The sequence below is a fragment of the Solanum lycopersicum genome, chromosome 3 (assembly GCF_036512215.1).
Source record: "Solanum lycopersicum chromosome 3, SLM_r2.1".
NCBI lineage: Eukaryota > Viridiplantae > Streptophyta > Magnoliopsida > Solanales > Solanaceae > Solanum > Solanum lycopersicum.
The window spans coordinates 8,011,970-8,084,058 of NC_090802.1; the positions used below are offsets into that span (position 1 = coordinate 8,011,970).

A 72,089-nucleotide genomic window follows, 5' to 3' on the forward strand; every position below is an offset into this window, starting at 1 on the left:
TACTGTAATGTTGCAAAGTGGATTTGAACCAAGTTTTGGATTGGGAGAAAATTCCCAAAAAATTATTTAGCCTATTCCAGTCCTCGTCAAAGGATTCAGATATGGTTTGGGTACATCCCCACAATGATGAAATGAAGACAAAAAGAAGAATGAAATCATTGACTAAACCGATCCCACATCTGTATCAATTCTTCCTAGTCCGGTAGTATGCCAAGCATGAAGACCTTGTGTAAGGAATCTGTGGCTTTCTCGAGAAGTTCGATGCAATTATTGAGGAAAAGGTCGAGCTATCTGGTATCTGTGATGCTGAGCCAGGGGAGATGCTGCAAAACTAGATCTCCACGCCCATCCTGATCTCCCAAACTCCTTGGTAGAAGGGCATCATTTTATGAATATTTAAAAATTGGTGGTAGTCCGGAAGAGGCCCGAGACCCACCATTTTGCATTTTTCTTAACTGTTTGATTTTTTAATTTTCCATCGTGATGTTTAAAGAGGCAACATGGCCCTATGCCATGGCCAAAGTTTTCACCGTTTTTCCAATTTGAATGAAAGCCTCTTTTATTTTAAAATTTGTTTATTTACTCATCTGTTATACTTTGCTTTCCTAATTTTGTTTGTTTACGGTTTTAGTAATGTAAGTTTTAAACCTGCCATTGTCGTGTATTGAGCTCGATCCTTCCAAGATTAAGGCGATTCAAGAGTTACCTCCTCCAAAGACGAGAAAAGAGGTGATGAGTTTCTTAGGGATATTGAATTACATCAGTCGATTCATAGCTCAATCAACCGTGGTGTGGGAGCTTATTTTAAGGTTACTGAAGAAAGACACTCCGACAAAGTGGACTGAAGAGTGTCTGATTGCTTTTGATGCTATCAAGAACATTTGTTCAATCCGCCGGTATTAGTTCCTCCTTGAGAAGGGAGTCCATTGTTTCTGTATTTGTCCGTCTCAGATAGTGCATTCGGATGCGTACTTGGTCAACAAGATGAGACAGGAAAAAAGGAGAAGGCTATCTATTACATAAGCAATAAGTTTACTCCATACGAGTCTTGTTACACTTTGTTAGAGAGGATGTGGTGTTCTTTGACTTAGCTTGCCCAGAAGTTGGATCATTATTTGTCTTCTTGTACTATATACCTCATATCAAGAATGGACCCGCTGAAGTATATCTTCCAGAAGGCGATGCCGATCGGAAAATTAGCTAAGTGGCAAATGTTGTTGAGTGAGTTTGATATTGTGTATGTGACTCATAGGGTGATAAAAGAGTTTGATATTGCTTATGTGACTCATAGGGAGATAAAAGCACAGGCTTTGGTTAATCATCTGGCAGAAAATCTCGTTGATGAAGAGTATGAACCACTTAAGACTTATTTTCACGATGAAGAAGTGTCATTTGTGGGTGAAGATATTTTTGAAGCATATCCAGGTTGGAGATTATTCTTTAATGGAGCGGAAAATCATCAAGGTAAAGGTATTACAGTAGTCTTAGTGTCAGAATCTGGTCAACACTATCCCATGGCGGCTAAGCTCTGATTTAATTGCACGAACAACATGGCTGAATACAAAGCTTGTATTCTTGGATTGAAAATGGCCATCGACATGAGTGTCTACGAGTTGTTGGTTATTGGAGATTCAGACTTGTTGATTCATCAAGTTCAAGGAGAATGGACTGTGAAGAATCTGAAGATTATACCTTACGTACAACATGTACAGAAGTTGTGCAAAAGATTATGCAGGATCGAGTTCACATATACTCCCAGAATACAAAATGAGTTGGCTGATTCTCTCGCCACCATCGCTTCTATGATTAAGCATCCGGATAGAAATTATATTGATCCTCTCTATATATAGAGTTGAAAGAGCATCCAGTCCATTGTGCCCATGTTGAAGCAGAACCAGACGGTTTGCCTTGTTATCTCGATATAAAGAAGTATTTGGAGTCCGGAAATTATCCAGAAGATGCAAGACCCAACAGAAAGAAGTCGATACGCCGTATGGCTCTCAAATTCTTTCTAAGTGGAGAAGTCCTTTATAGGAGGACTCTAGATTTGGGTCTTCTAAAATGTGTTGATGTTGTTGAAGCTGTGAAGCTTATTGAACACATACATGCTGGAGTTTGTAGTATGCATATGAATGGGCTCACTTTGGCAAGAAAGATCCTTCGAGCCGGGTAGTTCTGGATGACTATGGAGAATGATTGTTGCAAGTTTGTGCAAAATTCCATAAATGTCAAGTGCACGGTGATTTGATCTGAGTGCCACCTCACGAACTTAATGCTATGAGTTCATCTTGGCCATTAGTAGCTTGGGGTATGGATGTCATCGGTCCGATAGAGACAACCGCTTCTAATGGACACAGATTTAATTTGGTTGCCATTGATTATTTCACCAAGTGGGTGGAAGCTGCTTCTTACAAGTCGGAAACCAAGAAAGTTGTGGCTAATTTTGTTCGCAATAATTTTATATGCACGTTCAGAGTACCAGAATCGATCATTATTGATAATGGTGCAAATCTTCATAGTTACTTGATGAGAGATATATGTGAGCAATTTAAGATCACGCACCGGAATTCAACCGCTTATCGTCCCCAAATGAATGGAGTTGTAGAGGCTGCCAATAAGAATAACAAAAAGATTTTGAGGAAGATGATTAACAATCACCGAGGTTGGTAAGAGATGCTTTCATATGCTTTGTTGGGTTATCGAACGATTACCAGAACATCGATTGGAGCTACTCTGTACTTGTTAGTATACGGAACAAAAGCAGTCATAACTGCTGAAGTTGAGATACCATCCTTGAGAATCATAGAAGAAGCTAAATTGAGTAATGCAGCATGGGCAGCAAGCGGATTGACCAATTAATATTGATTGACAAGAAAAGAATGGTGGTTGTTTGTCATGGTCAGTTGTATCGATCGAGAATGATTCGTGCTTTTCACAAAAGAGTAAGAGCCAGATTTTTTGAAGTTGGTCAGTTTGTCCTTAAGCGTATTTTTCCTCATCAAGACGAATATAAAAGGAAAATTCATGCCAAATTGGCAAGGTCCTTACATGGTTCGCAAAGTATTATCCGGAGGTGCTTTGGTCATATCGGAAATGGATAGCACTGCATTCCAATCAACTCAGATGTTGTCAAGACATACTACGTGCGAAGTTTCATTTTGTATTTCTGCCATTTATTTGTAATCTTCTGTTTGCTTGTATTTGTTTTGCTTAAATTTTTATCCCTTTTTGTAAATGAACTACATTTGATCTGAATTCTCAAGAATGAGGTACGCATGTGGCCTATGTCATCCTCGGTTGGTTTCTTCTTAATTTTTTTTATTATTGTTAACCTTTAGGGGAACTACGTTTGACCTCATTCCTGCCTCAACGGGATACGTAGGCTTCACAATGGTTCAGCCATATCTCCCGTAAGATTTCTATTCCTCTTTACGATAGAAACTGGGATAGAATTTCTAAGAGGGGCTCAAAAATTCTTGGGAAGAAGATTCTTCCTCAGCAAGTCAAGACTGAAGATACTTCGAGATTTGAAACTGGGAGAGAATTTTTTAGAAGATCTCAAAAATTCCACGATCTACTCAGTTACAGTGGAAAGATAAGCAAGACAATTAACTGGGACAGAAATTTTGAGGATGGCCTCAAAATTTCTGCATGGGTTTATCTACAAGTCCGGAGTGACTCTGAAAATTACCCAGCGAATAATCAAATAGACCTCCAAGCATCAGACTCAAAGAAGTTTGTTAAGCCTGATATGATATGACTTGGCAGTGACCCTTTTCAGATACTATTTCTCAGAAATTTATTTCTCTTAAATTTTTCCTTTTATGTTTCATTTATTTTTGCATAAAATAGTGTCTTATCTATCAAGAGTCGGGAGATCGGAAAATCAACCGGAGATAGAAAGAAAAGGAGAATACAACTGATGAAATCGACACAGATAAATTTGTTTTAAAACTAACAATTTTTCTGTGGAGGCAGGTTTGTAGCTTTGCTCTGAAATCAGCAAAGTCTTCCGATGGATCAATATGGAGAAGTCAAAGGAGGAGAAAACTAACCCAAAATCAATAGTTTTCCTAGAAGCAGGAATCATTTTATATTTCTTATGTCAGAGACTTGGGAATATGAATTGTTTACTTCAATCAATTTCCAACAACGTGAAATTCATAAAGAAGGTTCAATTAGGTTCGAAGGTGAATCAAGTGAAATCTCAAGGAGGAGATTACGGTTTCCGTAAAGGCCGTCATTTGCATTATAATGTCGAATATGATACTATACATTAATCAGAGGGGTCAATTATCTTATTGTCGATCAAGACGATATATTATCTAGAAGTCGTTTTACCGTTATCATCATTGGAGATGATATGATTTTCTAGAAAGCACCCAGAAGATCACTATACTGCTCGATTGAAGCACTATCTTCATTTAGTATCACGGATGACATCAAGAGTTAATATTCCTGCCCTGCGGAAGATCATGCATCGCGAGTTAATATCCATGCATCGCGAAAGATCATACATCGTGAGTCAATACCCATGCATTGCGAAAGATTATGTATCGCGAGTCAATATCCATGCATCGCGGAAGATCATGCATTGCGAGTCAATATCCATGCATCACAGAAAATCATGTACCGCGAGTCAATATACATGCATCCGGAAGACCATGCATCACGATTTAATATCCAAGCATCGCAAGAAGATTTCATACCTCGCAGAAATTTATGCATCATGAAGAAGATTTCATACCTCGTAGAAATTTATGCATCGGGAGAAGATTTCATACCTCACAGAAATTTACACATCGCGAAAAGATATTCATGTCCCGCAAGAAATCATACACTACTAGAAAAGGAAATTGTGCATCCCAAGAGAAATATTTATCCATTGACATCAACTGCATTCTTTTATTTTGATAAAAGTAAACATCAAGAAGAGCATCGAAGACGATGTCAAGAGAAATACTAGCACACCGCATCAACTTTCCTTTATGTTGACATCAAATAAAGAATGGATTGAAGATTATATTGCAAACACAACACATAAGCTTTAAGCTTTATTTGCTTTACGTCAAACCAATCGAGTTGACGTCAAACGTCGAGGAGAAAAATTAAGTGTAGACGTGGTAAAAGACACTGTCTCCCATCTTAATTGCATTTTTATGGTGATGATATTTATCTCAGTCCTTGTCGAGAGCATCCAAAAGAATGAATTATCCGAATCATACCACAGGTGCGGACGACATCAAAAAGGATGCAGTACAACGTGGAACATTTTCTTAGCAGCAAACTGGGACATAGTCCAAAGAGGAATGTCAAATTCTTCAGACGCGAGCAGAGGAGCGATTTCCACCACAATCAAACCACACCCCTATCGAAGGCATGTGGAGTTTTCATTAGGTCTGTCAGTTTCAATCTTGCATCCGGAAATTTTGGTATATGTCATAAGTAAGTTTCTGATCTCAGTGACAATGCGCCAAGAGCTTTGGTAACTATGTCCATGTAAGTTCTCAATTATGGGTGTGAAGCGCGCCACGTTCATGGCTAAGAGGTTACGAGCCTCCTTTTCATACTCGATTTAATTTGTCACTTGTCAAGAACCGAAGGTTATATAGTATAATATATTTCCTTCTCAACCGATCGAGTCGAACTAAAGACAGCCTAATTCCTAAAGATACAAGGATATGTAGGCGAGCTCAATATTGAAAACTCGGCTGTATTTCAATATTCTCTCTTAAAGCCTGTTCCCGAGCATTTCGATCCCTTCATACTTCAGTATTGAGATGGCTTTGAACTCTTTTTAAATCGTGCGTTAAAATCAAGATTATCGAACTACAAGTGGTCTGAATTCTCATGTAGTCTGAGATATGTAGGAAATCCATGTCCGGGGTTCGGCCATAATTCTTAAAGTCCGTACCAAAATGCCTTTCCTTAAAGATTGAGATAAGGTCGGTCAAAATTGGCTTGGTCAATTTCATTTTTCTCAGATTTCTTGCATCAATCTAAGTAAAATGAGGGACAGTTGTTGACACCCAATTTTGACCCTCCTCGAGAATAATTAATTCTCGAGCCTCATGAATTCCAAATGAGTTAAAAATAATTGAAGTTATAAAATTCAATGCTTTTTTGAGTCATTAGTTAAAGTTGTGTTAGCCGTTTTATAATCTTTAAAGTGATATACACATACCTATATATATATATATATATATATATATATATATATATATTATACGCCTAATTTATTTTATAAAATATCCAAAAATTGTATCAAAAAGATTTTATTCCACTTGGAGCTTTATTGAATTGGTTTTAGTAGTTTGTAGTTAGGTTCCTTAGTTTTTAATTAAATTTATTCGTTTGTTTTGCTATTGATTAAGTAGTATATTTGTTTATGTAATTTTTATATGGAATTAGTTTATCTTATGAATATTCAAAAATCGTTCTCAAAAATATTTTATTTTATTCTTAAAAAATATTATACTATTTGTTTTAATCATATAGTAGTTTACCATTTTGGATTAGTCATGAATAGATTGTTTTATTCCGTTTACGTTAAGAATCTCTTTAATTAATATATATAAATTCACCCTTTTTTGTGATTAAATCAATCGAATACGATTTAGATGTAATTAGGAATCTATATGGTCTTCTTTTCTTGATCAGTTGCTTTTTTTTATGCAAGAAATTGTTTTGGGCGTCATCCACTTTCTCCATCTACCAGATTCAGTTTCCCAGTTGTCCGAAGATACCCGCAGCAAGCGACAATGACGACTACCTAAAATTTCCAGCAAGCGACAATGACTCCTGCAACGTCTCCCTTTTTAATCTGGCACTGGTCAAGCTCCCATCTCGTCCTTGCTCGGGCGGATGCTCAACATGTCAAGCGACAAGGACGTCAAATCAATCCGAGACGTAGGTGTGTGTGTTCGTTTTCAGTGTGTTATTCTCCTTTTTGTTCTCACTCCCTTGGTCAATAGCGTGTTCATGTTGCAAACCTTAATGTATAGCGGATTGTATATCTCACCTTCTTCCACTGTCTTTAAAAGATTTCTCATATTAATTGAGCTCCGTTTAAGTTCATCACTTTCCTCTATTGTGGATTTTTTTTGTACTTATATGTTGCAATATCTCGATAGCATTTTTTAGTTTCACTATTTTCCTTCATTTAGCCAATTTGTGAGTAGATGCATACCTCTGTTTATTTTATTTATTACATAGAGTTCTGTTTCTTCCAACTCATTTTGTATATATATTACTTTATGTGTATGATCTCCTCTTTGTTCTATTTTACCGATGCATAGTATATAGCGATATTAGATTTAATCGAAGGTGTTTGTTTTGTAGTCAACGAGAGTAGTGACCCTTTATCTGTTAGTTGCATACCATCAGTAACAAATTTTGTTGTCTGTCTTTCACTGGGTTCCTTTGAATGTATGCCTTAGTGCGTAATACTTATGCTAAGCGTGGTTTAATATTCCTTTGTCTTCATTACCCTCTTTGTTCAAATTTTAAAAGGGCAAAAATGGTTTTAGCATTATGAAGCACTCAGCTATTGCCATTGATTTCTTTGTATGATCCTCTGCTCTTTTAATGGCAAGCTTTCATATTCTCTGGTTCCACTAAGACTGATGATTGTGCGTGAATTATTTTTTCTTTCTCTTTTGTTTGGCATGAATTTTTGAGCAAGTCCATCGGATTCCTCCATTATTTAAATGTATTTCATCTTGAGCTAAAAGCGGCTCAATCTCATTTTTCCCAAATCAAAATCGAAGTACAGGCGGAGGATAATAAACTTTCCAGACCTAGGAAGGCCTGAAAACATGCGATGTACTTTTTGTATACACTGGTATACAATTAAAAAAATGATTTACAGGCCTAAAAAAATACCAGGATACAGGAAGGTGAATGACAGATCGCAGTTTCAGGTTTCAACAAAAATTTAGAATACGGATCAAAATACGATTCGAAGACAGGGGTATACATAACGTGTATACATAGTTTTCTTTTGAAAGAAAACAGGGCCAAAACCCAAGGAATAGCAGCAATCAGAAAATGGGCCAAAGGCCCAAATTTGATATCTCTACACTTACTTTTTATTTATTATTGTAGCTACTAATATATATTTGTTTTTTGGTTCTAATTTAATTAATCCCGAATGATATATATATATATATATATATATATATATATATATATATATATATATATATATATATATATATATATATATAGCCTTTGTCAACACTTTATATTCTTCTCATTTAGAAATCTCTTCTCATTTTGGTTTATTTCCCTTTAAATAGTTAAGTAAAGTGAAGTAGTAATAAATATAAATCAAAAAGAAAATCTGAATTCACTTTATTTAGATAATATTTGAAAACTATTTTGAAATGGTTATTTAGTCAAATTGCCGGTCAACCGCGAGCATTTCGAGGGCTTAACACCTTCTCGGAATGAACATTTGAACTTTGAACTCTTTTTTAATTGATTTTTATCTGTTTATATCTTTTGAAAATAATTCTAAGTTTTCTTGATTTTTACTAAAAAATCAAGTTATGACTGTCAATTTGGAAAATTAATTTCTCTTAAATCATAAGATAAATTAATTTTTTGAAACTTATTCATTTTTACTTTACTTATATATTTTTAATAAAACTGAAATGACGACTATGCTAGGGATTAATTAAGTTCTAACAAAAATAATTTGACTATTTGGACGAAGTGTTATTATTGAATTGTTTATATGTGATTAATTTGTTTAAATTATAAACTTGCATTGCATATCATGACATATTTATGGTATATACTGTATAGTATATTAAAGGACGGTTTGCGAAATCGCAACCGGACTTTTTTATACTCACTTTCTTTCGGAATTAGTGACAATTTGTTGGTCCGTTATACGTCCAATGATTGTTGCAAGTTCCAGCCTAAATTGTCTGCTTGGGTTCCCGATCTTTTCAAAAGTCACTCTTAGTCAACTAGAATACAGCCGAGCCAAAATTCCGAATTTAGGAGCATTCGAACTAGGACAACTCAACACTCAAGGCATGTGGGGCCCATTAGAAGTCCTCCTTTTGTCTACTTAGCCCAAATTACCAAAAATAGACAACCATGCTTTCGTGATAATTGAAGGATGTATGTGTTTTTTTAAAATGATTTGTTGTCCACGGGGTAGGGTTAACTAATCTTTGTCTGTTATTTTTTAGTATGAATCCGGCACATTAGCCTTTGAAAAAAAGAATGGTTACCGTCCCCGATCCCATCCTCAAAGTATGGTGGAGGTTCATGAACAACAACAAAATGATCGTTAAGAAACACATAGGTTACCTCCCCTCACTTCTAGAGATGAATGCTTGGCCTGACCTAATTGGAACAATGGTAAAATTCTGGGATAGTGAGCGTATGGTCTTTCGATTTGGGGAAGTAGATTTGACGCCAACAATAGAAGAAGTCCTCACGAGTTATAAAAGATCTCCATGTGCAACAAAAGGAAACGACATCCAGATACAGATCTCCTAAATCCTATAATATGAGATTTCGCTAAAGTTAGAGAAAAACTGTCATTGGTTAAAACCGAGTGAATGGACAAGCTCCCCAGCCCAAATATACCTTTTAGAAAACTATATTATCGGTTCGGACGTGCAAGGGCTTATTAGAAATATAAGGACGAGTTCATTTCAAAAGAAAAATGGAAAGAGACGCGTCCCCTCGCATTCGCAATATGTTTGAGTGTTTTCTCTCAAGGACAAAAATACACTATTCATTCTAGCATGTTTATGTCACTCATTCCATCTTCTACGGAGTGAACTATAAATCATCAACAAAGTACTACACTTTAGCGACTATGATTTCGGTCGATATTTATAGGGCTTTAGACAAATATCAGAGCGGAGAACACTTCTTTCAAGGTTGTAATCTGATAGTACAGTGGTGGATTATGCGACATTTGATCAAGACTCATATTCCAAAAGAACCAGATCCCCTAAAGCGGTCAGACGAGCTACATGATCATGATTGATAGTTGTACCACAATCGTTACAATAAGATTGGAGAAGAAAGTTTTTGGTATCCGAGGCTTCGAGGGCTGAGAGAAGAAGACGTACCTGAGTCAATATACAGTTTGGTGGTAACTAAGAATATGGTGGTTTGAACAGAAAAATTCCCTTACTTGGTATTTGCTAGGTTAAGAGGGATTAGACCATATGCTCCTGGTCGAGTCCTAAGGAAACTAGAAGGGAAACAAGAGCTGCCCCTGATCGCAGATATGAGATATTTTGCACTGACCACGAGAATGGACGAATTGCATTTGCTGAAGACATACTTAGGATGTGGCAATCTCGAAAAGTGTTGGGTGAACCTGTACCAAACAGGTTTCGTCCAGAGTGTTTTAAGGAGTACAAAGAATGGTTGAAAACGAGTTTCACTGGAACTATTGAGCCTGGTCAAAAGTTCCCCACATTATTGCAGATGTTGGTGCCAAACTTATAGTCCCACTTCACCGACTTCAAGAGAAGTTTGATAAAATGAATTACAGCATCAACTTCGTCACTCAAAAGACACCAAAGTCATAGCTTATAAAGAGACAGACAGTGCATGACAGAGTTAGATGATAGCATGGAACAACAAATTCAGTCGATAGACGGGTTCAAACATCAATAAGGAGTTCGATTGGCGAGAGATCATCTAGGGGCGAACAAATATACTATGTGGGAAGAGGTCAACATCGCCAAGAGGACCAGTCTCGACGAAGGATCACATGAGGCTTGAATTTTATTTACCATCCCCTGCTTGGGACTTCTTTATTTCTACTTTGTTTTGTAATTCTTTTAAAACTCTCTTTACTTTATGTTTATCAGACATTTCGGATGCTATTAATGAAGTATTTTGAGGATAATAAATCGGGTTTAAAAAGCATATACATCCTTCAATTCGGTAGGCCTACCATTGGCATAAAAGGGTCACAAGAATGTTTAGGAAAGGAAGAAATCATTTCTATGGACAAAAATCTCCAGAAGATATATACAAACAAGTCTCTGTTACAAAATGTCCGACCAAAATTTCTGAGTCTCAAGTTTCTCACTCAAAAGACACCTCCTATACTACAATTCCTAAAACATTCATTCTACTGTCTCAAGAAAGGAAAGGATCACTCCTATGGACAGAGGTAAGAACATCCAGATGGAACTCACTGGAGAAGAACTACAAAGAAAGATCAAATAGATCACTTAAGAAATTCAAGAAGCCAAGGAGGAAGGGCTCAGAGTCAACATGGCCACCACAATCTACAAAGTTGCAACCTTGACGCTGGATAAGGATCCGACATCATATATTAAGAGAAAGAAAGATGTTTAGATGGAGACTGAGGACTTGCAAAAGAAATTGAACATGCTTCATTTGAAAGTGTAAGAAAGAGAAGCGAGAGAGGCGAGGATAGAATCGGTGATTGCCACATTGAGGAAGAAGAATAAACTTTCCATAGCAATGTGATTGATAAACTTCAGAAAATGTGTGAAAAATACCCTTTCTACGCCAAGGGGCTAATAGTGGTCCCAAAAACGATCACCCGACAGCGAGGAAATCGTCTACAAACCTTCATTCCTAGGCCATCTGAAAGGAGGAGACTAATGCTACAACAAGAAGGAAAATGACTAGCGTGGCATCATCATTTTATCTTTAAGAACTCTATTGTTGTCTTTCAATTTCTTTGTAATCGTAATGAACGAATGAATGAAAATGTTTTATCTTGTACTCGAACTATGTTGGGCCTGAATTCTCCTTGTGAGATACGTAAGCAGCCTTTCCAGGCCCGGCCCTTATCTTTAAAAATTTTCATTCTCCCCTTCATGTTACGAGATGATACGAAGGCCAGATCAACGGACGTCAAAGAGCAGCTGCAAGAAGACCGTAGCTCAAAGTGATTTAGCCTTTCCGAGGCAGTGTCAAAACTAAGATAAGCAAGCTCCTGCTCAAAACAACCATCCCCAAATGCCTCCCCACCCACAAAATACCCATTTCAAACCGCTCCACCACCGCAAAATCAAAACCAAAATAATTTCAATCCCCAAATACCCCACCACCACTTAAATCAGAATACCAATCCCCAGACTTACCCACAAAATTATCAAACCGCTCAAAATGCCCAGAGTCCCTCTATAGCTCCACCCTTACCCAAAAGGACCACTTTCCAAATTTCCGTCCCTACCGAGCACGATGTGTACGGTTCCAAGCTGGATCATTATGAGGAATAGGAAAGGGAGTGGAGGGCGAAGAAAGAGGCAAAGGTCGACATAAAAGAAGAGATCAAGAAAGCCATGAAAGAGCTCGAATGCGTCCCTGATATCGCCGGGCTTAGTTATGAAGACATGTATTCATCAAAATTTGGACCTTTCATAAGGGTTCAAGATCCCGAAGTTTGAAACTTTCCTAGGAGTGGGCAACCTTATGGCTCATCTGGAATGTATTGAATGACAAAGATTTTATCGATCGATTTGATTACAACACAGAAATTATTCCAGTTCGATACTTTTTAGAAAAGATAAAGTAAAAATCAATTGAAAGGTATAGGGAGTTTGCCTATAGGTGGAGAAAAGAAGCGGCGAGGGTGAGACCGCCCATGTCTGAAAAAGAAATTGTAAAAGTGTTCGTACGGGTGCAAGAGGCCGAGTATTATGATCGAATCCTGTTGCTCGTAGGAGAAAAATTTGTTGAGATAGTCAAAGTTGGTGAGACTATCGAAGATAGGTTGAAAATGGGAAAGATAGCCCATGTTGCTGCATCACCCGGATCATCAGGAACGTTGAAGAAGAAAAGAGAAGAAATCGCTTCTATTTCATATGGGAGAAAGAAAACCCCCAGAAGCTCGTCGTATTCCCAAGGTCGTTCTCGATCTTCCCAAAATTCCAACCAAGCTTGCTAGACGCAAGCTAGTCATCCTAGTAATCCTCCAATTTATAAGAATGCTACCTCCACTTATGCAAATGTCCAAGCTCCACTATATCAAAATCCACCCCCAAATTACCAAAATGCATCCCCGCTTATCCAAATCATATTCTTGTTAATTTGAGCATAAATTTTAAAGTTGAAATTTGAAAATTTGAAGATGTCATATTTTGAAATTTGATTTTATGTTTGAATATACATTTTACTTAAAATAAATTAAATTTTTGTGAGTGAAAGTGAAAATTCTCTCAAGAAGAACCAAATTTTGAAACTTGAAAATTATTAAAGCATAGGTTTTTAAAATTTAATCCAAAGTTTATGGTCAAATGGTTAATTTCATTTCTTCATTGAATTTGTTAGGGAAAAATGTCAGGTCTACCTCTTTTGTGTCGTGAATCATGAGAACATAATTAGTTTTAATAATAAAAACTTTATTTTGTGCCTAAACATGGTGTAGTTGTTTATTGGTGTCTCATAAGTGCTTTAATACCATCTTTTTTGTTTAATTTCTCTTTTTATTCTTGAATTCACCGACTATTCCAAACATTATGTTAGTGCCACTCTACTTCCCTCCTTGTCAATTGTGGATTTAAATAGAATGATTTTTAGTCTTAATCAATAAGAATTTCTCAAAATCCAATGTAAGAAGAAAAATTAAATTTCATTCACTTGAAAAAAATATTCCTTTGCACGACCAAGGCTAGACTTAATTTTGAGCATGAATTAATCGAGGTTCTCACAAATTTTATACATACAAAAATGGCATGTCTTTCTTTGTTATCCTGTTAAAATTTGAATCTTTGACCTTTCATTGGTAGAGGCTAGATAATGAGGCATACAATTTGCAAGATCTATACCTTATTCTTTCTATAAATGTGGGACAATTTAAAAAAGATCCAGTAAAAATATTGTGTCTATTGACAAGTGCCTTGTCGTCGCGTCTCTGCCTTCATTCCTTTGATGTCAAAGGCGCCTTTAAGACATAAAAGAAACACTACTCAAGTATGGAGGACAAGCAGATGATGATATCCAACTTGGCTTCCAACCTTGTGTAATTGAGTCAGAAGTGTAAAATCTTATATGATTTATTAGCTATAAACATAATGAAGTCTATCATCTCGTTTCGCTACAATTTACAGTAATAACTCACTTCTTTCAATTCATGTGATAAAATTTGACTCACTTAATGATCAAAAATACAAAAGATCATTCTTGAAATAAGTGATTATAAACATGAATGTCATAATATTTATATAGATTAATTGAACACAAAGGTTGTATCTATTCAGAAAATGAGATTAAATGAGATTTTTATCGAAAAAGTTTCCTTGACTGCTTCTATAACTACGTGAACTTCCGTATGTGGTGTATGTAAGAAATATGACACTACTTGAATCTAACTCAACTCCAAAAGCTAGTTCATTAGGGGAAGATTTCCCAACTGACACGCGAACCAGGAGTGGAAAAGCTTGGAAGGTTGAACTGGAAAATTCTCAAGGCCAAATTTGGCTAACCAAGGGATGGAGTGATTTTTGTGACTATTACTCAATAAGCGTCAAGAGTGTATTAATGTTCACGTACAACCCGCGTTGTCACTTTGCTGTCGCTATATATGATCAGAGTAAAACAGAAATTGAATATCCAATAGATCAAGATATTGAATCAGATGAACAAGAGGAAGATATTCTAGTTGCCCAAGCTAATGCTAATATCATCGACGAAGATATTCTAATTCTCCAATCTAATGCTAATGTAATCGAAGAAGATTCTCCAATCTAACGCTAATGTAATCAAGGATGAAGAGGAACATATTCCAGTTAATTTCCCTCAAACTAATGCAAATGTAATTGAGCAACGTAAGTAAACATCTTAAGTGCTTTATTAGCTATTAATTAAGTGAATTCATTAGTAGAATATTGTACTAATTGTTATAATTATGTCAAGATGTTGCAGATAAGGAGGTTGGAGAAGCTAATAGTATAAGTGAAAAAGTTGGTCCAAATAATTATAGCAGTCGATACAGTTTGGTGGACTTAACTGGTAACAATCCGTTTTTTGAAATGGTTATAAAAAAGTCACATGCTACTTGTATGGTAAGGTTTAATAGTTTTACATTGTATTTTTAAATTCGCTAGATTTGCACATTCTAGTTATTTCCCTGAAAATCTAATAATCCTGTTTGTTTGATGAATATGTTTTTTAGGCTATCCCGTTGAGATTCGCCCAACAAACAGACATAATAAACATGAAGAATATGAGGTTGGTTAATGAAGAAGGAGTATAATGGAAAGTGGAAATAGAGTATGCTAGGAGTATGGTTATCATAAAAGAAGGATGGACTGCCTTTCGAAAAGATAACAAAATAGCTAATAGTGAAACTTGTCGCTTCAAGTTGATTGGGGGCCCCATTGCAAATGTTTTGCCGGTTCAGAAGATCCCAACACCCCTATGCTTGCAAAAAATTAGATACAATTTTTTTGATTGCATTTTGGCTATTTTAGTTTGTCTTATTAAGATGCTACTTGTACTTAATTTGCTAGGGTATCAAATTTCAGATAGATTTGTTGCATAAATTATCTTCTTATAATTGCAAGTATATGTATTCAACAAGTGCTCAAGTAAACATTTTATTTTGTAAACGTTATGGAATGTAACTCTTGGATGGTTTGGCATATATATGTTTAAATCTTTTTTTTCTAATCATCACTTATTTATAACAAATTAATTACTATTTTGCAGCTTTGTGAACCGTTATATGTCATGATGGAAGAAAAAAGAGAGAAAATCTACCTTATCACTTAGTTTAATATTGCCTTCGTCTTAAAATAATTGCCGCGTTCTGTTTCTCGAGACCTAAATCCACTAGCCCCACCTAATAAAGGAGGATTAGAATTAAGCCAGAATTGAGGGACAAGAAGAGAGGAAGAAGTCTTTCAAAACATATTAATTTCTCCCTGTCTCCTTCAAGATGGATGAACAGCTAGCACTCATGCCTCAATAAGGATACACAACAAAAATATAAGAAACTATCACAAGAGGATGAAGAAGGTGACCACATATTATTAATTATTATCCAATCAAGAAAAAGAAGTATCTATACACTATTGACCCATTCCATTAAATGGGAAATAAAGAATAACCTCAACTATCTAAAAGAGACATTGATTATGTTGTGGAGAGTGATTGAGAAATACCGTCAAATCATGCACTTCTAGAAAACTAAAACTATTAACTACCCTGGTGAGTCTAATTCTGAGTTGGAGAAAGAAGCAAGGGATTGGGCGCATCTTCACTAATTTAGCTCACGACTATTATATAACAAGGTTTTATAAAGAGGAAAACTTGCTGCAAATTCTACAACAAGGACCTTGATTCATCAACATATACATTTTATATGTCAAAAAGTGAGATTCAAATTTTGTTACCTCCGAAGCCTGAGAAAATTTCAACTGTACCTGTTTCAACAATTTCACCTTTCTTCTGATTTAGAAAGGCTACTCTGCCCCTTAGAAATCAGTAGGTGTTTGCTTAATTTGTAGTCCAAGAAAGAAAATGTGTTCGTTTATCATGTTCATTTCAAACTCAATACTCATCTATGTTATGGCCATATTTTCACGTAACCTTTTTTTATGTCCTTTCTATTAATTAGAAAATACATTAGCGTAGAAAAATAAAGGAAAAAAAGATACTTATTAAAAAGGAAAAAATGAAAATAACTATCCAACAACTCCATACATAATTGATATTTATAGTTTGATACAAGAATTAGATAGAAGGGAATTAAGATGACATGTAGTTAATTAAGTGAGAATACAATGGTATATGGTTTTTTATATAACTCATGAGATATATTTAGTGTAAGATTTTTTTATAAATATCAAACGAATTGATTAATGAAAATAATGAAGTAAAAAATTCTAAAAAATGTAATATAAAAGATCGTAGTAATTTTCTATACCAAGAGATATGTCACATCATCTGGTCTGTATCTGGCTTTATAATTATGTATGTAATTTATGGTAGTTTTTTCTCCTAATGAGAGTAAAGATGAAGATTCATTTCTTCTCCCATATATTCTATAAATGTATTGGATTTATTTCTAATTAAATATTTTCACTCATATTTATATAGAAGAGCTTGTTAAATTCAAGAATATGTACTTAAATCAAGTGAAATATATTTTTAAGGACATTGTCATCGACACACCTCAAACCGTAAGTATTTCCTTAAATGAGGTCATTTAAGATTGGCTCACACTCGTAATTCAAAGTAGACTTGTTTGGAAATTCAAACCACCAAAATGTTAGAATCACGAGAACTATAAAGTGTCGTGCATGATATTCCTGTTAATTTGAGCATAAATTTTAAAGTTTAAATTTAAAAATTTGAATTTCTGAAGTTGTCATATTTTGAAATTTGATTTTATGTTTGAATGTACATTTTACATGAAATAAATTGAATTTTTTTGAGTGAAAGTGAAAATTCTTTCGAGAAGAACAAAAATTTGAAACTTGAAAATTATCCAAGCATAGATTTTAAAATTTAATCCAAAGTTTATGGTCAAATAGTTAATTTCATTTCTTCATTGAATTTATTAGGGAAAAATCTCAGGTCTACCTCTTTTGTTAATCCCATCTCTTTGTTTAATTTTTCTTTTTAATATTGAATTCACTGACTAAATTCCAACTCAATGTTAGTGCTACTCTACTTCCCTCCTTTTCAATTGTGGATTTAAATAGAACGATTTTTAGTCTTAATCAATTAGAATTTCTCAAAATCCAATGTAAGAAGACAAATTAAATTTCATTCCCTTGAAAAAAAATATTCATTTTCACAACCAAGGCTAGACTTAATTTTGAGAGTGAATTAATCGAGGTTCTCACAAGTTTCATATATACTAAAATGGCATGTCTTACTTTGTTACCCTGTAAAGATTTGAATCTTTGACCTTTCATTGACAGAGGCAAGATAATAAGGCGCAAAATGTGCAAGATCTATACCTCATTCATTCTATTAATGTGGGACAATTTTAAAAAGGAAGAAATAAACATTGTGTCCATTGCCAAGTGCCTTGTAGTCGCACCTCCGTCTTCATTCCTTTATTGTCAAAGGCGCCTTTAAGACATAAAAGAAGCACTACTCATGAAAGGAGGACAAATAGATGATGATATCCAACTTGGCTTCCAACCTTATGTAATTGAGTTAGATGAGTAAAACATCTTATCTGATTTATTAGCTATGAACATAATAAAGTCAGTCATCTCGTTTCGTTACAATTTATAGTAATAACTCACTTCTTTCAATTCATGTGATAAAATTTGACTCACTTAATGATTAGAAATATAAAAGATCATTCTTGAAATAAGTTATTATAAACATGAATGTCATAATATTTAAATAGATTAATTGAACACAAAGGTTGTATCGATTCAAAAAATGAGATTAAATGAGATTTTTGTCGAAAAGGTTTCCTTGACTGCTTCTATAATTACGTGAACTTCCGGATGTGGTTTATGTAATAAATATGACACTACTTGAGTCTAACTCAACCCTAAAAGCTAGTTCATTAGGGATGGATTTCCAAACTGACACGTGAACCAGGAGCTCAAACGATGATGGATCTAACTTTGATATTATGTAAAGATATGACACCTAGACATAACTCACTACAAAAACCTAGCGCATGAAGGAAGGATTTCATAGTCCATTTGAGGACACCACCACCGGTCCACTGCGCAATCAATGTGGGACTTTTACCCTCTCTGTCTGCATATTCAATTGCACATAGGTTTCAGGCTTTGATGTATTCTAATAAAAAATTGTTTGTAGTCCCTATGAATCTTGAAAGAAAGTGATTCTTCACGCCTCAAAGCCAAAATTTATCTATTATATTTTTTCTAACTCAAATTATCACGTGATCGATCTTTAGTTATATATTATAATGCATCCTTCAAATTACCAGACCATAACGCCGTCAGTAGCTAGGAGTTCTTTTCCAATAGACATAGTTACATGGTACTTCAACTAAAGGAGTTTGTGTTTAAAATAACCCAAGCTTTTGTTTAATGTCATCATGTGTCCTTCTGCTGAATGAATATAATATTATTTCACTAATTAAATACTCTAAATTACGGCGTATATTTTTTCCAGATACTTTGTGTTAGTTCCTTCCTTTTTTAAATGGAAGGAAACAATATATCTATGGATCTTTATTTTAGAAAGAGTGAGCATGTTCTATTGTAGTAAATATATATATATATATATATATATATATATATATATATATATATATATATATATATATATATATAAAAGATATATTTCAAAGAATGTTCTTAATTTATATTAGAATCTTCAAAATTCAACCAAAACATCATTAGGTTGATAAAATATAGAATTTTTGTCTAAGTCATGAGGATCACAAATGAATTTATAATTTCAAGTCCACTAGCTCATTTTGAGAAAACCAAACCAATCTGATATAACAGCATCGTAACTTACTTAATTAAAACACCAAAATCTATTGTCATCAAAACTAATTTAAGAAATAAAATGTTGTAGTTTCACAAATGCCTCCCTTTGTTGTTTTAGGTGATGAAAGGCCTGATTAGCTGTGCAACACTGATGGCACAATCAGCTCATATTACTGTTCAATCTAATTTAATAAGAAGATGTTGTGTTGTACTACTGTATTGATAATTCCAAATTTCTTTTAGTAAGTGCTTTAATTTGATTATTTATACCTTATGTCACTAATATTGTGATTGAAATTAATATGGTAATTGCTTTAGTTGGAACACTTATCATGGGATCAGACAATATTAATGAAATGGGAAAAATATCTCGTCCTTAAGACATGAGAGTTAAAGGTATGTCCATTACGTACTTTTTCTTTGTTCCTCTTTGGTTTGAGACAAAACTAGGCAAAAGAAAAACCTACAAACAAAGCCTAGGGGAGTGTAGACAAGAGTAAGAGAGAACCAAGCCAACTAGGGCCTTACATCATAAATTTTCTTCTTTCTTATTGGTTTGGTAGTGCTTTCCTTTCTCTGTGGCGAGAAGATAGAAAAGGACTCACACCATTGCGACAGTTGGGGACTTGCCCTATTTTAGTATTTCTAAATACATTTGTTTTTTTCTTTGGATTAGTTTTTAAGAATTTAAGTTTTGCAGACTATCTTTGGATTTTAGTAGCAAACTTGCATTAGTATATGTTTTAATTTAAATAATGCTCATACACTGCATATACCTTTTAAATAATTCACATTTATGAATTAACTCAAAAATATATATTGCTTAAAAATTATTTCAATATCCTAAAAAAGATGATATGATAAATTTAAATACATTTCTACAATTGCCGCAAATTTCACGAGTTAGTATAAATAAAACGTAGAGTAATAATGCTAGTGTCAATTAGTAGTAATAGGGTCAGGTGAATGAGTCTATAATAGAAGTCAAAAAGAAAGAAAAGAAAAAGGAAAAAAGTATCTTTGTGCATTCCAAGAAAAAGCAATAGTAGTCACATTCACGTGAGTGTAAATAAGTGGTAATTTATAGGGTTAGGTGAATGAATCTTAAAAAGAAGTCAAAAAAAAACAATATGGTTATTATTCCAAGACAAAGCAAGTAGTCATCACAAGCATCATGTGATGACTGAAATATAATAGTATCCTTGTGAGTGCGCTGTGCATGGTTCTCGTGAATCAAACTCCTATATATAGTAAACAAGTTCTTCAACAATTTCCCATCCTACCATCTATCATGGCAAACGAGTTCCATGGATCTTCATTAAGGAGCTCTTCTCCCAACAACCCTAAGTTCATCCAAATCCTTACTTCATTAGATGAATTACGCCGTCTGGTAAGTAATTAGTTGTAATTTTAGTCCTTGTAAATTGTTGATTTATTCCAAGATATAAGTTAAAATAATTGTGTTTGTATGAAATTAAATTTGTAATTTCTTTTGCACACAGAGGATTCCAGTAGTATTTGCCAAAAGACACTGCGAGAACATGTTAAACCCCGTGTTTCTTGAGGCTCCCCATGGAAAAGCTTGGGAGGTTGAAGTGGAAAATTCTCAAGGCCAAATTTGGCTAGCCAAGGGATGGAGTGATTTTTGTGACTATTACTCAATAAGAGTCAAGAGCGTATTAATGTTCACGTACAACCCGCGTTGTCAGTTTTCTGTCGCTATATATGATCAGAGTAAAACAGAAATTGAATATCCAATAGATCAAGATATTGAATCAGATGAACAAGAGGAAGATATTCTATTTTCCCAAGCTAATGCTAATATCATCGAAGAAGATATTCTAATTCTCCAATCTAATGCTAATGTAATCGAAGAAGATATTCCAATTCTCCAATCTAACGCTAATGTAATCGAGGATGAAGAGGAACATATTCCAGTTAATTGCCCTCAAACTAATGCTAATGTAATTGAGCAACATAAGTAAACATCTTAAGTGCTTTATTAGCCATTAATTAAGTGAATTTATTAGTAGAATATTGTACTAATTGTTATACTTATGTCAAGCTGTTGTAGATAAGGAGGTTGGAGAAGCTAATAGTATAAGTGAAAAAGTTGGTCCAAATAATTATAGCAGTCGATACAGTTTGGTGGACTTAACTGGTGACAATCCGTTTTTTGAAATGGTTATAAAAAAGTCACATGCTACTTGTATGGTAAGGTTTAATAGTTTTACATTGTGTTTTTAAATTCGCTAAGTTTGCACATTCTAGTTATTTCCATGAAAATCTAATAATCCTGTTTGTTTGATGAATATGTTTTTTAGGCTATCCCGTTGAGATTCGCCCAACAAACAGACATAATAAACATGAAGAATATGAGGTTGGTTAATGAAGAAGGAGTAGAATGGAAAGTGGAAATAGAGTATGCTAGGAGTATGGTTATCATAAAAGAAGGATGGACTGCCTTTCGAAAAGATAACAAAATAGCTAATGGTGAAACTTGTCGCTTCAAGTTGATTCAGGGCCCCATTGAAAATGTTTTGCAGGTTCAGAAGATCCCAACACCCCTTTGCTTGCAATAAATTAGATACAAGTTTTTTGATTGCATTTTGGCTATTTTAGTTTGTCTTATTAAGATGCTACTTGTACTTAATTTGCTAGGGTATCAAATTTCAGATAGCTTTTTTGCATAAATTATCTTCTTATAATTGCAAGTATATGTATTCAACAAGTGCTCAAGTAAACATTTTATTTTGTAAACGTTATGGAATGTAACTCTTGGATGGTTTGGCATATATATGTTTAAATCTTTTTTTTCTAATCGTCACTTACTTAAAGCAAATTAATTACTATTTTGCAGCTTTGTGAACCGTTATAAGTCATAATGGAAGAAAAGAGAGAGAAAATCTACCTTATCACTTAGTTTAATATTGCGTCCGTCTTAAAATAGTTGTCGCGTTCTATTTCTCGAGACCTAAATCCACTAGCCCCACCTGATAAAGGGGGATTATAATTAAGCCAGGATTGAGGGACAAGAAGAGAGGAAGAAGTCTTTCAAAACATACGAATTCCTCCCTGTCTCCTTCAAGATGGATGAACAGCTAGCACTCATGCCTCAATAAGGATGAACAACAAAAATATAAGAAACTATTACAAGAGGATGAAGAAGGTGACCACGTATTATTAATTATTATCCAATCAAGAAAAAAGAAGAATCTATAAACTATTGACTCATTCCATTAAATAGGAAAAAAAGAATAACCTCAACTATCTAAAAGAGACATTGATTATGTTGTGGAGAGTGATTGAAAAAGACCGTCAAATCACGCACTTCAAGAAAACTAAAACTATTAACTACCTTGGTGAGTCTAATTTTAAGTGAGAGAAAGAAGCAAGGGATTGGGCGCATCTTCACTAATTTAGCTCACGACTATTATATAACAAAGTTTAATAAAGAGGAAAACTTGCTGAAAATTCTACAACAAGGACCTTGATTCATCAACATATACATTTTATATGTCAAAAAGTGAGATTCAAATTTTGTTACCTCCGAAGCCTGAGAAAATTTCAACTGTACCTGTTTCAACAATTTCACCTTTCTTCTGATTTAGAAAGGCTACTCTGCCCCTTAGAAATCAGTAGGTGTTTGCTTAATTTGTATTCCAAGGAAGAAAATGTATTCGCTTATCATGTTCATTTCAAACTCAATACTCATCTAAGTTATGGCCATATTTTCACGTAACCTTTTTTTATGTCCTTTCTATTAATTACTAAATACATTAGCGTTGAAAAATAAAGGAAAAAAGATACTTATTAAAAAGGAGAAAATGAAAATAACTATCCAACAACTCCATACATAATTGATATTTATAGTTTGATACAAGAATAAGATAGAAGGGAATTAAGATGACATGTAGTTAATTAAGTGAGAATACAAAGGTATATGTTTTTTTATATAACTCATGAGATTTATTTAGGTGTAAGATTTTTTTATAATTATCAAATGAATTGATTAATGAAAATAATGAAGTAAAAAATTCAAAAAAATGTAATATAAAAGATAGTAGTAATTTTCTATGCCAAGAGATGTGTCACATCATCTGGTCTGTATTTGGCTTTATAATTATGTATGTAATTTATGGTAGTTTTTTCTCCTAATGAGAGTAAAGATGAAGATTCATTTCTTCTCCCATATATTCTATAAATGTATTGTATTTAGTTCTAATTAAATATTTTCACTCATATTTTATATAGAAGAGCTTGTTAAATTCAAGAATATGTACTTAAATCAAGTGAAATATTTTTAAAGACATTGTCATCGACACACCTCAAACCGTAAGTATTTCCTTGAATGAGGTCATTTAAGATTGGCTCACACTCGTAATTCAAAGTAAACTTGTTTGGAAATTCAAACCACCAAAATGTTAGAATCACGAGAACTATAAAGTGTCATGCATGATATTCCTGTTAATTTGAGCATAAATTTTGAAGTTGAAATTTAAAAATTTGAATTTCTGAAGTTGTCATATTTTGAAATTTGATTTTATGTTTGAATGTACATTTTACTTGAAATAAATTGAATTTTTGTGAGTGAAAGTGAAAATTCTTTCGACAGGAACAAAATTTTGAAACTTGAAAATTATCCAAGCATAGATTTTTAAAATTTAATCCAAAGTTTATGGTCAAATATTTAATTTCATTTCTTCATTGAATTTATTAGGGAAAAATCTCAGGTCTACCTCTTTTGTATCGTGAATCATGAAAACATAATTACTTTTTCCAAAAACTTTATTTTGTGCCTAAACATGGCATAGTTGTATATTGGCGTCTCATAAATGCTTTAATCCCATCTCTTTGTTTAATTTCTCTTTTTAATCTTGAATTCACTGACTAAATTCCAACTCAATGTTAGTGCTACTCTACTTCCCTCCTTTACAATTGTGGAATTAAATAGAACGATTTTTAGTCTTAATCAATTAGAATTTCTTAAAATACAATGTAAGAAGACAAATTAAATTTCATTCCCTTGAAAAAAATATTCATTTCCGCAACCAAGGCTAGACTTAATTTTGAGTGTGAATTAATCGGGGTTCCCACAAGTTTCATAGATACAAAAATGGCATGTCTTACTTTGTTACCCTGTAAAGATTTGAATCTTTGACCTTTCATTGATACAGGAAAGATAATGAGGCGCAAAATGTGCAAGATCTATACCTCATTCGTTCTATAAATGTGGGACAATTTTAAAAAGGTGGAATAAAAATATTGTGACCATTGCCAAGTGCCTTGTAGTCGTGCCTCCGTCTTGATTCCTTTATTGTCAAAGGCGCCTTTAAGACATAAAAGAAGCACTACTCATGTAAGGAGGACAAGCAGATGATGATATCCAACTTGGCTTTCAACCTTATGTAATTGAGTTAGATGAGTAAAACATCTTATCTGATTTATTAGTTATGAACATAATGAAGTCTGTCATCTCGTTTCGTTACAATTTATAGTAATAACTCACTTCTTTCAATTCATGTGATAAAATTTGACTCACTTAATGGTTAGAAATATAATAGATCATTCTTGAAATAAGTTATTACAAATATGAACTTATAAATATGAATGTCATAATATTTAAATAGATTAATTGAACACAGAGGTTGTATCGATTCAAAAAATGAGATTAAATGAGATTTTTATCGAAAAGGTTTCCTTGATTGCTTCTATAATTAGTGAACTTCTGGATGTCGTGTCTGTAATAAATATGACACTACTTGAGTCTAACTCAACCCTAAAAGCTTGTTCATTAGGTATAGATTTCCAAACTGACCAGCGAACCAGGAGCTCAAACGATGATGGATCTAACTTTGATATTATGTAAAGATATGACACGTAAACATAACTCAATACAAAAAACTATCTCATGAAGGAAGGATTTCATAGTCCATTTGAGGACACCACCACCAGTCCACTGCCCAATCAATGTGGGACTTTTACCCTCTCTATCAGCATATTCAATTGCACATAGGTTTCAGGCTTTGATGTATTCTGATAAAAAAATTACTTGTAGTCCCTATGACTCTTGAAAGAAAGTGATTCTTCACGCCTCAAAGCCAAAATTTATCTATTATTTTTTTTTAACTCAAATTATCACGTGATCAATCTTTAGTTCTATATTATAATGCATTAGTTGGAACACTTATCATGGAATCAGACAGTATTAATGAAATGGGAAAAATATCTCGTCCTGAAGGCATAAAGAAGTTAATAACAACTATATATTGCTTGCTAGTTCAATGTACTAATGACAAATAAATATATTCACATAAAGTAAATCAGTAAATAAAGTGCTCAATAAACCATAATTGGTAATCTAATTACTCATTTTCTTAATTTATGAAGCAAAAGAATAATCTGTATACACACTTTAATTTACCTAAATTCATCAAAATTGCTCACAAATTTTTTAGTTAAAAGCATTTAAAACAAGTTAATTCAAACACACTCTTAATCAAACCCCGACCAATTTAATGTATTAACGTGACATAATCATTTAATAAATTTCTTAGTAAACCATAATTCGTCGTCCAATTACACATTTTCTTAATTCGTGAAGCAAAACAATACTCTCTCCTTTTAAAAAAGAATGATCTCATTTTTTTAGTCTATTTCAAAAAGAATGACCCCTTTTTAATTTTTGGAAAAACTTTAATTTTAACTTTTCACATGACATATTTAAGACCACAAGATTAAAGAGCATTTTGGTATATTTGTCATAAATTTTAATTTAGAGCCACAAGATCAAAAAAAATTCTTTCTTTTCTTAAACTCCATCCAAGTCAAACTAGACCATTCTTTTTTAAACGGAGAAAGTAATGTATAAACACTTTTAATTTACCTAAATACTTCAAAAGTGCTTACAATTTTTTTAGTTAAATACACTTAAAACAAGTCAATTCAAACACTCTTAATCAAACACCACCCAAGTTCAATGTACTAATGTGACATAAAAAATACATATTCAAATAAAGTTAATCATTAATTAAATTTCTTCGTAATCTAATTACTCATTTTCTTAACTAAAAAAGATAAATTCTATACAACTTATTTATAAATTAAATAAAACTATTACCTCATAGTAAAACACATTTTCAAGAAAACATTAAATTCAAATCTTAAGTATTTGACCACATTCGATTTTGTAACCAAATTTTGCAAAAACATCCCATAGGTTATTTTAAAGAAATAGTATAAATATATGATAATAATAATAATATAATAAGATATTAAAATAATATTTACAAAAACCGAATTTTGACCATGATAAGAGTGAACCATTCATCTAGCAGCAAAGAAGAAGAAGAAATGGCGAGATTTTTAGTTGGAAGAGATGAACATGATAATGATGAAGGAGGACCCTGTAACTCCAGCACATCTGTATGCAAGAGACGGAGGACTACCGCCGGAAATTTCTCTCGCGGCGTCGTAATCCGTCAACAAGAAGAAGTAGAAGAAAGAGAAAGGGAAAGGGTTGTTCAGGAAAATTAGAGGAAGAGGCAGAGGAGGAGGATTGGGGATCGGAATCTGAGGGAAATTTCCGATCGAGCGGTGATCGGAGGGTGCCAGTTCGTGAATCCGAGGTTTTAAGAGAGAACAAGTCTATTTCTGGTGAGAGCGTGTATCAGAATTTTGAGGATTCAATCATAAACAGGTCAATTTCTGTGACGTTATTGGATCCGGATGTGTTGGATTGCCTGATCTGCTTTGAACATCTCTGTGTTCCTGTCTTTCAGGTTTCTTCTTTTTACCCTTTTCATTGCTATTAGGAGTATAAGAATTTATCTGTGTTGGAATTAATTGTGTTTGGAGAATTCTTAATTTTCCTTTAGAGGTTTTTGAAGACATGGTCTTGAATAGAAGGGAATTTGTATTGACATTTATAATCTGACCAATATACTTTATTGCTCTTAGGGTGTAAAAGTTACAGTTTTTGTTAATCCAACAGTGGGGTTTGGGAGGATAGAGTTTACGCAGACTTTAACCGTGCCTGGTGGAGGCGGTTTTAAAAAATAAAATATAGAAGTAGAGAAGACATGTCAGATAATAGAAATATGATTACTTAGCATTCAGTATTGCATTGGAAAAGCATAGGAAATGTGGATCTGTTAAAGAGTTTAGTTGGGAGAATTGCTGACAGTGGAATGACTGTGCTTATCCCATCTCATGTGGTTCTAATTTTGAAGTTATAACATTTCATTAAAATTGGAGAATAACTGGCTAATATAGGTCTTTGTTTTACTGGTGAAGTCATAGTCTTGATGGCGTAATATTCAAGTTAGAGGAAGCACTGGGTTATGATGGAGAATAATAAGACACTTTAAGTGGGGAGATGGCTACCAGGTTCAATCAAGTTAATCTCATTCTGACTAGAGATTACAAATGGGTGTCATTGTAAATGGGTTTCTTCTTTTCGCATCCCGATTTAATCTGGGCTTAAGTTACATTGTAATTAGGCTTTTTTCTTGCAAAATATCTGGTGAGATAGTTTCTTCCCTTAATGTTATTGTTGTGTTTCTAAAGATCGCTAATGCCCAAATTTCCCTGTTCCTTTGACAATAATACTTTATCCCACTTCACAAGGTGGAATTAATGCTCTTCACGGTTTCCTTCCCATAGGAAGCCCTTCTCAGACCAACTAGTTGCTCTTTCACCTCATATGACATTGGGATGAGGGACGTAGGTAGGTACGCTGTCTTATACACTATTGATGGGGTTAGCTTTCCTCCCATAAATAGATATTGCATGTTCCAGTTTGCCAGCGTCTTCTCCACCTTTTCCATCACTACATTTCATATCTCATGTGCTTTCTATTTTGCATCCAAAGGGAGACCAAATTAAGTAGAGTGGAAAGAGCATGTGCCATACCCCAGGATTCCGTGCCAGGGTATTCAAAGTAGACTTCGTTGATAGGGTAGATCTGGTTCTTCATCATGTTAATATGTAATCCAGAGACAGCTTCAAACAGCTTCAGATTTAGATTGAGATATAGAACTTGAAGTGCCTCTGCCCCACAAAGGATTAGGGTATGAGCAGTGATAGAAGTTATTAACTGTTTGTTGTTCCTTCTTGGAGATCTATCTAATAGAAGTTATTAACCGTATACTATTTCATTTTTGGAGATCAATCGTGATAGAGGTTATTAATTGTATACTATCGTGATAGAAGTTAATAATTGTATACTATTCCTTTGTTGGAGATCTATCTTGATAGAAGTTATGTACCTAGGCCTCTTTTTAGAACTCTTGGTTTTAGCTCACGGTAACTTAAGATTTAATCTTGTTACTGCATTTAAAAGCATACTAAACTGAGGTTCAGATCCTAAATTCTACGTCCTTCTCCTTGCCAGGGTGGTTAATTTATGTCCTTTTTCATCTAAGGTTGAATATAGCTATTGGTAATCAATTTGTTGTTATTGCAACAAAATATTACATTTTAATGCATGAGCGTGTTTTAAATGAAATTATTGAGTCTTTTGGACGAAGCAAGAAATTAAAGCCATGACTCTAGGTTTATGGCAAATGCTAATACAAAGAGCTAAATAGTGAAATTTAAGTACGATTTATTTACGCTTTCCATGTAACACATTTTTCTTTATCCCTACTTCTTAAGCTATGTACTTAGATAAACCTTGAAAATTTATAAGCATGCAGAGTAGAGTAAGCTATCATCTGCAAACATTCTAACTGCTTGCAATGAATATATTTTCTGACATCCTTTTTTCTTTCTGGACAAAAATATAGTGTGGGAATGGGCACATAGCATGTGCCCCTTTCTGCATCAAGATTGCTAATAAGTGTCCATCATGTTGTTTGCCAATTGGATATAACCGTTGTCAAGCTATGGAGAATGTTCTAGAATCTCTGAAAGTGTCAGGCGTGAACAATAGGAATGGTTGCAAGGAGATTCTGAATCTTAGTAAGAAAATTGACCATGAAAATGTATGAATCTATGTGCCTTGTTTTTGTCCTTCCCATGGCTGTGACTTTATAGGTACTTCAGCAAAGGTATATGCACATTTTAGCGAGAAACATGCATCTTCAGCAGAGCACATTTCTTTCAATGCTGTCCATCCAATTTATATAGAAAAAGACCAAAGGTACATAATTCTTCAAATGAGGACAGATGTTATACTTTTTATCATCAACCATGCTAGTGACTGTGTTGGAAGTGTTATCAATATCATCCGCGTTGGACCATTTAAGCAGAAGAGAAGGTTCTCATACGAGCTTGTAGTAACTGATGGGGAAAGCTCTTTTAAACTAGAATCTGTTGAAGAGAGTGTGCCAAACTGGTCAGAAGATAGTCCTTTGAAGAAATTCCTTGTGGTCCCAAAAGTTGTCGTTAATTCCAGTGCTTGGCTGAAGTTGAATGTTCTCATAGAAAACAAGGAATGAGAATTGATATCTTATTTTATTATAATTTCTAAAAAAGTTCTACTATTTAAAAAAATTACAAATGTATCTATCCTCTTTCAAACGCATCAGTATCTCCTCTCGATACATTCATATCCTCTATTGGATACATCTTTATCCCATCTTGAATACATCCCTATCCTCTCTTTGATACACCTCTCCCTTCTCGGATACATCCATATTCTCTACAGCCCTCTCTCTCGAACTCATCCATGAGCTATGTGTCTGCAAGTTTTCTCAACAGCAATTTATCACTATCGATGTGTCCGCGTGTGTGCTGATTTATATGAAATTATTTGATTCTAAGAAATTTTTTTGTAATTTGAAAAAGGCATAATACATAAATACACCCTTTAACTTAACCTCTTTTTATATTTATGCCATCCAACTTTGAGTTTGCACAAATAGACACTTAAACTTGTATAAAGTTGAACAAATAGGAACATATGTCCTACTTGTCATAATACATGTAGGACATAGAATCGTCAATATGGGCTAGGCACGTTGGGCCGGCTTGGCCTTACCCGGGATTTAATAGGGTTTGGCTAAGATTTTTGGAGCCCATTTAAGAAAAAGGTTTTTTATCCTGGCCTGAATAAACCTGTTGATTTGATGGGCTTGAGAAATATAGGTAGGGTCGGCCCATGGGCCAATAATAATTAATTAAAAAATTTAATATAATATTAAATTTTAAAATTAAAGAGAGTTCAAATTCAAAATAATTAGGTTAATATTTTTTATATATATTTATACTTTTACTTGAAAAAAAAACTTAATAAATAGAAATAATTTTAGAGACCTCCCTCCAGGCTTCGCTCTATATTAATTTATATTTATTTTAAATAGGTTTAAAGAATGGTTACAAGTAAATGAAAATAAAGAAGGTAGACGTAATATCGTAAACCAAAGGGGAGGTGAGTGTTATAGAGCGAAACATGGAGGTCTTTGAAATTATCCCTAATAAATATTATAAAAATAATTTTATTTTGATTTGATTAACAAGTACTAACATTAACATCATGTAATATTGTTTTATCGATATTTATGATAATATTTTAAATTATAATTTAAAATTTAATTTTATAATTTTAAAAAAATATAATTTTTTTTAAAAAGTGGGCTGGTCCATCAAGCCTGTAGCCCCCGTACTTGTGGGTTAGGCCGACCATTTTCTGGCTCACGCCAAAAATGGTCTAGCCCGGCCTGACCCGTAAAATGTCAAAGCATGTATGGGTTAGCCCGGATAGGGTGAGCTAGCCCATTTTGATAGTTCTAGTAGGACACCACTAGGACACAAATTTCCATGTAGGATGTTTGTGTCTATTTGTTCAATTTTATATAAATTTAAGTGTCTACTTGTGCACATTCAAAGTTGAAGGGTATAATTGTAAAATGAGGCCAAGTTAAAGGACATATTTATGTATTATTCTATTGAAAAAAGTATGGATATAATTTAATTAATTCTTTACACTATGAAAACTTATGAAAATTTTACTTTAAAATAATTTATGTGACATATTTTTCTTTGTAGTCAGTTTCAAAAGAATGATGTATAATATATTTAATTAACATTTTAACTTTAAAATATTCATTTTATTCGTAGTAATATGATTTACAGTCGTATGAACATTTATAGTTGTTTTAGACCATGAGTTTTAAAAGTTTTTTTTCTTTTAAAAAAATCTTAAGTTAAATTAAAATTATATAAACCAAAAGGGAGTGAGTACAAACTTTAGATCAATTTTATATTTATAAAACTTAAGTTTTTGTAACTATTTTGACTTTTAACAAAATTTAAAATGAAAATAATTCACAATTATTTTTATAGTGTTTTTTAAATCAACATTCTATCGATAATAATCAAAAAATTTAATTGAAATAAGGTAATAAAGTATTTTAATTTTGAAATTCAAGTATTGATATCAATTGACAAAACATTTATTTTTAAGTTGTAAATCATTCATAATTTAATATTTAATGTGCTTCCTAATTTTGACGAATAACACTAATTTATAATAACTCAAGATTGCAAGAAGTAGAAATCAAGACTAAAAAGTGCAACTCACTATTATATGAAGGTCAATATGTAGTTTATCTATTGTGGAAGTTTCATATGTATATGATATATTATTCTATGCCAAATTAATTTTTGTTTCCATATATTTATACAATTTAAAAATTTATCCCGTTAATTGGTTATGTGTTTTATTAATCTACAACTATGCACTCATTATTTTGTCATTTTTTCTATTCTTACATTATCAACTCTATTTTTTTATCACTTAGAATTGTGATATTTTTTTTTTCTATTTAAGTGACAATTTTTTAAGATAAAACAAAATTTATTTTGGAGATTAAATAAATATCATTTTGGAGATAAAATAAGAAAAAAGATTTACTAACCCATAATCACGAAGATTCACTTTGAAACCCAGCGACGAAGAAAACTTTGAAACTCTTAGCCGCAAAATGAGGGAGAAGGAGTAAAATCATTTCTGGAAAATAATGAAATGAGGGGAAAAAGAGTAATAAAGATTTAAGAATTTAGTCTATGTGGCAGTGAAACCCTATTGGAGTGCAATGTGGAATTCACATGAAATTTAACAACTTTCGTTAATAAGGACACTTTTGAACCAATAGTTTGACGGAAAGGGTAGTTTAGAGTGCAATGTGGAATTCACATGAAATTTAACAACTTTCGTTAATAAGGATACTTTTGACCCACTAATTTGACGAAAAGGGTAGTTTTGAGCCGAACAATAGTTTAAAGGTAAATATGAACTATTTTAGATTGTTTAAGGGTAATTTTTACCCTTTTTCTTTTAGTATATGTGGCAGTGGACTCTATTGGTGTGCAATGTGGCATCACATGTGTAACGACCCGTTAGGTCATTTTGAGAACTAGGACTATTTTGGCTCTTTGCGAAAAAATTAAAAGTGTTATTTTAACTATTCAGTAACTACGAGTACCTAGTTGAGGTAACTTATGAAATAAGTAATATAGATAATAGGTTATTGGGGTTTCACGATTAATAAACTCTTGTTTAGAAAATAAAAGGAGTGGATGCAGAAACTTATCGTAAGCGACGAACGAGAGGAGAAACAATAGCCACTGCTAGTGAAAACAAAGAACTTCTCATCCCTTTTCAAATCTACCAAAGGTATGTTGTCAGAGTGATTTGGCTTGTTGTTATTATTATATTATTACATGAATAGTCAATACGGAAAAGGGTCTAAAATACCCTCAAAGTATTGGAAATGGTACAAAATTATCCTCCATCCACCTATTGGCTCCAAAATACCCTTCCCACCCACCTATTAGGTCCAAAATACCCTTGTCATCCACCTTTTGGTTCAAAATTGACCACTTATTTAACGGTTTTATATTTAAACTATTTCAATATTTTTTAAAATACGTGGCGCTCAACTATTTGTTATAATTTAACTTATTAGTATAATTTATAAATCAATCCACTACCCATCCATTACTAATTAAACCCTCCAAATTAATAAATCACTCACATTATTAATGCAACAACAGAAAAGTTACTGCCAACTGAGTGTTTTTAAAAATTTGAGACGAAAATATCTATAGAATTAAATTATCATACATTCAAGTGTCTAAATAAAAATTACCGATAAACTTAAAAGTCTGACTATGTTCATCTTAATTATTCTTACGTCTCAATATGTGATGTTACTTCATAGTTAACTTTTTTTTCAAAATAATATATTAAAAGTTTTAAAACAAATCATAAATATTCATAAAATTATATTTTAAAAAAGTGCATGAATTAATTCAGGGTGTATTACTTCTTTACCGTAAATCATAAATTTCTAATTCAATCTTGAAAGAGAATCAAATTGAAATTGTCCTCATAAATAAGCGGTTTTAGTAGTGTTTATAACGATTTTGATATTATTGTTGAATTATTAATTGGGTGGGGTTTAGTTAGTAATGGGTGGGTAGTGGGTTGGCTTATAAATAATACAAATAAATTAAATTATAACCAATTGTTGAACATGAAGTATTTTAAAAATATTTAAATAGTTTAAATTTAAAATCATTAAATAAGTGGTCGATTTTGAACTCAAAGGTGGATGACAAGGGTATTTTGGAGTCAATAGGTGGATGAAAAGGGCATTTTGGAGCCAATAGATGGATGAAGGGTAATTTTGTACCATTTTCAATGTTTCAAGGGTATTTTAGACTCTTTTCCGTGGTTAATATTAAAGTGGGGAAATCAATTGGTATGTGTTCAATATATAAAGAATGGCGGTTTCTTTCTAAAAAAATTTCGTTGTTTTGTATCAACCCAGGGTGTATTTAATGCCATTAATGACCATCATTCTGATGGTGTACATTGACTTAAGGGTTGATTTTTATGTTATTTTATCATTTTATTATTATTTTAATTGATGGAAAAAAATAAAAAAGGGCAAATGGCAGTGTTGCATCGTTACTTTATATGGCAAGCATGGAAATTGGTTATTTAAGATTTGTTTTTTTTAAAAAAAAAAGGAATTTAGAATTGAAAAATTGGATGGCAGAACGTTATTGGGTTCTGGGTTATTGTATTGGGAGGAGACAGGAGTGACTGCCAATCATTGGGCAATCATATGCCAATGATTGGCATTTGGTAAAAAAGAACAATAATTTTTTTGAATCTGACATATTGGTTACAGTTTAGATATTTAGGAAAAATCGTGACAATTTTAGATCGACGGTGTCTTGCTTGGTGTTGTTAATTGGTGGAGTTGATTCTTAGTTTATTTATTTATCAAATCAAGGTACTAGTTTTGATATATTGAGATAGGTAATTAATTATTAGATGTATATTATATGATCTAACATTGAATTTTAGGGTATTTAAGAAATTAAGGTTAAATTCTTAGCTTGAAATTTGACAAATTGACATAAATTATACCAAGATTTGGGGTTGATTAGAGATGTGAGTGAGTTTTTAGGGTCTATGATATATCTATAGTAATTTGAATATCCACAAACTCGCTTACTTATGAATATTGCATCATTGGTAGATCATGAACATTTCGAAACTTTGCGAAAAGAAAAGGAACTATCTTAAAGATTCGTGGCACGGGCTCGGCATCTAAGGTATGTTAAGACTTTTTAGACTTGTTGAATGACGTTTTCCTAATTAAAGATAAAAATAAAAATAAAATGAAATAGACAACGGGTAAGGGCGAAAGACGGGGGGAGTCTCATATCTTTGGTTTGGCGGGCATTGATATGAGTACCGGTGTTATAAAAGGGAAAGTTACTACTATAGAATGTGGATTGTAATTTGAGAATGTCAAAGCATATGAACATTAGTTGATATATTATTGACTTGAAATTCTTGTGTGATTGTGTTTTCTTTATTACACCCGTATAGTTGTGATAATTGAGGTGGTTATGTATTATGTTGATATTTGACTGATTGAGGTGCATTATCATCCCCTTATTGAAATAATATTGTGTACATGCATTGGCATGATGTTGAGTATAAGTTGGGCACGTAGAGTCCGTGCTGGGGATGGTGAGATGTAAAGATTATACTTTGTGTACGTGGAGATCGTCCGTGCGAAAATTGTTTGATTTATGATAGTGCGTTTAAATTTTTCGCACAGACATTTAGAGATTGTCCGTGTCGGTATATGGACCTCGCGAGTCCCCCATGGGTCATGAACTCTCGATGTATTTCTGAGGAGTATCATGTATATACGGTTGAGAGAGTACTGGTATTTCGAGACATATCATTTCATGGCATCATATTGCTTTTCATTTCATCACATCCTTCATTCTTGACGATATTGTGTTTTATTAGGTGGTTGAAAATTTCTTAATGTTTGATTACCTCTATTTGATGAAACTAGACTGGTAAGTGAACTATATACTTGTATAATTAAAGAATTAATTTTTCTTATATAAACTCATGTCACTACTTCTTCGTTGTCGGTCAATGAGACATACTAGGTACACGTGGTTTCGTACTCATACTACACCTGTTGCACTCTTTCTGGTGCATATTCAATTTCGAGTAGGAGCACATCTCGGGGAGCAATTTGAGTCCGAGTTTGGAGTGCCTTGGAGTTGTGGTGAGCTGCTTGGCTGTTCCGTGGCCCACACCTTCCTATATCTTTTACTTATTATGTTATTCAGTATTCAGACAGGATATTCCTTATGTTAGAATTGTCATTTTAGTTTCAGACTTGCATCGTATTTTAGGAGCTCTTGTACTTATGACACTAATTCTTGGGAAGCATATTTTTTTTGTTTTTCGCATTCGTACTTATAAGGAACTCAGCGCTGTAGATTTTTCTAATTGTTTGTCTTTTTACTCATTAGTTAGTTAAGTTGTTAAAATATGTTGGTTGACTTACCTAATAGTAGGGAATGTAAGTGCCATCACTACTTGTGAATTTGGGTCGTGACAACATGACATTTAACAACTTCCATTAATAAGAATTGCACTTTGACCCAATAGTTTGACAAGAAGGAGAGTTTTGAGCCGAAATATAATTTAAAAATGAATATGAACTATTTTGGATAGTTTAAAGGTATTTTTGACACTCCGATCCAATTATATCGTATCGAAATGTGACACTCCGATCTAATTATACCGTGTCGAAACGTGACACTCCGATCCAATTATACCATTAATTTATCATTTATTATCAGCACTTTCAATTCATTGATAATATTTCATCAAGCCTTCTTTATTTAAGGCATCACTTCGATAAAGAGGGTTCAAGAATATAAATTCTAGGGTTTCAAGATTTCAGACCAATCACAAAATACACAACCAAGCAACACAACCACACAATCAAGTACATAGAAAACTTCACAATATCATTCAATGCCTATCAATCACTATTAAGAGTTAACTATCAAATAGCATAAACCATAATCTACCTCCACCGAAGAACCGAAGTCAAGCAACCACTTCTTCAATACTTTTCCTTTCCTCAAGGCCTCTGAACCTTTCTAATTTGTCAAGTATCTATGCATAATTTGTAAGTTAACAACTCTATAAACACTCATATTATTCTATGTCTAGCCTAGACCCAAAAACTCACCTAATTTATTTCCTAAGTTCAAACCTAAGTTAAGTCTTAACTGTTCCAATTAGCATAACTTTAATAAAACTTTACTAAAACAATACACCTAAAATATTAAATTACCTATTTTTATATACGGAAACTAAATTTATAACGAGCTACTAAGATCATGTGCAACATCCAAAACCTTTTACTTTCGTGCAACACTATTTTATCTATATATTAATAAATATATAATGGTAATAACTCTTTGCACTAATGGGTCATACAATAATTTCCAACATAAGTCACGTGAATGGCGCCTGCAAGTTTCAATCCAATTTTTAATGCATCAACACTAACAAAATCACCAACTATATTATCTACCTAATCACTATAATCTTAAATTTTCTCAAATAATAAATTCCTATACCAACATATTATATTCATTAACTTTCAAATTCTTGGCCAATACTATGTCATAATTATCTTTTACAATTAATTGTAACGACCCGTTTAGTCGTTTTGAGCAACAGACTTCAATTCTGGAAAAACTGGCAGAAGCGACGGACCCCACGACGGAACGTCATGGGCACGACAGACCGTCGCAGGGTCTCGTTTCAAAACACTTAGAAAATCTAAAATTGGGTACTGAAAATCGACTCTCTGAACTTTGTGACGGAATGGCAGGACGGACCGTCACAGGTGTGACAGACCGTCACAGACCCTTGGTGGAAATTTGGGTCTCTGAACTTTGCGACGACCTGTAGGACGGACCGTCGCAGGCGCGACGGCCCGTCACAGGTTGCGTAATCCCAGTGGAAGTCGGATTTCTTGATACGTTTTAAGGGACGTTTTTGACTATTCTTGCCTTAATTATAAAGTTCGTGGGTTTATATTAATAACTCAAATTCTTGGGGGTTAAAAGAGGTAACCCTAAGTTAATTAGTGGGGTATTATTGCCACCTTTTATTCTTAATTATATACTAATTAGGATAAAAGAAAGAGGGTTTGAATAAGAAAATAGAAAGAACAAAGAGAGACAGAAAAAGAAAGAGAACGAGTAGAGAGAGCGAGAAACGAAGAGGATAGCAAGGATTTTGAGAAGATAGCTTGTTGATCGCAATTCTTCGGTGGAGGTAGGTTATGGTTATTTCATGCTATTCGTAGTAAACTCTTAATAGCGAATGATATGTGTTGGTAGTATTGTAAACCTACTATATGCTTAATTGTATGTTTGCATGAATATGATTATGTGATTGTGATAAGACAACATAATGAAAATATTGAATCCCAAATCTTGAAAAGAAACTTTAATATACATTATTACTGATGATGCCTTGGTATAGAAGAAGGCTTGATGAATTAAAGTAATGGGATTGATGATGCCTTGGAATAGAAAAGGCTTGATGATTTACAGAATGATATTAGTGGATCGGGTGCCACGTTCCGGTACAAGGATAGTATATGAGGATCGGAGTGTCACGTTCCGACACCAGGATAGTATATGGATCGGGTGCCACGTTCCAGTACCAGGATAGAATATGGATCGGGTGTCACGTTCCGACACCAGGATAGAATATGGATCGAGTGCCACGTTCCGGTACCAGGATAGAATGAGGATCGGAGTGTCACGTTCCGACACCAGGATAGAATATGGATCGGGTGCCACGTTCCGGTACCAGGATAGAATGAGGATCGGAGTTTCACGTTCCGACACCAGGATAGAATATGGATCGGGTGTCACGTTCCGACACCAGGATAGAATATAGATCGGGTGCCACGTTCCGGTACCAGGATAGTATATGAGGATCGGAGTGTCACGTTCCGACACCAGGATAGTATATGGATCGAGTGCCACGTTCCGGTACCAGGATAGAATATGGATCGGGTGTCACGTTCCGACACCAGGATAGAATATGGATCGGGTGCCATGTTCCGATACCAGGATAGAATAAGGATCAGAGTGTCACGTTCCGACACCAGGATAGAATATGGATCGGGTGCCTCGTTCCGGTACCAGGATAGAATGAGGATCGGGTTGTCATGTTCCGACACCAGGATAGAATATGGATCGGGTGTCACGTTCCGACACCAGGATAGAATATGGATCGGGTGCCACGTTTCGGTACCAGGATAGAATGAGGATCAGAGTGTCACGTTCCGACACCAGGATAGTATATTGAGGAGCGGAGTGTCACGTACCAACACGAGGGGAAATAAAGATAATGAATCTTGAAATATGTTAATATATCCAATCTAATGAACTAAATTCCCAAATGAGTATGATGAGGAGGTGTGAGTCCTCATTGATGTGCTTGGTGTTGTAACCAAGGGTTATGGTAACTGTAAATGCTGCATGCTAAGGATATTAGTTGATTTTATGATATTGCTTAATACATACTATTTTCTATTTTGAGTTGGCCGATGATATCTACTCAGTACCCGTGTTTTGTACTGACCCCTACTTTTATTGTTTTCTTCTTGTTTATTTGTGGAGTGCAGCAAACGTGCCGTCATCTTCGACTCAACAGTAACTCAAGCAAGTCTTACTACATCGGAAATTCAGGGTGAGCTAATGCTTCTATCTTGGACTGGATCTTCTTCTTCAAGTCTTGATGCCTTGAACTTCCGGCATGGACTAGCTTCTTATGTATTTTTAGCTTCTTAGAAACTCTTAGAATTAGTAGTTTAAAGTAGTTGTTCTTGTGATGATGACTTCCAGGTTTTGGGAATAATAGATGTTGAATATTGATAGTTATTGAATTGGTTTTTATTTAATGAGTTTAAGTCTTCCGCATTACTTTCTGTTGATATTATGTTGAAATGTTAAGGTTTAGATTGGTTGGTTCGCTCACATAGGAGGGGAAGTGTGGGTGCCAGTCGCGGCCCGGATTTGGGTCGTGACAAACTTGTTATCAGAGCATTAGGTTCGTTGGTCTCATCACACAAGAACAGGTCTAGTAGGGTCTTAAGGAACGGTAGGGGGACGCCTTTAATTTTCCTTGAGAGGCTACAAGACTTTAGGAAAATTCCATTCTTTCATTCTTTCTTTCGTGCTACTACTTGAGTCCAATTGGTATCTAGGCGATACGAATTGGTATCTGACCATCTTCACTCTCTTTCACAGATGGTTAGAACTAGAGCAACGACTACGCCAACATCAACACCGGCCAGACAAGAAACAATTGAGCCAGCCACTGGGGCTGTGGCTCGAGGAAGAACAACGGCAAGGGGCCGTGGTAGAGGTCGTGGGAGGACGTCCTCTAGGGGAAGAGGACGAGCACCTATCCCATCTGATACTAGGGCAGTGACTCCTCCACCGACTGAGGAAGTAATAAGAGAAGGGGGGATGGGGAAAATGAACAAGTGCAGAATGAGGGATTGCCACCCCAACCTACCCCAGAGATGATCAATCAGGTTCTGGCTTATCTTAGCGGGTTATCTGATCAGGGCCAGACACCCCCAGTGTTTTCTGCACCAGCACCTCAGGCTCCGGAGGTACAACATGCGGCTACTATGGCTCCCCGCATGGATGTTCCATTGGAAATAGGCACGTTTCCACGTCTGACTACTGGGCCTATAATGACAAATGATCAGCATGAACTTTTCAGTAAGTTCTTCAAATTGAAACCTCCAGTCTTCAAGGGTGCGGAATCTGAGGATGCGTACGATTTTCTGGTTGACTGTCACGAGCTACTACACAAAATGGGTATAGTAGAACGGTTTGGTGTGGAGTTTGTGACTTATCAGTTTCAAGGGAACGCCAAAATGTAGTGGCGGTCACATATCGAGTGTCAACCAATAGAGGCACCACCTATGACTTGGGCCTCATTCTCTAGTTTGTTTATGGAGAAGTATATCCCCCGGACTTTGAGGGATAGGAAAAGGGATGAGTTCTTGAGCCTAGAGCAAGGTAGGATGTCGGTTAATGCTTTTGAGGCTAAGTTTCGTGCACTATCCAGATATGCCACTCAACTCTGTTTCAGTCCTCAAGAGCGGATTCGCCAGTTTGTGAAGGGGTTGAGGTCAGAATTGCGAATTTCGGCCTTACAGATAGCGGCAATGGCAAAATCCTTCCAAGAAGTGGTAGACTTTGTGATAGAAGTGGAAGGAGTGAAGCCAGACGACTTCACCACAACAACGACATCAAAGAGATTTCGAAAGGGAGGTGAGTTTAATGGTTCTTACACTAAAGGACAGGGTTCGGGAAGTTACGCAGTTCGACCCATTTAGTCTTCACTACAGACTGTAGTTGGGGGTCCACCTCCGAACGGTCAACACTTTTCTGAGAGACCTATGCATGAACCCAGAGAGTGCTATGGATGTGGGGAGATTGGACATATTAAGAGATATTGTCCAAAATAGAGTTACAGACCTCCAAATGTTAGAGGTAGAGGTGGTCATGGCAGAGGTCGTTATTCTGGAGGACGTGGTGGTCGAGGTAATGGTGGCCACCAAAACGGCCGAGGTGATGGGCAAACTGGAGTCACTACATCACAACATGGTAGGGGCAACGGACAGATGAACGATAGGGCCCATCGTTACGCTTTCCCTGGGCGGTCTGAAGCGGAGGCATCTGATGCTGTCATCACAGGTAATCTTCTGGTTTGTGATTGCATGGCTTCCGTATTGTTTGATCCTGGATCCACGTTTTCTTATGTATCTTCCTCATTTGCTAATGGTCTAAATTTACATTGTAAATTTCTTGATATGCCTATTCGTGTTTCTACTCCGGTGGGTGAGTCTGTGGTAGTTGAAAAGGTATATAGGTCTTGTTTGGTAAACTTTGTGGGGAGCAACACTTATGTAGATTTGGTTATCTTAGAAATGGATGATTTTGATGTGATTCTGGGTATGACTTGGCTTTCTCCGCAATTTGCAATCTTGGATTGTAATGCTAAAACGGTGACGTTAGCCAAGCCTGGGACAGACCCGTTAGTGTTGGAGGGTGACTACACTTCTAATCCGGTCCGCATCGTCTCCTTTCTTCGTGCTAAGAAAATGATTAGTAAAGGGTGTTTAGCTTTCTTAGCACATCTCAAGGATGACACTACCCAAGTACCTTCGATTGAGTCGGTTTCAGTAGTTCGTGAGTTTCTGGATGTGTTCCCTGCAGATCTTCCTGGTATGCCACCGGATATGGATATTGACTTCTGTATTGATCTTGAACCCGGTACTCGCCCCATTTCTATATCCCCTTATAGAATGGCTCCCGCGGAGTTAAGAGAGTTAAAAGCACAACTTCAAGAGTTATTGAACAAAGGCTTCATTAGACCAAGTGCATCTCCTTGGGGTGCTCCGGTTTCGTTTGTAAAGAAGAAGGATGGGAGTTTTCGAATGTGTATAGACTACAGACAACTGAATAAGGTAACTATTAAGAACAAGTATCCTCTTCCTCGCATTGATGACTTGTTCGATCAGTTACAAGGTGCTTGTGTCTTCTCTAAGATTGAATTGAGATCCGGTTATCATCAATTGAAAATACGGGCAACGGATGTGCCAAAGACTTCTTTTCGAACGAGGTATGGGCATTACGAATTTGTAGTGATGTCTTTTGGTCTTACGAATGCCCCTGCTGTGTTCATGAGCTTGATGAATGGGATTTTTAAGCCATATTTGGACCTCTTCGTGATCGTATTTATTGATGATATATTGGTATACTCAAAGAGCAAGAAGGAACATGAAGAGCATTTGAGAATGGTATTGGAAATGTTGAGGGAGAAAAAGCTTTATGCCAAGTTCTCTAAGTGTGAGTTTTGGCTAGATGCAGTGTCCTTCTTGGGGCACGTGGTTTCTATGGAAGGAGTGATGGTGGATCCTTCTAAGATTGAGACAGTGAAGAATTGGGTGAGACCTACTAATGTGCAGAAATAAGGAGCTTTGTTGGGTTAGCTAGCTACTACCGTAGATTTGTCAAGGGATTCTCTTCTATTGCTTCCCAATTAACGAACTTGACTAAGCAGAATGTTCCATTTATATGGTCGGACAAATGTGAGGAAAGCTTTCAGAAGCTCAAAACTTTATTGACTACCGCACCTATCCTTACCTTGCCAGTAGAGGGTAAGAACTTCATTGTTTATTGTGATGCATCCTATTCTGGGTTGGGTGCAGTACTAATGCAAGAGAAGAGTGTGATTGCTTATGCTTCAAGGTAATTAAAGGTGCATGAACGTAACTATCCAACTCATGATTTGGAATTGGCTGCGGTAGTGTTTGCATTAAAGCAATGGAGACACTATTTATATGGGGTTAAGTGTGAGATCTATACGGATCATCGTAGCCTTCAGTATGTCTTTACTCAGAAAGATTTGAACTTAAGACAGAGGAGATGGATGGAGTTACTAAAGGACTACGACATCACTATTTTGTATCATCCGGGGAAGGCGAATGTTGTAGCGGATGCTTTGAGTAGAAAGGCGGGAAGCATGGGAAGTCTAGCTCACTTGCAAGCTTCTAGACGCCCGTTGGCTAGAGAGGTTCAGACTCTAGCTAATGACTTGATGAGATTAGAAGTAAATGAGAAAGGAGGATTGTTGGCTAGTGTGGAGTCAAGATCTTCTTTTCTTGACAAAATTAAGGGAAAACAGTTTGATGATGAGAAACTAAGAAGAATTCAAGATAAGGTATTGCGAGGAGAGGCTAAGGAAGCACAAATCGATGAGGAAGGTGTTTTGAGGATCAAGGGAAGGGTATGTGTACCCCGTGTTGATGATTTGATCAACACTATTCTGACAGAGGCTCATAGTTCAAGGTATTCTATACATCCGGGTGCAACCAAGATGTATCGTGACCTAAAACAACACTTTTGGTGGAGTAGAATGAAGCGCGATATTTTTGACTTTATTGCCAAGTGTCCAAACTGTCAACAAGTAAAGTATGAACACCAAAGGCCCGGAGGAACACTTCAGAGAATGCCCATTCCGGAATGGAAATGGGAAAGAATTGCAATGGACTTTGTGGTTGGTCTTCCAAGGACAATGGGTAAGTATGACTCCATTTGGGTGATTGTTGATAGGTTAACTAAATCTGCTCATTTCATTCCGGTAAAGGTGACTTACAATGCAGAAAAGTTAGCCAAACTTTACATCTCGGAAGTGGTGCGATTGGATGGGGTTCCACTATCCATCATATCAGATAGAGGTACGCAGTTTACTTCTAAGTTTTGGAAAACATTGCATGCGGAATTGGGTACTAGGTTGGACCTTAGTACTGTGTTCCATCCTCAGACCGATGGTCAATCTGAAAGGACGATTCAAGTGTTGGAGGATATGCTTCGTGCGTGTGTGATAGAGTTTGGTGGTCATTGGGATAGCTTCCTACCCTTAGCGGAGTTTTCATACAATAATAGCTATCACTCAAGCATTGATATGGCTCCATTTGAAGCATTGTATGGAAGGAGATGTAGGTCTCCCATCGGTTGGTTTGATGCATTCGAGGTTAGACCTTGGGGTACTGACCTTTTGAGGGATTCGATGGAAAAAGTGAAGTCTATTCAAGAAAAGCTGTTAGCGGCGCAAAGTAGACAAAAAGAATACGCAGATCGAAAGGTTAGAGACTTAGAGTTCATGGAAGGTGAACAAGTCTTGTTGAAAGTTTCGCCAATGAAAGGGGTGATGCGATTTGGAAAAAGGGGTAAGCTAAGTGCAAGGTACATTGGTCCCTTTGAAGTACTAAAGCGAGTAGGAGAGGTGGCTTATGAGTTAGCCTTGCCTCCAGGGCTGTCCGGAGTACATCCGGTATTCCATGTGTCTATGTTGAAAAGATACCACGGGGATGGAAACTACATTATCCGTTGGGATTCAGTTTTGCCTGATGAGAACTTGTCTTATGAGGAGGAGCCTGTTGCTATTTTAGATAGAGAAGTTCGCAAGTTGAGGTCAAGAGAGATTGCATCCATCAAGGTGCAATGGAAGAATCGACCCGTTGAAGAAGCCACTTGGGAGAAGGAGGCGGATATGCGAGAAAAATACCCACATCTGTTTACAGATTCAGGTACTCCTTTTCGCCCTTGTTTTCCTTCTTTTGATCGTTCGGGGACGAACGATGGGTAAATTGGTATCTAATGTAACAACCCGTTTAGTCGTTTTGAGCAACAGACTTCAATTATGGAAAAATTGGCAGAAGCGACGGACCCCACGACGGAACGTCATGGGCACGACGGACCGTCGCAGTGTCTCGTTTCAAAACACTTAGAAAATCAGAAATTGGGTACTGAAAATCGACTCTATAAACTTTGTGACAGAATGGCAGGACGGACCGTCACAGGTGTGACGGACCGTCACAGACCCTTGGTGGAAATTTGGGTCTCTGAACTTTGCGACGACCTGCAGGACGGACCGTCGCAGGCACGACGGCCCGTCACAGGTTGCATAATCCCAGTGGAAGTCGGATTTCTTGATACGTTTTAAGGGACGTTTTTGACTATTCTTGCCTTAATTATAAAGTTCGTGGGTTTATATTAATAACTCAAATTTTTGGGGGTTAAAAGAGGTAACCCTAAGTTAATTAGTGGGGTATTATTGCAACCTTTTATTCTTAATTATATACTAATTAGGATAAAAGAAAGAGGGTTTGAATAAGAAAATAGAAAGAACAAAGAGAGACAGAAAAAGAAAGAGAACGAGTAGAGAGAGCGAGAAACGAAGAGGATAGCAAGGATTTTGAGAAGATAGCTTGTTGATCGCAATTCTTCGGTGGAGGTAGGTTATGGTTATTTCATGCTATTCGTAGTAAACTCTTAATAGCGAATGATATGTGTTGGTAGTATTGTAAACCTACTATATGCTTAATTATATGTTTGCATGAATATAATTATGTGATTGTGATAAGACAACATGATGAAAATATTGAATCCCAAATCTTGAAAAGAAACTTTAATATACATTATTACTGATGATGCCTTGGTATAGAAGAAGGCTTGATGAATTAAAGTAATGGGATTGATGATGCCTTGGAATAGAGAAGACTTGACGATTTACAGAATGATATTAGTGGATCGGGTGCCACGTTCCGGTACCAAGATAGTATATGAGGATCGGAGTGTCACGTTCCGACACCAGGATAGTATATGGATCAGGTGCCACGTTCCAGTACCAGGATAGAATATGGATCGGGTGTCACGTTCCGACACCAGGATAGAATATGGATCGGGTGCCACGTTCCGGTACCAGGATAGAATGAGGATCGGAGTGTCACGTTCCGACACTAGGACAGAATATGGATCGGGTGCCACGTTCCGGTACCAGGATAGAATGAGGATCGGAGTTTCACGTTCTGACACCAGGATAGAATATGGATCGGGTGTCACGTTCCGACACCAGGATAGAATATGGATCGGGTGCCACGTTCCGGTACCAGGATAGTATATGAGGATCGGAGTGTCACGTTCCGACACTAGGATAGTATATGGATCGGGTGCCACGTTCCGGTACCAGGATAGAATATGGATCGGGTGTCACGTTCCGACACCAGGATAGAATATAGATCGAGTGTCACGTTCTGGTACCAGGATAGAATGAGGATCGGAGTGTCACGTTTCGACACCAGGATAGAATATGGATCGGGTGTCACGTTCCGGTACCAGGATAGAATGAGGATCGGAGTGTCACGTTCCGACACCAGGATAGAATATGGATCGGGTGTCACGTTCCGACACCAGGATAGAATATGGATCGGGTGCCACGTTCTGGTACCAGGATAGAATGAGGATCGGAGTGTCACGTTCCGACACCAGGATAGTATATTGAGGAGTGAAGTGTCACGTACCGACACGAGGGGAAATAAAGATAATGAATCTTGAAATATATTAATATATCCAATATAATGAACTAAATTCCCAAATGAGTATGATGAGGAGGTGTGAGTCCTCATTGATGTGCTTGGTGTTGTAACCAAGGGTTATGGTAACTGTAAATGCTGCATGCTAAGGATATTAGTTGATTTTATGATATTGCTTAATACATACTGCTTTCTATTTTGAGTTGGCCGATGATATCTACTCAGTACCCGTGTTTTGTACTGACCCCTACTTTTATTGTTTTCTTCTTGTTTATTTGTGGAGTGCAGCAAACGTGCCGTCATCTTCGACTCAACAGTAACTCAAGCCAGTCTTACTACATCGGAAATTCAGGGTGAGCTAATGCTTCTAGCTTGGACTGGATCTTCTTCTTCAAGTCTTGATGCCTTGAACTTCCGGCATGGACTAGCTTCTTATGTAATTTTAGCTTCTTAAAAACTCTTAGAATTAGTAGTTTAAAGTAGATGTTCTTGTGATGATGACTTCCAGGTTTTGGGAATAATAGATGTTGAATATTGATAGTTATTGAATTGGTTTTTATTTAATGAGTTTAAGTCTTCCGCATTACTTTCTGTTGATATTATGTTGAAATGTTAAGGTTTAGATTGGTTGGTTCGCTCACATAGGAGGGGAAGTGTGGGTGCCAGTCGCGGCCCGGATTTGGGTCGTGACATTAATTAACAATATAAACTAAGAGAATCAATCCAAGCTACCATAAATTGTAACTTCGGTTTTTCATAATTGATTTAATATTATAATAAGACTTTAATTCCTCAATCTAATGATTTCCAGCCAATATATAATAATAATAATAATAATAATAATTCTCATTATAATATTAAACTAATATAAACGCACATCCATTTTTATATATAAAAATTGCTATATTGTCCCTCCAATTCATTATCCAATTACACCTATATATATATATATATATATATATATATATATATATATATATATATATATATAACCTTCCTAATTATTACAACAACCTAACCTTTCAAACAAATATTTGTTTTCACCCCCAAATTGACCAATCATTAATTTCCTCAACTTGTACCTTTCAATTCTTTATTCATTTTCACTATTCAACATACAAATCCACTTAAAGGTAATCAACCAACAATAAAAATTATAAAATTAGCATGCTGGAAAAATTCTACTGAAAGAGTAACCTCAAGCCGCTGCCTTTTCACTCTTTGCTCTATGATCGTGTGATTATTTACTAAACTAATTATTATATGGTTAATTATAAAAGTAATAAAAGTGATTAACTATTTATTGTAATGTTATTTTTTAATCAGCAACTAAATTAATTATTTAATTTACCCCTAAATTTTATAATTCTAGTTATGAATTGTTCAAAATACTCAATTAGAATCTATCAAAAAATATTTTTTTGAAACACAAGGTTTTAACACTCAAAACGACCGAAAGGGTCGTTACAATTGCGTTTTTAAGCTTCTCTTTACTGTAATTTTCAAATATGTAACAAAATAGAAATTAAAACGAAGAATTAAAGTTTTCAAATCATTATATTTCATTTATAATATATGACTCCCTCCTTTTAGATTTATATGAACTTATTTTTTAATTTCATTTCATAAGGAAAATAACTTCTAATTTTTTTATATAGCATATTTAAGATCACAAAATTAAAAAATATTTCAATAAACAAAATTTAAATATACATACAAATTTTAGTTTTAGTTTTGATTGATTTTACCTAATATGATACCAAGATATATAATTATTAAGACCTAAGTGTAATCATAATTTATTTACTTTTGTATAATAAATAAATATCACAATAACTCATAAAAATGAAGAAATAACAAAAATCAGATAATATTAATAAGAATAATTGAAAATGTTTCTAGAACTATTTAATTTTCTTGTTATCATTCTTGGTATATTTTTGTTTGCATGAAGTTACATTCTTACCTTTGATCATCATTCATTTCATATATAGAAAGATGTTTCTACAATTATATATTCTTGATAGATTTTTGTTAGAATAAAATTAGGTCGTCTTTAATACAAATATATCATCCTTTTAATTTTTGTTTGTAAAGTTACTTTTTAACATTTTTTTTCTTTAATTTCTATCTAATATATATTATTAATTTTATCACACTTATTTATTTTCAAGTATATTAATTAGAACCAAAATAAAGATGGAAATAATTAATTCATGATATATTTTATATAAAAAGTAACAATTTTATAAGCATAATGAAATAAAAAATATTAAGAATTAAATTTAAGTAATAGTAAAATAGAGTAATAATAAAATAGATATCAGAATAACTCACAAAAGAAAAGAAAATGAAGTAAAAACAAAATAAGTAAATGGTAATAACAATAACTTAAGATGTTTCTAGAACTATTTAATTTTCTTGTTATCATTCTTGATAGGTTTTTGTTAGTATGACAACAATCACTATTCAATCATCTAATAACAACAATTCAATCAATTGAATAAAAACCTTTGATGCAAGAACTCATGATAGAATCATGAAATCAGACAATTCATCTTAGAAAACTTTAGAAAACATCTTCGAAGTTGGGCTCCTTGATGAAACGATTTCAAGGATCAAAAATCATACCCCAACAATGCTAATCCTCCAATTTAGTGAAGAATCTTCACTCAAATCTCCAATTCAAGCTGTTCCTTGAGTTTTAGCTTCTATGGAACCTTAAAATTTTCTAAGGGATTTTGGGATTTTGATTTTGAAGAGTGAAATCTTCTAAGTGTTCAAGACTTATATACACATTTAAAATACTCAAAAGACCCCTTAAGAACCGTCAAACCTTTTATTTGAAAGTGGGGTGAAATGGGATCAACTTAACAGTGGCCTGCGCAGGGAACACAACCCAATCGACGGACTGACCGTCAACGGGCCGTCCCTTGATCAATGGACCGTCCTTCATTCTTTAAGTAGCATAACACTCAAAGTCTAATCTTTAATTTATTTATTTATTACTATTATGCCACAAATTTATTAGGATCCGAAGCTAATTTGTATGATAGATTGAATTATATCTTATATAAAAATCATGAATCATTATGTGATATCATCTTGAAATCTATCCTATTTATTTTAATTAATTTGTCATAAATTTTTGAAATAATGCACAAGTACTCCCTCAACGTATGCCCGAAATCTCAGAGACACACTTATACTATACTGAGGTCCTATTACACCCCTAAACTTATTTTATAAATAATTTTCTACCCCTTTTCAGCCTACGTGACACTATCTTGTGGGCCCAACACTGACTGACTTTTTTATCTACATAATTCTTTTTAACATGATACAATATATTTTTTATTCACTTTTTTCACACTTATTTATTTTCAAGTATATTAATTAGAACCAAAATAAAGAAAAAAATAATTAATTCATGATATATTTTTATATAAAAAGTAACATTTTTTATAAGCATAATGAATTGAAAAAATATTAAGAATTAAATTTAAGTAATAGTAAAATAGAGTAATAATAAAATAGATATCACAATAACTCACAAAAGAAAAGAAAGTGAAGCAAAAACAAAAAAAAGTAAATGGTAATAACAAAAATTTAAGATGTTTCTAAAACTATTTGATTTTCTTGTTATCATTCTTGGTAGGTTTTTGTTAGAATGAAATTACATTTTTATTCTTGGTCGATTTTATTACAAATATATCATCCTATACATTCATTTTATTTGTAAAGTTGCTTTTTAATATTTTTGTCTTTAATTTCAATCTAATATATATTATTAACTCTATCACACTTATTTATTTTCAAGTATATTAATTAGAGCCAAAATAGATATGAAAATAATTAATTCATGATAATTTTTTATATAAAAAGTAGGCATTTCTGATAAGCACAATGAATAGAAAAATATTAAGAATTAAATTAAAGTAATAGTAAAATAGAGTAATAATAAAAGAGATATCACAATAACTCACAAAAAAAAGTGAAGTAATAACAAAATAAGTTAATGATAATAATAATGACTTAAGACGTTTCTAGAACCATTTAATTTCATGTTATCATTCTTGATAGATTTTTGTCAGCCTACATTTTTGTCATTCATTATTATTCACTTTACATATAGAAAGATGTTTATAGAATTATTTATTTTCTTTCTTAATACATTTTTATTAAAATGAAATTACATTTACATCCTTGGTCTTCCTTCCACTTCACTCTTCTATATAATAGAAAAATATAAATATTTTTTACATTATTATAATCAAACAAATACAAATTAATTTTTAAAAATTAAATAAAATGATTATGTGGAGTCATACATAAAACAAAACCTTTTGTGACTCTTGTAAAATATTATTGGATTCTTCTAGAAAATTATTTTGACCTCTAATCATGGCTCTTCTATTAATAGATTAACCTAAGAGTGAGAACATAACTATGAAATATTTTTTTGTTGAGTACTTCATTTTGTTCGATATGTTTGGTTCATTCATAAAGAGTAATGCAGTCAAGCAATATACATTATCACTTAACTATCACAATAATTACATATAGGATGATGTTTCACTCCAAAACTATATAAACCATCAGATAATTTGTTGTGTGTTTGAAGATAGTTGATTTCATATAATAATTAGTAATAGAAAGAAATACACCATCTAAGGAGATTTTGCTAAGTTGTATCTAGAATGGATATGACTCATCTTTTTTGCAAATAGACCTCTCTTTCCTTGAGTTTCTGCATCTGAGCACATACAAATTTGCTGAATAAATGGACGTTCGAGTAGCTGTTATGACGTCCATCTTTTTGGAGGATTCTTTGTCAAATACTTAAATTATTTCTAATGAAAATTTTTATGGTGATTGATGCACAACCGACAATAGTTGTATAAGGACACCACTCCCTTTTGACAAGTTTACTTGTGGATCCCTTTCCTAATTATCACGCTTTCTCTCTCACACTTTCATTTTCACAAACTTTAGTCATTTCTTCTTTTGCATTTTTTTTTGCAAAATCTCTTTTTATTTTATGTGTGCAATTTTTTTTACCAACGTTTCTCTAGCTTTTTTTTTGTAGTTTTACGATCTCTAATATAGAAAATGTATTAATAATGCTACTATTTTGTGCTTTCACAAATTCACTTGGTTGACTCTTTTTTTTCCTATTCCTTTGTATGGATTAATTACTTGAGTGAATATTTTTTTTTAAAAATAATTACTTATTTTAAAAATATTTTGTAATTATTACCATTATAGCAATATAAATAATATTATATATTTTACTATTAGAATTTTCTCTCTCGCCGCTTTCTCTTTTTGCTCTCCCAACTTTTTAATTTTTCTCTCTTTCTCGCTCTTTTCTTTTTGTTGCTCTTCTTCTCTTACTTCTTTTTTTTTCTGTTTTGCTTTCTTTTTGTTGTGTGCTCTCTTTCTCTCTCTGTTACCTTTTTCCCTTTCGTTTCTCTCTTTACTTTCTTTTGTAGAGTAGTCAATGATATATAGAATGCATAAAAATTATATCTATTATTAATTAATTAGAAAAATAATTTAATCGTAATAAATGAAGAGACATAATGAATTGCAAATTAATTGCAAATCGTAAAAAATGTTTTCAGCTAATGTTATAGTTTGGAGCATCATAGCATTAAACGGTCACATTTTCTAAATGTGGTAAAATGTTCATTTCTTGTACACTCAAAAGAGTTCATATTTTTTGGATTCTATGTGCTTTGTTATCAACTTCGTGATTTGACTCGTTTGTAACATTGTTGGCCTTGTGGAGTTTTAGCAAACATGTTTTCGTGTTCTTTAAGGAAGTCAGGCTAAGGGTTTACTCAAGGCCAACAATGGTCATTGAGTGTCGGCCATGTCCAGGGTGTACCCTCGGGGCGTGACAGTTAATTTTGGTCCATTGATGACATTCATTTCTTTGTCATTAACTCTGATCATGTCCGTAATATTCTTAGGTGATTTTGGAGTTGTGTGGTGTGACTCTGATATGATGATAAAATCTCTAAAAACGTGTTGCTAATCAATCTATTTATACATTGCACCAAAAAAAAGTCATAATATAATCCTAACTTTATCAAATTATAAATTTATTTAATATTAAATTAATGTATTTGTTTCTCATGTTTGCGATTTTGAGTGGAGATAATTGAATTATTGTGTGACTATGATTTAGGAGAAGAGATGTACACGAGTGTTTATTTCTTAGATAGTTATTAATATCCCAATTCTCGAAATTCACCATAAAACTGATGTGCATACATATTTAAATTTACCTTCACAATTTTAAAAATCAATTACGATAACAAATGAAGATAAATTATTATTATTTATTTTATAATCGTAGGAGATCAAAATAGAAAATTCATACAATTTTCATCCATTAAAATAAAGTGGTATTGTTACCCTTCGTAGTGGCCCATTGGTTTGAGTTTGGGACTTCCATGTTGGATATCTCATGTTCGAAACTCCTTGCCAGCGAAAGCAAGAGGTTTGCCTTCTCGTTCGAGCTCGTCGCACCAGACTTGCTTTGTCGTCAAAAATAAATTAATAAATAAATAATAAAAAATAAAGTAGTATTGTTACAATTAAAATAAAATAAAATGTGCAATGTATAAGTATATGTTCTTTGATAATAAAAAAAAGTGTTTACCAGCACTTATTTGTCAAACACATCAAATATTTTTTTTCAATTGCAGCACTTTTATCCCAACACATAACTGTTTATTTTAAATATTTCTTACAATTTCATAAGTATGTTTTAAAAGTTACTTTTTTAAAAAATAGTCAACACAATGCATGTCTTTTTTTTTAAAAAAAAAATAAATTAATTACTATCCTCACTTATTTAAAAATTTGAAATTAAAATTGGGATAATGCACAAGTACCCCCTCAATCTATGCACAAAATCTCAGAGACACACTTCAACTATACTAAGGTCCTATTACCCCCTGAACTTATTTTATTCATAATTTTCTATCTCTATTCGACCTACGTAGTACTATTTTGTGGGCACAATGCTGGTTGACTTTTTTTTTTCAAGATAGTGCCACGTAGGCCGAAAAGGGGTAGAAAGTTATTTATAAAATAAGTTCAGGATGGGTAATAGGACCTTAGTATAGTATAAGTGTGTCTCTGGAATTTCGGGCATAGATTGAGGGGTACTTGTGCATTTCCCTTTAAAATTTAATAAATGTAGATTTATAAAATGATTCGAACTATATTTAATTCATGAATATATTAGTCCAAATCCTAACAAATATTATAGATTATTATAAGTATAAATTTTAAGAATCTCTTAGTTTAAGAGTGAAATTACCTTCTTTCCCTACGATTTTCTTAACTACATAAATCCCATATATTTTTAGTCATTTTGGGTACATAACAAAGGATCTAGATACATTATTGTTGATACATTATGTATCCATTTGTGGCGCTTATTAAGGGAAAATGAAACTGAAAATTAAATTAAGATATCATAATATACATCTATTGCGCTAATTAAGGGGAAAAAACCCTGAAAATCAAATTAAGATCCCATAAGTTGTGGTATATAGCTTAAAGGAACCAAAAAATTCAAATTTCTTCTCCCTTTTCATTGAAGAACCTTCAAAATTGTGGAGCAACTCTCATGTCAAAGAAATTGACGGAGAGCCGAACAATGATTCTAATCGACCTTTGCTTGAGAGTGGAAAAGGTGGTAGTAAGGGACTTTGCCATTTCACCCAAGAAACCTCTACTTGTGAAATTGATATTTTGTTTAGTCAATAAATTTTAGATGCACTTTTAAAAAATTCTAAATATATTTTTCTCTAAGTTGATTTCGAATGCCAAATATGTGAGTATTTTCTAATTATATTTTTCTCTAAATTGGTAGTACTTTTGGGTAATGCAGGTGGTAACAAAAAAGGAAACGACTAACATAGGTTGTAGTGCAAGCACCACCACTGAATGGATCCTACAGTGCATGATTCAAATTTAATCAAACTATAATACAAATTTCAAAGTGAAAATTACACAAGTGAAGGTCTATTATTTAATAATTACCACTTTTAAGTATACTTTTTATTTATTACCATTTGTGTCAACTTTTAGCAATACTTATTTAAAACAATTTTAAACAACTTTAATACATGTTTAATACAACACTAATTCATAATGCAAGCTTCAGTTTATAATTTTTCTTAAAACTTACTTATGTCATACAAATGAATTACAACTATTTTTAATACACATTTAATACTTTTTTTTCTCACCACATAATTTTTATATAATATAAATGAATTATATATAGCATTTTAACACAAATTGTGTAATGATATAAACATAGAAAATTTCATAACATCATACATAATATTAGACATGCTTTAATACTTAATTAGAAGACAAAAAAATGATCTGAATTTTTATAGTAAACTAATCAACTTCTAAAACAAAATGCTAAAAAAGATTTTATTCCGTATTCTTTATTCTTTATCATAAGGCCTAACATTCTTGACAGTCTTCATGTTGTGATCTTATTATCCATAGTTTATGTTGAGTGACTTTCTTTTAAAAAATAATTATTTTTTTTACTCTCTAATTCGTAAGCTACATAAAATATAAATCAATAATTAATTAGACAAGTAATCTAATCGTAAGAAATGCAGAGACATAATAAACGGTCAAATGAATTAAATTTAAACTAAAAATGTATTACACTCATTTTAAAGTTGAATTAGAACCGAAATGATTTCAAAATGAAGCAAACGAGAGAGCACTATGTGATTTGTAAAACGAATAAAACTTACATCAATAATGAATTAAACAAGTAATTCAATCATAAGAAATCAATCAATAAACTCCAAATGAATTAATTTGTATTAAAAGTGAATTAAAAAAATATTAAAGTTGTATTTGAAGAGAGAATTATGCATGGATAAAAAAATGTAACTAATGAAACACCAGACAATGATCTATAGAGTGAATTAAGTTTATATCAATAACGAATTAAACAAATAATCTAATAGTAACAAATAATAAACTACAACATGAATCAAATTTGCGTTAAAAGTGTATTACACAATATTAAAATTGAATTAGAAGAAAAAATTAAAAATGAAAAACATAACTAACGAAAGACAAGACAATAATTTATAGATTGAATTAAACTTGTATTATTCATGAATAAATTATGTATTATAAGTATCTTATAAATTATTTTGGTTTGATTCTCTAAGAACATGAGTGATGTTTGCAATATGTATTGTGTCTATGTTATAAATGTATTTACAAGACAATAATTTATAGATTGAATTAAACTTGTATTATTCATGAATAAATTATGTATTATAAGTATCTTATAAATTATTTTGGTTTGATTCTCTAAGAACATGAGTGATGTTTGCAATATGTATTGTGTCTATGTTATAAATGTATTTACAAGTGTTTTCTTAAACTGTTTTGGTTGATATCTCTATAAAAAAGAGTGAAGTTTGTAATACAACTTTAATACAATTGCGATATAGTTTCACAAACTTCATTTTTTTTTGAGTTTCAATCTAATTTTTTTTTTCAAAATCAATTATAAACTTAACTAAACCCTCCTAAAATTGAGATATAAACTTCAAACGACATTTTTAATTATTTGTAGGAACTATCTATCCAAATTAATCACAAATTCATAAAATTCAAAATTTGAAACTTTATAATGACCATCAATGGTCAACTCTTGTTTCTGTAGTTTTAGATATCTGAAATTTCTACTTAAAAATATGATTTTGTACAAATTTTTGGTCTTTTTATTCCTTTTTCAGTTTGTTTTTGAATAAAAATAGTGACATATGAGCAAAAACTGATTGAGGATGAATTTTTAGATGAAACGTTCAAAGAAGAAAAAGAAAAAGAAAAGGAAGAAGGTAAAAAACGCATAAGAAAGAGACGAAGAAGTAGAGGAGTAAAAAAAAAGGAAAAAGAAGCACAGGAGTAAAAGACAGAAAGAGACGAAGAAGCAGAACAATGAAAATAAAAAAATACAAAAAACCAACAACTAAGGAAACGGGCTAAAACCCGGTGCTCGATTGTACTGTTCCTCTTTACCGATGGAAAAAATCAAATATTGTAAAGAACCTAAAGGTACAACCCTAATCAGCACAAAAGAAGAAGATAATCGAACGCCTGAATTCTCCTGAGGCCGACGAGTTTGCCCCCATCTAGTCGTCGATCAATTTCCATCACCGGTCATAGCTGCCGGAATCCTAGTATACTACGTTCAAACTTTCCTATGATTGACATGGTTGAGGTTGAGGCTTCTTCAGCTGATATCACCACACAATGACAATGGTTGCAATTCTCAATTCCCTTAGATTTTCATCTTGCTTTTTGCCTTATATTACCTCATTTTGTTGTTTTACAAGTCAATTTTCGATTCCTTTGTTTTTGCCGAAGTGAAGCATCCACTTATTATTCATCAAAGCTTTCATGATGATTTGGTTTTCTTTCAGTTTCTAGCTTCCTCCTTCTGCATGTGTGGTTTATGTTAAATAGCTGTCCAGTTTTAATATGCAGTAGCAATTGACTAGAATTAGAGTAGAAACTTGGGACGACGGTTTAGGCAACTGCTTAACTGTTTGGAAGAGGAAAAACAGAGTTTCTTCATGTTACTGCATTAATTGGTAATTTTAGAACCTAGTGTAATCCTAAAACTGGGGTCTTGAGAGGATAATATGTGTGCAGCCTTACCCCTATATTTATGGGATAGAGAGGTTGTTTCGATCGACAGTCGCCAATCCTCCTTTATCCGGGCTTGGGACCGAAAATGTGAGCAACCTCATACAGGTGAAGTTTTAGTTAACAGAGCACATGATATTATCACATTTGAAAAATTGTGTAGGAAAATGGAACAATCTAATCTGGGTACGGTATATTTAGCCATTTGTGCGTGAATGTATGATAGTCCAGGTTTTTTTGTCGTGGAGTTTTTGACTTGTCAAAGTACTAGTCGGCTTCTGAAGAGGCTGAGGATATCTACCATGTAAAAATGATAACTTTGTCTATAAAAGTAATGACATGATATTTCAAAGTGCAAGTATCAGCTCTGCTTAGCTGTTTTGTATTGGACTATCAGCATATTTTACTCCGTTACATGGTTTAATAGCATATCAGTCGCAAAACAAACACACTGTTTATTAAGGAATTGACATTGAGGAGTAGCTGAATTTTCACGAATTAGCAGTACGTAGAAGCCTAACATTTAGGAGTGTATGCATAATACTGCAGCCGGCTTGCAGGCATATCTTCAGTTGATGCTGTAGTTGGGAGCATCATAGCATATAACGGTCACATTTTCTAAATGTGGTAAAATTTTCATTTGTTGTACAGTCAAAATAGTTCTTTCTTTTCCTGATTCTATGTGCTTTTATCATTTTTTGATTTGACTCTTTTGTAACATCGTTGGCCTTGTGGAGTTTTTGCATACACATTTCTTTAATTTTAAGGTGCCAATGAAGGAGAATTTGCAACAGGAAAGAGGATGGATCAAGGTATTAGTGAACCTGAAGGGAGTAGAAAAAAAAGAAAAAGCCACTCCTCATCCTACTTGCTATTGGGTGTACTTCAGGTGACATGTTTATTTGAGTAAATACCTTATCTTTATAAATTATCTAATTTCCACTGCTTTTGAACCACCATGTTCTGCTAACACTGAGAATAATATTTTCAGCTGTGACTTTATTAAAAGCATAGTGCTACAACACATCCTGAATCTTTAGGCCTGAAAGCTGTAAGAATCTATTTCTATGAGTGAAATGCCTTAGTGTACACCTGTTTGTTACACTAAAGCATGTTAGTAAGAGCACATCACTTTTCAGGCCACAGAGATGGAAGCTGATGGGTCTGAGGAGAAGGTAAAGTGCGCTACTCGTGCCTGCAAATTGTGGGATAAGTAGAGGAGGTTTAACTCCCCCCCCCCCCCCCAAATGTTTTCTTTATATGATGATGAAACTGGCAACTCTTAGAATGATTAATATCTTTTACTTCTTATGTTCAAATTTATTGACTTTCAGTTAACGCTTCCGCTTCTCTATATGTGATATTGTCGTCTGCTTAAGGTATGTTTTCTGTAACATCTTTTGATAAGATTATCATGTTTAAGATCCTTATATGCATTAAGTTTATGTGATAGCATGAACACCTGTGCTTAAAGCTTATGTTTACATGTATTTCCTTGGTTAATTCCGATCCATTGATGACATTTGTTCCTTGTTCATTAACTCTGATCATGTCAGTGATATTCTTAGGTGATTTTGAAGTTGTTTGGTGTGATTTTAATATGATGCTAAAATCTGTAAAAATACGTTGCCAATCTATCTATTTATAAATTGCACCAACAAAAGAAAGTCGTAATAAAATCCTAACTTGTTCATCAACTTATAAAAAGAAAGCTTACTCATATATATAACAAAAGATGTAACTAGATTTAGAGAAAATACATAATTACCCCATTCAACTATAATACTTCTTTTAAAAAGACATTCAAACTTAACAAGGATCCTAATATCCCACTGAACAATTTGAAAGTAATATAAATACCCCATTTTCCGGTCAAACCCACTTATAATAAAGAAGGTGAAAGCATGCACCAGTTGTTACTTTCCATGTATCAATTTTATATAATTTTCTAATTTTTATTTTTATTTACATTTTTTTTTTAAAATTTTAATTCTTTATTTTCTTTTCTGATTTCAGTTCACCATTACTGCCATGCTATACACCATTTTCACTGTGCTTTTTATCAAATCAATATTAAAACTGGAAAATCAAATCAACTAGCCAATTAATTTTTTCTTAAAATCAAATCTCTATCAAAATATTATTTTGTGTAGTTTGCCTTTGATTTTTGCCTTGTTTGAAGACATTTTCAATATCGTAACTGATTAGGAGTCACTGGAAATAACACCGATGATTCTTTCTTTAACATCGCCATTATCTTCGAGCGCTTCTCATGACCTCGCCGGTCAAAAAGGAGGATAAGATTTCCGCCGGCGAATAAGGAAAAAAAGAAATCTGAGGATAAAACGAAAAAAAATTTTGTCGTTGCTATTGCTGAGGAAATCAACTAGTTGCCATTGAAAGAAAATGAAAAAAAGAAAGAAAAAGAGAAAAGAAGCCCTTGCTGTCATGCCGTCTCTTTCAATGGCGAAACTCTTAAAAAAAAGAGAGAGAAAATAAAAGTTCAACTCTAAAATAATTCTTTTATATTTAACAAAAATAATATTGAAAATAAAAAGTAACTTTTATTTTAGTTTTCACGCTCTTCGGTCGAGTTATATACACTCTCTATTTTAAATGTCGGAAAAGGGTTTAAAATTTTCATTTTAAACTAGATTAGGGGTTTATTAGGACCTCGCAAAGTTTAGTGTCTTTTTCAAAAAAGGGTCATAGTTTAGGGGATTTCTATGAATTTTCTCCTAAATTTATAAAACATAAACATGACCCGTAACTTGACGTCAGCTGACAACTGTGACCTTTAATTTTGAGTGTGCACAAGTAGACTCTTTAACTTGTATAAAATTGAATAATTAGACACATTCGTTCTACATAACATCCTATACGACAATTGTGTCCTGTGTGGCGTCCTATATGTATTATGTCATGTAGGACATATGTATCTTCTTGTTCAATTTTATACATGTTTAAGTGTCTACTTGTGCAAGCTCAAAGTTGGAGGGTATAATTGTTCGCTGAAGCCAAGCTAACGATGATGTTATGGATTATGCCTTACATTTAATACACACCTTTAATCTGTGAAAAAACTTGTTGTAAAAATACAATATGATACGAATGATAATACATATTTTCCCCTTTTTCTATGTGATACTTAAAAGTTGAAATTACTATCTACTCTTGCATAAATTAACATGTGTGGGTCATGTGAAGATTAGATGCACAGATGCTTCATTGAGTAGGTGAGAGAGGTTGGATATAGTGAGTACGATCAAAGAGAGATAGAGATAGGCTGATAAAGTACTGGAAAGAGGTGATTAGACGGACATAACAAAACTTCAACTTATGAGGATATGGCCTTAAATAGGAGGGTGTGGAGGTCACAAGTTAGAGTAGAAGGCTAGCTGGTAGTGAAGTGTTGTCTTGTTTCTCGACTGGTTAGGTTTGGTGGTTCTGCTCTAGCGTTAGCTTTATTCTTGTACTATTTTGTTTATTCTTTCCTATCGCCATTTGTTATTTATGGTGTTTCAGTTATTGCTTTATTTTGTTATTGTTACAATTTTTGTTTTAGTTGCTATGTTTTTTTAGTGTCTTTTTCCCTTTTCACTTACTTTGATTTGTTATACTCAAGCCGAGGATCCTTTGAAAACAACCTCTCTACCTTCACGAGATAGTGATAAGGTATGCATACAATCTACCTTTATACCTCACTTGCGGGTAGGGGTGTCCACTATTTGGATTAAACCGAAAAACCAAACCAAATCAAAACAAATTTTAATTTGGATTGGTTTTTTGGATTCTTGGTTTGGTTTTGGATTATACTTTACTTTGTTTGGTTTTTTGGTTTGGTTTCAGTTTCAGAAAAATGAAAACCGAAAAATTGAAACAACCAATATATATATATATATATATATATATATATATTTTGGTTTTTTGGTTTGTTTTCGGTTTCAGAAAAATGAAAAGCGAATAATTGAAAAAACCGAATTTTATATATATATATATATATATATATATATATATATATATTTATATATATAATGTAACCAACTTTGTCCCTTTTTAGTTATTTTCATTATGATTTAGTTTATTTTCTAATGTTTGAACATTTATAATTAATGTACTTTTAAGTATTGTGTTTTACGTTTTACTTGTGATTTATATTTAAAAGTATATTTAAGAAATTCAATTTTTTATATATATATATATATATATATAATTTTTTAAATTGCAAATAATTTTGTTATGTTTCTAATTATTGACATAACCGATTAACCAAAACGAAAAAACCCAAACCAAAAAGAGAAAAACCAAACCAAATCGAATTTATTTTGGTTTGGATTGGGTTACACTTCTTCAAAACCAAAAACCTAAAATCCAAATCGAACCGAAAAACTGAATGCACACCCCTACTTGCGGAACTTCACTGAATATATTGTTGTTGTTGTTGTTGCATAAACTAACATATTGTCTTTTATCTACTATATATTTAAAGGAATTAAATAGTATTTACTCATATAGTAAATAATTTTATATTATTAATTAATTTTTTATGACATATTACTTAAATTATGGATCAATTATTAAATAACAATTAATGTTTAGGATTATATTTTTTCAAGTCAAAGTACCCTACAATTTATACATTTTTACTAATATATCCTTAGTTATTTAGCATATCCCACAAGTTTGGTCAAAATTCATTTTAGAATTTTATCCTTCATCTACACTACATTTTATTTTATTTTACATTTTAAAGTCAACCCTAGTTTTTTGGAAAGCGAGAAGCGGCAAAAAAGCGACGAGGGCTCTCTTCACAGAAGCGTGAAGGGAAGCACACTTTTTTTTTCTTAAAAAGCGACATTTAGTATAAAAGTAAAAAAATATTCAATAATTGAATAGAGGTAATATAATCTTTGATTAAATGAAAATAGATGGTGAATAATACTCATAAGTCATAACACATAAATCAAAAAATCAAAAACATAATTAAATCACAAAGACTCAAACTCTTATTCTTCAACAAGATCCTCAAACTCTTCTAGTGACCTAACCAAGGGTTCTACTTGGTCATCATCATCTTCATCATCAGAAGGCTCATCAACAAGGTTTCGACTTGAACTAGAACCTCCAACTCCTCTTTCCTTGCCCCTTAAAGTACTCCCCCTAAAACTATAAATATTCTCCTCAACACCACTTGCCACAGAAACATCACCATAAGTGAGACTTTCTCCTTCGTACACCTCTTCATCGTGGTAATCTAGTGGTGCTCTAGTTAACCATTAATTTGCCTCATCAATACTATCCAACAAAATTAGATCAATGGTACACTATCATTGTAACAACGCGCCAATGTTCTATTATATTTGATGAACACTAGATTGTTGAGGCGTGTCCACCTTGCATCAATAATTTTAAAGAACTTTCATATTTCCTTGTATCACAATTGAATGCCTTTTCAATACTTTCTTTGGCCCTGTCCATGGCTTCATAAATGTAAACCATTGGTGTTTTTTTCTCCCCATCCACCATACGAAGTACTTAAATTAAAGGACCACCAACTATGTACGCTTGAACAATGTCATTCCAAAAAATGGACTAATGATATGTCTCGCAACTTCTTTACCAAGAGATTCCTTTGAATAGATACTCTCATTCCATTAAGTTGACATAAATAAATTTCTCAAATTTTTCTTTTGCTTATAAAAACTATACAAAGTCAAAAAAGTTGTTGCGAATCTTGTCTTGGTGGGTTTTACCAAATTTTTTTGTTGTGTATCTCCTCATCATGTTCAACAACAATGCTCTTTGATTGATATAAGCATGTACGTTAACAGCCTTACCAAAAACTATAAAAAAAATGGCACTTAAAATGTAAAGAAATCTAACATGAAGTTTAAAAAGGCAAATTAAATATCAAGACTCAAGTTCAGCTGTAGAATACGGGGCTTGCTTGAAAATGTCACCAAACTTCTAGTTGGTACAGTGAGTAGCACAAGGAGTCCACAAAATATGTGGGGACATTCCCTTCAACATGTTACCCACTTTTTTGTTCTCACTTGCATTATCAGTCGCAACTTGTACTACATTTTCCTGCCCTACCTTCATGAGAGTCTTCTCAAACAAGTTAAACATCTTATTAGAGTCGGTAGAAGAGTCACTAGCATCATAAGATTCAAGGAATACACTCACTCTTGGAGAGTTCACCAAAACATTAATAACCATTTTCCCATTCCTTGCTGTCCACTTATCCATCATAATGGAACAACCATATGTTTTCCATTGAACCTTATGTTATTCTACTATCTTGTTTGTCTTTTCCACCTCTTTTCATAAAAAAGGAACTCTTACCTCATGATAGGTGGGAGGCTTCATTCAAGGGCCATATTGGTCGACTGCCTCAATGAATTCTTCAAAACTATGTAATTAACACAATTGAAAGGAAGTCCTGCATCATACATCCACCTAGCAAAAACAGATACACACGATCCCTCAAAATCTTGCTAGAAGATTCTAAGTCAATAGGCCCACTTTTTCTCTTTTCATTTGATTTTTGCGAGAAATAAAGATTCATAGGAGACCCTTGATAGTGCTATTGATGGAAGACCCACTCCTACTACTGGAAGGCATCCTTTGATGCTTTGAGGGAGGCCCCATTGCCATTGGCATATTCACTTCAAATTCATCATCATCCATTCCATCATTATCAACAAGATTAACCATGGATGCTTTATGGTTCATTTGAGTTTTAAACTCATTTTTCTTCAACATATATTCTTTGATCTCTTCCTTCACTTTATCTGGGACTTCCAGACATACTTTTACATCTCTATAGCCACCGATTAGATGCCTTTTGTGATGAAAGATTCCGCTGTTGTATGTCACATCACAAAAGCTAAATACTATAAGCAAAAAAGAAGTGTGAAAAAATATATAACAGAGCAACAACATACACACTTGCTACACACGATCACTTAAAAACGAAAAAAACAACAAAAAATTGGAAAAACAGAGTAGGCAGTAATATTAACCAAAAAAAAAACAAGTCAATAATTGTGAAAAGAAACAATAGTAGATCGCAGCAGAGAAGAAGAAAAAACTACAGCAGAGAAGAGTCCTGTTTGCATTACCCAAAGAGGACAAAGGGAAAAATAAAGAGAGCAGCAAGAGGAGAAGCAGATCGAAGAGAAAAGAAATTCACCGATCAGTCGCATTCGCGGTCATGAAAAAGAGAAGCAGCGAAAGAAGAGTAAAGTCGTGAAAGAAAATTAAGTCGTATCTATTTTAATTTGTTTTAAAAAAACATATTTTTTTTAAAAAAACCCTAATTGTCGCTTTTTTTATAAAAGCACGCTTTATTGTGCTTTTTCATAATGTCGCTTCTCGCTTCTTTATTTGAAGTGAGCGCCTTTTTCAGATCGCATCGCCTTAGGAGAAAGAAGCACTGGTAGCGCCCCGCCTTTAAGCGCGCTTTTCACAACACTGCACGACCCAGACTGTCGTGATTGGTACCCACACTGACTTTCTGGTGGGAGAACACTATTACAACCCAAACAAGCAGCTAAACCAAAAAACTAAGGCATTTAAGTTTTGGATGCAAGTTAAATACTAAGGAAATGAATAGAGTTCCCATGAACTCTAACAAAAGTCTATCAACTAAAACAAATGCGGAAGAATTAACCTACAACCTGAAAGTCAATGTACCAAAACATTTAAGTTCAACAACTCTAAACAAGAAGGGTCACAACCCCAACTGAACTAACTAGAAAGTCCAAGTCTAAAATGTGAACATAGACCCCAAGAGAATCTAGAGCAGCCCGGAAGATGCTAGCTCACCCTTGAATTCGAAGGTGACGATCACAGATCTTCTAAGCGAGAGCTGTCAACAAAAAAAAGAGAAAGTGCAGAATCAGTACACAACAACCGTGTATTGGTAGGATCACACGGCTATCCCACTAAGTGCAACATAAAGAAGTTAATTACAACTATATAATTATGCAATATATCAAACATATATAATATTGAATATCACATTCTTCAACATTACACATTTTTCACAAGCTGTTGATCCTTTCATGGAAACCAAACCCAAACTGTTAGTGCACTGGAACGTGGTATTCGATCCCATAGTTATGCCAGAACGTGGCAATCTGATCCCATTTTTATGTTGGAACGTGACAACCGATCCCAGTTAGTTATGTCGAAATGTGGCAATCCGATCCATCAACACACCACAATCACATTCACAAGTATATTCACAATAATTATGCAATCAAGAAATTATTCATGACCTATAATTATTCATCTATCTCATTTACAACAAGTGTGAAATAAACAATGCAACATTCACATACATACATGCATCATTATGAAGAAATAACAAGAATACACTCTTAATCATAAAATCACAACCATCACCTACCCGAAACAAGCTTGAAACTATAAGAATCTTGATCCTTCCCTTTCCGGATTCGTTGCGCTTGTTCTTGGTCTATAAACAATCATTATAACATGGGAATCTTCAAACAATTGCTAATTACTCGAAATTCTAACAATTCTATGAACCCTAGTTCATAACCCATGATTCTAAGTACCCAATTAGGGTTGTTTCAACCATAGAATCTATTTCAAAACCCTTCCCCATCAATACTTACCCATTCTATTACATTCTACGGATTGTAAAATGGATTCAAGAAGTGAAAAGCTTACCTTTAGCCTAAAATATGGTGAAAAACTATCAGAAGTCGTCTAGAGCTTGTTCCTTAGCTCTAAAAGTTGAAAAGTGCATAATAAGGTTGTTGAAGAGTTTATTAACGACCTTAAGTCGCGTTGAGCCCGCTACAGCAACCCTTATCCCACTGTAGCGGCTTTGCCAAAGTGGCATAAATCCCCCCAGGGCGGGTTACGCGAGGTAGTGAGCTATTTCAAAAATCCCAAGTTCCCCATATCACAACACACCTCTAAACCACGACACTCAGAAAATACCTTCCACAACAAGATCAATTCTGAGATTTCTACTCGCCCAAATTAAATTTCGTTAAGTCGTACGGATTCTTGAAGTGTATGGGTAACGGTCCTTTTCATAATTTGACTCTCAAAAATACTTTTTAAAAAATATTAGAAGTGCTTAAATAAATAAAACATTTTCTAGCTGCTTGGCCAAATAGGTCAAACACCCTGCAAGTTCAATGTACTAATGACAATAAAAAAACATAATTCAAGTTAAGTTAATCATTAATTAAATTCTTGATAAATTATAATTGGTAATCTAATTACTCATTTTCTTAATTCATGAAGAATAAAAATCTATTGATTCTTCTAAAATTTACCTAACACTTCAAAACTGCTTAAAAATTGTTTTCACTTGAAAACACTTAAAACAAGTCATTCCAAAAGACTCTTAATCAAACACCGTCCTTATGACAAACAAATATATTCACATAAAGTTAATCATTAAATAAAGTGCTTAGTAAACCATAATTGGTAATCTAATTACTCATTTTCTTAATTTATGAAGCAAAAGAATAATCTGTAAACACACTTTAATTTACCTAAATACTTCAAAATTGCTCACAAATTTTTTAGTTAAAAGCATTTAAAACAAGTTAATTCAAACACACTCTTAATCAAACACCGTCCAAGTTTAATGTATTAACGTGACATAATCATTTAATAAATTTCTTAGTAAACCATAATTCGTCGTCCAATTACTCATTTTCATAATTCATGGAGCAAAACAATACTCTGTCCATTTAAAAAAGAATGATCTCATTTTTTTTAGTCTATTTCAAAAAGAATGACCCCTTTTTAATTTTTGGAAAAACTTTAACTTTAACTTTCCACGTGACATATTTAATACCACAAAATTAAAGAGCATTTTGGTTTATTCGTCATAAATTTAATTTAGAGCCACAAGATCAAAAAATTTTCTTTCTTTTCTTAAACTCCGTCCAAGTCAAACTAGACCATTCTTTTTTAAACGGAGAGAGTAATGTATAAACACTTTTAATTTACCTAAATACTTCAAAAGTGCTTACAATTTTTTTAGTTAAAAACACTTAAAACAAGTCAATTCATACACTCTTAATCAAAGACCGCCCAAGTTCAATGTACTAATGTGACATAAAAAATACATATTCAAATAAAGTTAATCATTAATTAAATTTCTTCTTAATCTAATTACTCATTTTCTTAACTAAAAAAAATAAAATCTATACAACTTATTTATAAATTAAATAAAACTATTACCTCATAGTCAAACACATTTTCAAGAAAACATTAAATTCAAATCTTAAGTATTTGACCACATTTGATTTTGTAACCAAATTTTGCAAAAAACATAAATATTTTCCCATAGGTAGTTTTAAAGAAATAGTATAAATATATGATAATAATAATAATATAATAAGATATTAAAATAATATTTACAAAAACCGAATTTTGACCATGATAAGAGTGAACCATTCATCTAGCAGCGAAGAAGAAGAAGAAATGGCGAGATTTTCAGTTGGAAGAGATGAACATGATAATGATGAAGGAGGACCCTGTAACTCCAGCACATCTGTATGCAAGAGACGGAGGACTACCGCCGGAACTTTCTCTCGCGGCGTCGTAATCCGTCAACAAGAAGAAGTAGAAGAAAGAGAAAGGGAAAGGGTTGTTCAGGAAAAAGTAGAGGAAGAGGCAGAGGAGGAGGATTGGGGATCGGAATCTGAGGGAAATTTCCGATCGAGCGGTGATCGGAGGGTGCCAGTTCGTGAATCCGATGTTTTAAGAGAGAACACGTCTATTTCTGGTGAGAGCATGTATCAGAATTTTGAGGATTCAATCATAAACAGGTCAATTTTTATGACGTTATTGGATCTGGATGTGTTGGATTGCCCGATCTGCTTTGAACATCTCTGTGTTCCTGTCTTTCAGGTTTCTTCTTTTTACCCTTTTCATTGCTATTAGGAGTATAAGAATTTATCTGTGTTGGAATTAATTGTGTTTGGAGAATTCTTGATTTGCCTTTAGAGGTTTTTGAAAGACATGGTCTTGAATAGAAGGGAATTTGTATTGACATTTACAATCTGACCAATATACTTTATTGCTCTTAGGGTGTAAAAGTTATAGTTTTTGTTAATCCAATAGTGGGGTTTGGGAGGATAGAGTTTACGCAGACTTTAGCCGTGCCTGGTAGAGGCGGTTTTAAAAAATAAAATATAGAAGTAGAGCAGACATGTCAGATAATAGAAATATGATTACTTAGCATTCAGTATTGCATTGGAAAAGCATAGGAAATGTGGATCTGTTAAAGAGTTTAGTTGGGAGAATTGCTGACAGTGGAATGACTGTGCTTATCCCATCTCACGTGGTTCTAATTTTGAAGTTATAACATTTCATTCAAATTGGAGAATAACTGGCTAATATAGGTCTTTGTTTTACTGGTGAAGTCATAGTCTTGATGGCGTAATATTCAAGTTAGAGGAAGCACTGGGTTATGATGGAGAATAATAAGACACTTAAAGTGGGGAGATGGCTACCAGGTTCAATCAAGTTAATCTCATTCTGACTAGAGATTACAAATGGGTGTCACTGTAAATGGGTTTCTTCTTTTCGCATCCCGATTTAATCTGGGCTTAAGTTACATTGTAATTAGGCTTTTTTCTTGCAAAATATCTGGTGAGATAGTTTCTTCCCTTAATGTTATTGTTGTGTTTCTAAAGATCGCTAATGCCCAAATTTCCCTGTTCCTTTGACAATAATACTTTATCCCACTTCACAAGGTGGAATTAATGCTCTTCACGGTTTCCTTCCCATAGGAAGCCCTTCTCAGACCAACTAGTTGCTCTTTCACCTCATATGACACTGGGATGAGGGACGTAGGTAGGTACGCTGTCCAGTACACGATTGATGGGGTTATCCTTCCTCCCATAAATAGATATTGCATGTTCCAGTTTGCCAGCGTCTTCTTCATCTTTTCCACTACCCCATTCCATATTTCAGGAGCTTTGTATTTTGCATCCAAAGGGAGACCAAATTAAGTAGAGTGGAAAGAGCATGTGCCATACCCCAGAATTCCGTGCCAGGGTATTCAAAGTCGACTTCGTTGATATGGTAGATCTGGTTCTTCATCATGTTAATATGTAATCCAGAGACAGCTTCAAACAACTTCAAAGTTAGATTGAGATATAGCTTGAAGAGTCTCTGCCCACAAAAGATTAGGGTATCAGCAGAGATAGAAGTTATTAAATGTTTGTTGTTCCTTCTTGGAGATCTATCTGATAGAAGTTATTAACCGTATACTATTCCGTTTTTGGAGAACAATCGTGATAGAAGTTATTAACTGTATTTTATTTTTGTTAGAGATCTATCGTAATAGAAATTATTAACTGTATACTATTCATTTGTTGGAGATCTATCGTGATAGAAGTTATGTACCTAGCCTCTTTTTAGAGCTCTTGGTTTTAGCTCAAAATAACTTAAGATTTAATCTTGTTACTGCATTTAAAGACATACACAATTGATGTTCAGATACTAAGTTCTACGTCCTTCTCCTTGCCAGGGTGGTTAATTTATGTCCTTTTTCATCTAAGAGTTGCAGAATAGCCACTTTGGTTTTACTCTAAGGCAGAATATAGCTATTGGTAATCAATTTGTTGTCATTGCAACAAAATATAACATTTTAATGCATGAGCGTGTTTTAAATGAAATTATTGAGTCTTTTGGACCAAGCAAGAAATTAAAGCCATGACTCTAGGTTTATGGCAAATGCTAATACAAAGAGCTAAATAGTGAATTTTAAGTACAATTTGTTTACGCTTTCCATGTATCACATTTTTATTTTCCTCAACTTCTTAAGTGGTGTACTTCGAGAAACCTTGAAAATTTATAAGCATGCAGATTAGACTAAGCTATCATCTGCAAACATTCTAACTGCTTGCAATGAATATATTTTCTGACATCCATTTTTCTTTTGGTCAAAAATATAGTGTGGGAATGGGCACATAGCATGTGCCCCTTGCTGCATCAAGATTGCTAATAAGTGTCCATCATGTTGTTTGCCAATTGGATATAACCGTTGTCGAGCTATGGAGAATGTTCTAGATTCTCTGAAAGTGTCATGCGTGAACAATAGGTATGGTTGTAAGGAGATTCTGAATTTTAGTAAGAAAACTGACCATGAAAATGCATGCATCTATGTGCCTTGTTTTTGTCCTTCCCATGGCTGTGACTTTATAGGTACTTCAGCAAAGGTATATGCACATTTTAGCGAGAAACATGCTTCTTCCGCAGAGCACATTTCTTTCAATGCTGTCCATCCAATTTATATAGAAAAAGACCAAAGGTACATAATTCTTCAAATGAGGACAGAAGGTATACTTTTTATCGTCAACCATGCTAGTGACCGTGTTGGGAGTTCTATCAACATCATCTGTGTTGGACAAGCTAGGCAGAAGAGAAGGTTCTCATACAAGCTTGTAGTAACAGATGGGGAAAGTTCTTTTAAACTAGAATCCGTTGCAGAGAGTGTGCCAAACTGGTCAGAAGATAGTCCTATGAAGAAATTCCTTGTGGTCCCAAAAGATGTCGTTAATTCCAGTGCTCGGCTGAAGTTGGATGTTCTCATAGAAGAGAAGGAATGAGTCTGCAATGGTTGCACATGTTGATGTAACATTGCCTTGATAACTTCTTTAGAGATTTCATGCCAATAGACAATAGTCATTGGATTGGTGCTTGCTTTATTTGGGGATATGAATGTTTGCTGTTGAATTTACTTTCTTCCTTATTTTAAAAGTATTTTTTATATATTATGTTTGATATTGGTGCTGCTATATTTGGGGATTTTGAATTTATGCTGTTGAAATTACTTTGTTCCTTATTTTAAAATGATTTTTCGTATAATGTTTGATATTGTCATGCTAGGGTATACTAATTGCATATTTTGTCAAATTTCTAAAATTAGCTTATTTCGGAAGCGCATTCCGAACAAAATATTTTTTATTGGAATCAACTTGTGCTTTGAAATTTATTTTCCTCAACTGTGTTTTTCAAAAGTGTACTTTTGTGTAACAGAAGATATTTTTTTTAGCTTCTGCTACTTCACAAAAATGCTTATTTTTTAATGATATTTGTCCTTGGGATGAATTTTTAATAGTAATGTTTTCCCACTTTTATTTGTACATGACTATGAGATATACTTTTTGTCAGAGTACCTCATCTTGAGTATAGTATCAATCTACTTTAATATGTTTATCCATTCATAAAAAAATAGTGTAATCGAGTAATATATAATATCATAATAATTACATATAAGATGATGTTTCACCCCCAAAAAGAAATACTCCAATAAGGAGATTTTATATATTCCACCATGTTTAGCATTATCAAAGACTAAAATATTAGCGGGTTAAATATACATTACAATGGCTTTCGTATGAACGTATTGAACATCTTTTCAGAGCATAATATTGTGTTGCAAAAAATAGTTTTGTAAAAAGCAGTTTGTGTTTGACTTTTAAATTTTAAAAATCCTTATGAGCAACAATTAGTGTTTGATCAAATTTTTAAAAGTGCTTTTTTAAGTATATTTCTTTTTTCTCGGAGATGCTTTCTCAAAAAAGTATATTTGAGCAAACGCTACTTTTTAGCTTTTGATAAATAACTTGTATTACTTTAAAAAAAAACTTAT

General features: G+C 33.6%; 5 protein-coding genes across 5 annotated transcripts; all 5 read left to right on the forward strand.

Moving 5' to 3' along the window:
• The first annotated feature begins 1,148 nt into the window (after positions 1-1,148).
• Positions 1,149-2,173, forward strand: LOC138347352 (uncharacterized). Its single transcript, XM_069295473.1, has 2 exons — positions 1,149-1,464; positions 1,851-2,173. The coding sequence occupies exons 1-2, from the start codon at positions 1,149-1,151 to the stop codon at positions 2,171-2,173; spliced, it is 639 nt and encodes a 212-aa protein (XP_069151574.1).
• A 12,146-nt stretch (positions 2,174-14,319) lies between these two features.
• LOC104645267 (B3 domain-containing protein At1g49475-like) lies at positions 14,320-14,718 on the forward strand. Its single transcript, XM_010319527.1, has one exon. It carries the CDS (start codon positions 14,320-14,322, stop codon positions 14,716-14,718), a length of 399 nt encoding a protein of 132 aa, XP_010317829.1.
• A 5,656-nt stretch (positions 14,719-20,374) lies between these two features.
• LOC104646201 (B3 domain-containing protein At1g49475-like) lies at positions 20,375-21,444 on the forward strand. The gene is made up of 2 exons (XM_026030326.2): positions 20,375-20,802; positions 20,915-21,444. Exons 1-2 carry the CDS (start codon positions 20,632-20,634, stop codon positions 21,395-21,397), a joined length of 654 nt encoding a protein of 217 aa, XP_025886111.1. The 5' UTR covers positions 20,375-20,631; the 3' UTR covers positions 21,398-21,444.
• Positions 21,445-26,839: 5,395 nt separating this feature from the next.
• LOC109119702 (E3 ubiquitin-protein ligase SINA-like 10) lies at positions 26,840-29,854 on the forward strand. The gene is made up of 5 exons (XM_026030271.2): positions 26,840-27,193; positions 27,372-27,459; positions 27,552-27,628; positions 29,201-29,375; positions 29,451-29,854. Exons 1-5 carry the CDS (start codon positions 26,840-26,842, stop codon positions 29,852-29,854), a joined length of 1,098 nt encoding a protein of 365 aa, XP_025886056.2.
• A 37,976-nt stretch (positions 29,855-67,830) lies between these two features.
• LOC138347810 (putative E3 ubiquitin-protein ligase SINA-like 6) lies at positions 67,831-71,261 on the forward strand. The gene is made up of 2 exons (XM_069296297.1): positions 67,831-68,335; positions 70,390-71,261. The coding sequence occupies exons 1-2, from the start codon at positions 67,862-67,864 to the stop codon at positions 71,041-71,043; spliced, it is 1,128 nt and encodes a 375-aa protein (XP_069152398.1). The 5' UTR covers positions 67,831-67,861; the 3' UTR covers positions 71,044-71,261.
• The last annotated feature ends 828 nt before the right edge of the window (positions 71,262-72,089 follow it).

What these genes read in the sequence shown, in the direction of transcription:
- LOC104646201 (XM_026030326.2), top strand. Translation starts at nt 20,632, where the DNA reads ATGGTTCTCGTGAATCAAACTCCTATATATAGTAAACAAGTTCTTCAA. An exon ending in TAGATGAATTACGCCGTCTG is followed by an intron (nt 20,803 to 20,914) that starts GTAAGTAATTAG and finishes TTTTGCACACAG; the next exon opens with AGGATTCCAGTAGTATTTGC.
- LOC138347352 (XM_069295473.1), top strand. Translation starts at nt 1,149, where the DNA reads ATGGACCCGCTGAAGTATATCTTCCAGAAGGCGATGCCGATCGGAAAA. An exon ending in TGGAGCGGAAAATCATCAAG is followed by an intron (nt 1,465 to 1,850) that starts GTAAAGGTATTA and finishes CTCTATATATAG; the next exon opens with AGTTGAAAGAGCATCCAGTC.
- LOC104645267 (XM_010319527.1), top strand. Translation starts at nt 14,320, where the DNA reads ATGACACTACTTGAATCTAACTCAACTCCAAAAGCTAGTTCATTAGGG.
- LOC138347810 (XM_069296297.1), top strand. Translation starts at nt 67,862, where the DNA reads ATGATAAGAGTGAACCATTCATCTAGCAGCGAAGAAGAAGAAGAAATG. An exon ending in TCTGTGTTCCTGTCTTTCAG is followed by an intron (nt 68,336 to 70,389) that starts GTTTCTTCTTTT and finishes TCAAAAATATAG; the next exon opens with TGTGGGAATGGGCACATAGC.
- LOC109119702 (XM_026030271.2), top strand. Translation starts at nt 26,840, where the DNA reads ATGCAAGAGACGGAGGACTACCGCCGGAAATTTCTCTCGCGGCGTCGT. An exon ending in AACCGTGCCTGGTGGAGGCG is followed by an intron (nt 27,460 to 27,551) that starts GTTTTAAAAAAT and finishes GGAAAAGCATAG; the next exon opens with GAAATGTGGATCTGTTAAAG. An exon ending in TGCTTATCCCATCTCATGTG is followed by an intron (nt 27,629 to 29,200) that starts GTTCTAATTTTG and finishes ACAAAAATATAG; the next exon opens with TGTGGGAATGGGCACATAGC.